At 44.0% G+C, this 72,089-nt stretch overlaps 1 long non-coding RNA gene across 1 annotated transcript; it reads left to right on the top strand.

The window, feature by feature from the left end:
• Positions 1 to 29,871: 29,871 nt before the first annotated feature.
• Positions 29,872 to 58,049, top strand: LOC135392995 (uncharacterized). The gene is made up of 3 exons (XR_010422362.1): positions 29,872 to 30,004; positions 30,073 to 30,153; positions 57,881 to 58,049. It is a non-coding gene; the product is annotated as an uncharacterized LOC135392995 (long non-coding RNA).
• The last annotated feature ends 14,040 nt before the right edge of the window (positions 58,050 to 72,089 follow it).

Below are 72,089 nucleotides of genomic sequence, written 5' to 3'. Positions count from 1 at the left end.
CCTTCGCTGGAGTTCCTTTGTACCACGAACCTCCAAGCAGTGAGACGATCTTCCCTCTTCTCTTGCAACACATAATGTTCTATTCGTTGAAGTTGCTCTGCGTGATATTGTTCACTAACACTAGCACGTCTCTGTCATGCATCATAAGTTGCGATACACATATTGTTAACCTATTATACTTGCACGATGTTACACTACATTATTGTATCTTTTGTATTTTCTATTTCTTGAGTAACGACTACTTCTCAACTTACTATCTCTTGTGTCAAACTATTCTGCTAGGTCCCTGTAGAGGGTGCAGTTCTGCATCTGCTGATCACACGAAAATCATGTTAGGTAATTTACCAAAGAAAGCATGAACGAAGAAACGGTGAAAGTGAGAGGCACACTTCAACGCCCAAACTTCACGCTACCTATGATGTTCTTCCGACGCTACGTAAAATATCTTGCATTCAGGCTGTAATTTAGAACCTTGATATCCTGATGTAACATCAGATCTTGATGTTCCAATGCGAAATTAGATGTTGACGTTCTTAGGGCCAGTTCTGACTTAGCGAAGCCCGACGCGACGTCGTGAGCGGGCGGCGGAACTACACTGTAAATCTCACGCCGCTTGACTACCGCCTATTCAAGAGTGACAAAATTACAAATGAACCGCTTATTTCATCGGGTACGTAGCAGGTGCAGATTTGAAAGTGTAGAGGCGCATTTCCGCTGCACCGTTAGCGCGCACGATTTTCATGTTCGCACCAGAGTGGCACCCCGTCGTCCAAAGCAGACGAAAAATCAGGAGGCGTGGCCTTTCTGTGTCACGTAATTGGTTGCCAGCTGTCGTTCTCGGTAGCTCTCGCCGACGTCGTGAAAGAAGGTCGGCATGGCTTTTTTTTTGGCTCGACGTCTCTCCTGTCCCGACTCCAGAAATGCGCGTCTATTTCAGCCGCCCGCTCACGACGCCGCGTCGGGCGTCGCCAAGTAAGAACTCGCCCTCAGGCAACATCAGACACGGGTGTTCTGACATGATATCGGAACATGAAGGTCCAACTGACAAGTAGACCTGAATGGCAGGTGGACTGAGTCGTGTGTTCGTGTCATCCCTCTGCGTGCCCAGACTCAGGCGTTTACATTATGGAGATCAAGGTCCAATTTCGTCCAAGTCCACACGCCTCTGACGTAGGCATATTTGAGTGGACGAAGGCGAGCATAGATGACCATAGGTGATGGGAGAACGAATTTGTTTCACAGCGCATGCGTTTCTACCCCGTCAGGCCACGTGACAGCCCGTACGTTAGAAGATGCCACGGCCTGAGTCTTTTACGTGGTCTGCTTGTTAGCGAGGTTCAGTACATCGGAAGGTGGTGATGATAAAAACTCCGAAGACATGGTTCTTCCTCCTTGACCCGCTCTACATTGCACCAATGCATGCTCATCAGAGGTGGGCACCCTCACGAGGGCGTGCGAGGGTGAGGGTTTCCTCACCCTCACCTCACAATATTTGAAGTGAGATGAGATGAGGGCCGATTTTTCTGGTGATGTTTGAGGTAAGGTGAGGAAAAATTAAAAAATTGAGGTGAGGTGAGGAAAATCTTTTTTAAAAATAATTGAGGTGTGGTGAGGAAATTTTCAATTTTTTTATGTGAGGTGAGCAAAACTGGGAAAATTTTTTGAGGTGAGGTGAGGAAAAATTTATGAACGCACACTTTATGAAAACTTTTCCCGCGCGTACACGGGATATCTTTCCGTCTTTCCGCAGCTTCTGTCTCTCATCTGGGCGGGGACTGCACTCCTCTCTCGCCGCTGATCTGACGCCCGACTTTGCGCGCCATTCGCATACCTGCAATTGAACCTCAATTTCCGCGCAACTTTTATCGGTATAACAATCGTTCCACGAAGCGTTTTCTGCGATTGACTAGGCCGAATCCTCCAGCAAGAAAAAAAAAAAAAAAGAACGCTACATTGACTAAGCAATTTAATGAGTTCAATTTCGAAAATGTATTTCAATGGCAAATTGATGAAACTATTTGTATTTGGTGACAAACTAAATGTCTAGAAGAAAGTTGTTTACGCCATATTTTTCCGTTAAGCCTATAAGCTTAAGCCGTTAAGCTTATAATGGGCAAATCACACGTTTCGTGACGCGCCCTGTATGCACTCACGCTTGAAATATATGCATTTACATTGGTAGTCACTCAAGGCCAACGCGCATCGAATACACAATCTTTACATCGAATACGCAAATAGCTTTAAAAATTTGAGGTGAGGTTAGGAACATTTAAAAAAAATTGAGGTGAGGTGAGCTGAGGAAAATTTTTCTCACAGAAAATTGAGGTGAGGGCGGGGCTAGTGGGGACAAACGCCCACCTCTGATGCTCATTCAGGTGACCGGCTGAGCGGGAGATATTTTATCGGTACACCAAGGAAACATATAAATGTAAATAATGTTACATCGTGTTAAAATGTGTGCCTAATAAGTGAATGTTCCGCTACGAAAGTGCTATCTTTTTAGTGAATTTTTTAAAGAAATTTTTAGTGACGAATGAATTAGTGAATAATATCACTGTCTCTAAATTTCAGAAATGGGTAAGTACAAATGTGTATCGACATTTTAAATATTTTTGTGTGAGAGAAATCTCTCCAGGACTGAAAATATCGCATGTGACATCACTATGCGTGCTGCATGCCTCGGTGAACGGCTTATATAAGGAACATAGCTTCCAGTACGCTGCAGAACGTATGATTAAACATAGCAGCATGATTGCTACTTGTTGTAGGTTGTCGTCATGTTCAGCACTGTTGTCGTCACTGACATATATATATATATATATATATAGCGGTCTCCCTGCTTATGCAACGAAGACTAAAGCGATAACAATCGTTGCACTGCTAAGAAAATGCGAGATAATTTGAAATTGCCAGTAATCGTTTGAAGATATGTGTCAAATACAGAAAAAAAAAACTGCAATCAGTCATGATGTAAAGCTAGAGCGAATAACGCGCTTTGGATGTTGGCGCGAAGAAATAAGACACTTCATCCGAATTAGAGAGCTTTTTATTCGTCTTGTTTGTTTCTTCCGTTGTGTACGCGGGGTTAGCATGGCCATAGCAACGGCTTATGAGTACTCAAATACGTTATATCGTCCGTGTACTTTAGCGTGTTGGATCCTCCTGCAAATGGAATCGGTACGTTTCAACGTGGGAAGTTCAATATTAAGCTCCAAGTCGATTGTCGTGCCGTCGCCTGCCGCCTGTCGCCGTCGACAGGCACCTCGAGTGAATGATGCGTGAATCGCACTATTTTTCTGCGCGTATTTCGAGAGCCATTGATTTCAACGGTTTCAAGCTTTCATATGCAACCTTTGGGGATGATGACACAGCTAACTGGATTTACTTCAACGCGTAGACAACGGCCACAATCATGGAAGTCCGAGAACGACCGTTTCGTCATGTCGGCAGGCCCACACAAGGACCAAGCAAGATGTCGCTCTCCTGCCTTGGCAGTCCCGCTGCAACATGTAACATAGCGTTGCATTCTAATGACCTCACCTAGCAAACACGTCCGGTACTAGGCAGCGAGCGGGTTGTCAAGCGACCCTTCCCAGAGGAGCCGTATAGAGTATTCGGTGCAGACCACAAGAATTTATCGGGGGATGGCGTAATAATGCTAGCGCATTAAAACTGAGATATTGCAGAACGGGACAGCAATTTCTTAGCCGTTTCGGCGGTACACGTGAAGGGCACATGCCAAGAAGCAGCGTTGTTTGTTAGAACGGGATACTACGAGATCGGCTTGAGATCCTCATCGACTCCCGCTATGCAAAAACAGTAAGACGTTGTCACTGCTGTCTCTGAGGTCCTGCGTGAGACATTCGGTTCTTCTGGCGTTCTTATGACTCTTAACCTCACGATTGCTGCACCCCGATCATTTGACGAAAGAATGGTAGTATGGTTGATCCGGCAACTTCATGCCTCATCCAAGTCTTCAGTTGTCAGGTTGTAAAACATAACGTCGTTGACTACACTGTAAAATATAGCCTCTAGAAGACACGTCCTTAACACCTGTCGCCGTGTTTTTCTTTCTGCCACACCTTCGATTCTGTCCGTCGGAAAAGTGATGTCACCAACGACATTCCTGACACTTTGTGTGGTCCCTCGGGCCATGGTGTGCATAATACGTGGTCAAACCGTTGTTCTGATGGTATCACTGAGTCACCAGGAATTGACACACCAGCAGTAGGGCCCTTGAATGCCATGTTGGCACTGCAGGCACCGCTGGTACGAAAGCGGTAATGATAACAATGAAGAAGTAATGTTAACACGTCCACCGAGATTGCAAGAGCGGTGCCTGCAAAATTCACTAAACTCAGCAGCAGACCTCCTTAAAATGGACTAATGCCGTGGTATCACCGGTGCCCTATTAGTAATGACAAAAATCAGTGTTATAATGACATGTGACGTTTTGTCTCACACATTTGACACAATATATTTTCACTGTTGTGGACCCAGAAAAGTTAGAAACGTTTACGGCATTCCAAATTGTGGTGGTCATAGCAAGCTGAGGTATCTTTTCACCGCCGCTCTGCGGTGTATTGTCACTGCACAATAAAATTTACAAAAGACAGACAGAAAGCAGTCGCTCGCAGTCGAGAGAGACACGAGCCTCGCGTTACGTAGAAACTGATCAGTGTATTTTTTCTGTTTTTTCTTCTCGGCTCACGCGCCGCTTATACATTCTTCAGCTGTGCCGTTGGACGTCACTGCGCCGGTTGCTAGTGGGGAGGGTTTTTTAAAGGTGTGCGGAAGAGAGCCATGTGCGTGCTCTGTAGGTCACCTGCGCTCATCGTTCTTTCCCAGCAGCTCAGTTTATTCGTTGCAGAAGATGCCTCAGCGAAAGCGAAAAGCAAAGACATTTTGGGGCTGACTTCTATTTGCTTTAACCAACGTACTTCAAACGAACCCATGGAGTACGTCCACGACTTCACTAGTCGAACGCTTGCGCGGCCCGAGAGCAGCTACACCATAACGGTGAAGGAATGGCTTACAGCAGTGGTTCTCAACTTTTCTTGTTCAAGTCGTATTAAAAAAACGTCTGCGGTAACCCCAGAAAATCCTGAGGTTACCCAAAACAATCCTGGGGTCTTTGAGGTTACCCTAGAACTGCTTGGGGTAATGCTCAGGTAATCCCAGGACCTTACGAGGTTACCTCAAGAGCATGTGGGGTTGCCTCAAGAGCTTCTGGTGTTGCACCTGGCGGTGCACGTTGTTGTGCCTTGTGTCCACGCGTTGAGCCATCAGCCAAGGAAAATATTTTTATTGATGTAGTTTTCCGTAGATCATAACACTAGCCCCCTTTGCGAAGCAAACAGATGTTTCAGCGTCGACGAGGTGACAGGCAAAATGTTATGTAACGCTATTTATGTTGGACAAATAGGGTGCTGCTTTAATTAACGCATGCGTGACCACACCCTCCCCCAGACCACTCGACTTTCCTACACCTATCACGTCGTGTAGATGCATGCCACTGTGAGTACTGAGTTTCACCTCCAAAAACCTGCAATATTTCGACTTTATAAAACACAATGTGAGCGCTTTGTCTTAGCAGGTGCAGGGTGTCTAAGCTGCGCTGGGAAATGCGTCGGTCAACCCTCCATTATTCTCTCGAACGGGGATGTGACCTTCCTTAGTCTCCCATGCCATGAACAGTAGCGCTTTATTCCTTTTGCTCCGGAGACCGGTTTTTTGCTTGTTGGGCTCGGAAAGTTTTCAGTTGATAGCTGGTGCTCACCCGGTGTTGCCGTGTTTTAGTTAAACTTGACAATTTACTTCTCGTGATTTCGAACATTAAATAATTATTCCTCTGTGGCCTCAGCGCTGTGGTAGCTTTATATTGTCGTCTTTGCATGAAAGTGTCGTTCTCGTAACCCGTGTGACACTGCACTGTTTGTAAGTGGAAGCGTCTTTGCCAACCACCAGCAGATTGATCAGACGTCAAAGCGTGAACTCGTCGGCTGCGCATTTGAAAACAATCGCTCTTCGCCTTCAGCATTTTAATCGTTTGAGGTACGTACATATCGTAATATACAGGGTGCGTAACGTAACACTGACCAGAATTTGTATAAAAACCCTATGAGGGCGGCATAGTTTTTCAGTTCAGTTCTACGGCCAGGCGGACATCCTCTCGAAGAAAGTGTGTAACTACAAGATGACTAATTACCTAAAATTCACTGACCGAAGCGAGATAGCAGATTGAGGGACTATCCTAGTTGCAAGCCATTTCATGTTTAACAAATCCTGAAGCCCGCACGTGCGTGAAGATATCCACCCCCGAATTTTGATATGCAAATGAGCCGAAACCGAAACCGCGGCGTCCGGGAACGTGGGGGGTACAGCGCTCATTTCTCATCAAAGAGCCACGTGATTTGGAGAGGTGAAGATAATTGGAGTAAGTGCCGCAAAGCGGCTCAGAAAAACCGTTTTCCGGTCCTCCGTCGGCGTGGATGATTCGCTTCTCAGGCCGGTTTCGGCTCATTTGCATACAAGAACTTGGGGATGGATATATTTAAGTGCACGTGCGTGTTTCACGATTTTTTAAAGGGACTGTCGCATCCGGAACCGTGGTTACGAATCCAATACCAACGTGTTTGGTACACTACCACGAGCTATTTGCCAAATTTTCTCCTTCCAAAACGGACCGGGCGATGAGGAATCGAATTTAAAAGATCCGGCTTCGTTTTGATCCTCGGAAGCGCCAGCGCCAACAACATCGCGTGACGCAAGGTGGAATCTGGCTAATCCGCTTTGAAGGACGCTGTCGTCTGCCGCCAAGTCTGGGGCTGCTTTGTTTTTTTCCGGCACGTCGCCCGTATTCACATGTGACACTTTCTAGTGACGCGGATACTATCTCTACGCTTACATCCTTCGCGTGAGATGTCATTTGGAAACCGACGCAGCGTTCCCGACTCCAGGAAAACTTCCTTCGAAAATCTCGATGTTTGATTTCGTACGCCAAGGATACAGCTACAGCCAGACCCCAGACGAAGCGAAAGTTGGAAGCAGCTACATCACTAGCGGGTATCCAGATGAAGCAAGGAGTGTTCATGCTGTCCGTGTATGCTCCTCGCATCTCAACGATAATGTGTACCTGGATGAGAACACCGTGCAAGTGCAACTCGGATTGACACAAAAAAGGAACGAATTGAAACTTGACGCCGTTCCGACAGTGTTCCACGAACAAAGCGAGCCAGCAACTTCGACAGTAAGTCACAATGTCTATGTAGTTTCCCAATCGGATCTGTCACTCTTGCGCGTGAGTAACTTAGCAGCAAAAGACGAAATCGGTACAACGTAAGGTATCCCCTAACCTATGATTAAAAACTAGATAAATGAAATACAATAAACAAGTAAAAGAACATGATGTCATTCATATGAACGTGTTGGCTTTTCTCGTTGTCGGACGCGTTATCATGAAACTTTCCCTGTTACTGAACCTGTGACTTTTGTGGAATGTGGTAGACATGATTGGTTTTCATGTGTATTACAGCTGCAGGCAGCTCGACAGGGTCAAGCGCAAGTGGTACGTATATTACTTAAATACATATAATGTGTTCACAATTTTTGGACGCAGAACAATTCGCAAACTATGAACCCCGATCACTAAAAGGAAGAACTGACGCTGTTTGTGTGCTGGTGTTAGAAACAGGTACTATATACAAACAGTACCTCTGTCCGTAACATAAGCGCCATAAACTACTTCCAAGTTTCCTTGTATCTCTCTGTTTGTGAACTGTTTGTGTGCTGTAGGGCGACGGTTTTTGCGGTTGTCGTAGCCAACTTGAGATGCACTTTTGACGTTCTGTGTTATAGAAGGACCAGGTGCTGCTGATCTAAGTCCCATCCATCCATGAAACGGCATCAAACAATGTACGTGTGTGTACGGCAATTTTGCTGAGAGACCTGGTTTTTACACTAATGCCTTTACGACGCCTCTGACAAATTAGGATCTTCCAGAACAGTGCTTTCTTCATTCAAGTTCAAGAAGTAAAGAGAATGACTTCATGGCTTCTGCTGACATCTCACAGCTACATGCCAAGAGAAAATAACTTGAAAACAGGAAATGAAAAGAAAAAAAAGGTCCGTTTCAGGTCCACCCAAATCTTTGTGCAGAGGCTGACAACAACAACGTTATTGTGAGATGATGAATGATGCGGATGCAGCGTTGAGATTAAGCCCTTGTTTCCTTTTTTTCAATGCTATACATTACTGCTGGTTAAATGTAAAATGATGCACCTACCTCCAGACATGAAAGGGGCTACCAGAGATGCAGTGTCAATTCTACGAGGCACTGTCACATAAGCATTGGCCAAATTTGCTGTCCTGTGAGCTTTGATAGGATATGCCGTAGATAGTAAGAGGCCTCTTACTGTAAAAGGGAGGTGCATTATTCGAGTAGTGGGGTCTGAGGCATGAGGGTCATTTCAGGATGTACTAACCCTTCCAAAATTTTACACTTGGTTGTGCCCAGAGATCGATCCAGATTCCCCTCAACACCCCGAGTTTTTTTTCCCGTGTACCACTGTTATAATGAAACCGTCCAATTTACTGTCCAACCGTCCCGTTTTCATTGCAATTGAAGTACTTACGAAACTGTTTATTTTATTTTTTATTTTTGTGAGTCCCCGCTTCACATCCCAAGGCACATTGCAAGTGTGGTGCACGCTGATAACTGTCTGTGCATAGCAAATAATAAATATCTGTGCGTGAAGAGTTGGATGTGGACTTGTGCGATAGCTCTTGAATGGACAACACTCAGTCAACACAAAGATTTATTCACATTTGCCTAACTTATTGCCTGTCATTATAATAATTATTATAATACATAGACAAGAGGTAATGCTCTGCCAAGGATCTCTGAAGTTAGAGTCTTGAAAGCTGTTTTCAAAACAGTAGTGCTAAAAAAATTGGATCAATGGCAGGTATCAAAATTTGTTTTGCTGTATCAAGGCAGAACAATCTTCCGTGGGAATGACAAATTGTGGACATTCCCAGACAGATGTATCACTTACTATGATAATGAGGTGTCAGTGTACCATTAGTGAGTTATGAAACGTTACCTGAAATTATTTGACGTGTTATATCCCTCACATGCTATAATACTGCCAACGATAAGAAGCATTACACTACCATTAAAAGTATAACTGTCACTTATTGCTCCTGCCTATTCCCCTGCACTTCTGGGGATTACTGTGGTAACACAGATTCTGTTTCACACTTCTCAATTGGAAGCTACGCAAGTCTATTATGGTGTAGGTGTGAACAGGAAATGAGGCACACAAAAGATGATAGTCCTGATAGGATCAGGATGGAAACACGTTGGCAAATCATGCGGACGACACACCCAGGTATCTGTCGTCTGTTTCTCGGTCCAAGGAATCTCCAAACTCAGCTTGTAAACACACAATAAGCAGTGAACCTGACGTAGCTGTAAAAAGAAAGGACACTTTCCTAAACACGTAGCACAGTTAATTTCCTGACAATCATTCTAATTCTAACCCGGCCCTTGAGTTGCACAGTTGGTTAGAGCCTTCGTAACTTTCATAGGGCATTCGTCGTGTGTGCAAACAACGACGACAACTACGAAAATAAGGATTGCTCGACATGCCTATCTATCGTGGGCACAGTAGGCGAAGACTGTGATCGTTGCTGCAATACTGCAGTGGATACACCACCAGAAGTTCTGGCCGATGACAGAGAGCTGGGAACAAATTGTGATGCGTGCGTGTGGTGCGTGCCGTCATTGCACAACTCTGCCACTTCACCAGCACTGCAGCATATAGGCACTCATGCGGCTCCTGGGGACCACAGACGCCGCACAAACACTTGGATTGTTTCCTGCGTCGTAGTGCGAATGTCACGGGATTAAGTATTGAGCACTCCGATCATGAACGTACCTAAAGCGGTGGTCCTGAGGCTCGTTCTGTTGCGCTAACGCAGCTGCGGCACGTACATCACGAGCGACTTGCAGAAGAAGCGGATCCGTCGAATATGGGCCGTCATCGAATATGTATATTCGTCACGGGAGCTATTACTAAAGGCATTTAAACAGCACGATTCGCCACTTCCGCATTCCGAGTCCGCCATCTCCGTATGTGCCTTCGCCTTCGTCTCCCTGACCTTGCTCATGCAAGCTGCAAGCCGCGGGGACTCCCTGGCTCGCCGCGTTCTTATTGGTCAGATTCCTTGTGACGTTGCTAAAGATTCTCAGCAGGGAGTTCCGCTTGACGACCGCATCCGTCGTCTGCTGTAGCGCCGCTTGCACACGAATTATGGAAAAAGTATTCCGTCGATCGGAATGGGACTTTCGGAGTCATGGTCAGTGAAGGACGGGGAATCTCATTTCACTGTGGTTTCGGAATCGATCTGTGGTCGATGCGACTGTCCCTTTAAACGTGGAATGATGTTCAACGAGGATATGTTCAACGCAATCTGCTATCTCGCTTTTGCCCAAAATTCCTTAATTAAAAATTAATGAATTTCAGGTAATTAGTCATCTGGTAGTTACCCAGGCAGCACCCAGAGATTGGACCGATATTGGACTAATATTGGTAATATAGATTGCCAATATTGGCCCAATATGGCAACTGTAACATGGCCCAATATTGGCACGCCAGTTTTGCCAGTGTCATGTCGGTATTCCCAATCTTGGTCCAATATTGGTGAATCAGTTTTGCCGATATTGTGCCACTATACCCGATGTTGGTCCAATATTGGTTATCCGGTTTTGCCAGTCTTGTGCCGGTATACCAGTCCTTGGTTCAATATTGGTAGCCCCAGTTTTAACCTCGTTGTTGTGCCCAGAATTTGCCCTACTGTGCGGTCATACTCTCATGAAGTACTTTTTAGTTGTTCACACTTTTGCTAAACACGCACACAAGATTATTTTACTTACTCTTACATCTGTTACGAAACTCTCAACTGTGGGTCTTGATTCTCATTTTGGGGGGAGACTGTGCCTGTTTGTGCATGCTCTGTACCCCGCTTCTGATGGCCACCGTCTCTGTCCGCTGTCCCGGCCAAGAACTTCCCCAGCGCTTTCTCAGCATCTACCTGCCCCACGTTGGCTCGCTGCATGATTGCACCTGGACAGAAATGTTAAGTGAGAGAGTTTCTAGTCAGGTACAAAAGCATTCACTTTATCGTATTTCCACATGCCACTCCTGTATCTAGAGTCCTAAGAAAGACAACTGTAAACAGCATTAGGATTACCTACCAATCACAACAGTGCGGGGATTGGACCCCCTGAATGCAGACTTGCTACCTTGCTTCCCATTCACACTGAATTCGGCCTGTAACGATGGGCACAATACCCTGGATATAACAGCCCTGACTAGAGCATGGAAAGCGGCTCCTCCCAAAACCAGCAAGGTATTCTTTCTGAAACAAATGCATCACAGACCCTATAGGGTTTTCTAAACCAGCATGACTTCCCTCTTGTAGTATACAGTAGTGATGTTTACTTGCTTATACGAACGTTAAAATGGCTAATTACAAAATGATGGACTACACCACAGGTTCCTGAGGGTCATTCCATGCCAAATGTTCCAGACTTTGGGATTGTAACCAAGCAGATCTGGGGACTTATACAAAAATGTCGAATGAGAAACATGAGCATGAAGAGCACCAGAGCATAAAAAACAGAGTTACTGTCAGCTTATTACATATTACATTGTTCTTCTCTCTCTGTGGCATTGGCTTGCAATGATGGTCTTCATGATTCATCTCCGGTGCTAGTGGAACGGAAATCGTGAGTAGGAAGGTTGACAGCACCCTAACTAAAATTCAAAATGAGGAAATGCGCGAATTGGTCCTACACCTGAACAACATTAAGGTCAATCATAGTCAACCCACACTATTTTCTAAACACTGCGTGCAAGAAAATTGCACAGCTGTGTGCCATTGCGTACATTCTGTGCCGCTCCGTATGTAGAAAGACCATAAGCATGTAACAGAGAAAAATAACTTGTACTATGTAAGACTGAGCATTTCACTCAAAACAAATGCCAGTACAATGAAAAACCACGGGCATGAGATACTCCGAAAAGCTGCAATGCGACAGATCCAAAGCATTCAACACAATGCAGAAACTTGTACCATGAAAGGCTACAAGTATGGAAGGCTCTGCCAAACATTGCAATATAATAGATCGTGAGGCTCAAAGACAATTCAAAAGCCGTACGGAAGAATAGTGCAGATACGCCGTTCGGTTCGAACTTCGAACCGAAAAACACGATAAAGGTGCCGGAACCGTGGGTAGGCACGGGAATTTGCCGAATAACTTCGTAACCGCTCTGAACATACAACATAGATTACAACGTAGATGTGGGATAGAAAGTTGTTGGGGGAAAACCGCAATATACAAACCTAAAAATTCAACGCGATCGGACGAAGGCGAAGCGAGTTCCGTCCCCAGCAGTGTTGTGCGTGGCGGCGCTACTGTAATCGCTACTTTTTTCAGTAGCGGAGGTGTAATTCCGTTACATTTGTTATTTGTAGCGGGAAAGTAATTTCCGCTACAATATTGAGTAGCGGAACTGCCTCCGCTACCACTACTTTCGAGGGAGAAAATAAAATAAATTAGACGCTAGCGTCTAGAGGTGATTTTACTACATGCTCCGTATCGTATTCAACTGCGAAACCGGTAACGATACATGGTATTCACTTTAGGTTGGACCGATTCATGTCAGACCAGAGCCTTCAAATCGCTGCTGTCTTAATTCCGACGTTCAAGCTCTCATGGCTCACGGATGAAAACCAACGAAAGGAAGTAACCAGCTTGACCGTAAACGAAAACGAAACGAACGTAAACCAAATGTTAAGGTATTCGGTCGCCTCAAGTGAGCGCGCCGGGGAAGATGCTCCATGCAGATGATTTCTTTTTCTTTTGGGGAGTCAACTTCTACAGGAGATTCAGCCGATCGTGAGCATAATCAGTACCTCTTTGTGCCAGATAACTTTAATTTGACATCGCTAAAGCAGAGTTATCCAAGAGTGCAAAAGGCGTTCCTCAAACTGAATACCGCCGTTCCATCAAGTCCGTCTGCCGAACGACGTTTCAATGTTTGCGCCGATACGTTCACCAAGAAACGTGTTAGGCTCAGTGACGGGAACTTTGAGCGGAAACTGCTCATGAAGGTGAATGCAAGTGTGTAATGACTTTTTCAGAAAGTACTTATCGCAAGAAATAAAGTATCAGCAAGAACGCATATCTTTGAATGTATCACATATTCATAGGCCTTCGGCGAGAAAGTAGCGGAAGGATAATTGCGCTACATTTTTTTGGTAGCGGTAGCGGTATCGCGCTACATTCGTAAATTTGTAGCGCCGGTAGTATCGCGCTACTTTTAAATAGGGTAGCGGGTAGCGGTATTTCGCTACCTAAATTGAGTAGCGGGCACAACACTGGTCCCCAGACAGTGAGGAGCCGCTACCAGACACACCGGCGCGGATGCCCGACCCTCTCAAGCGAATTTCTGGAGAACGAAACGCCGCGCGCTTACGGGACCAAAGTAGTCCGAAAGAGGACGTCGAGCCCTTGAAAAAGACACAAAGCACACTATATGTAGCTCCACTATTAGCATGTTTCGGGAAGAAACTGTCCGGGGTATATCTGGTAATCGCAACGCGTAATGTTCGCTGCCCTAATCTGTGCATTCCACTTAAAGTATAGTCTGTACAACCCGTTACAACGGTACTTCAAATAAGCAGCAGGGAACACAATGTAGAGACAACACTAGCAGAATGTTGTGTATCAACTTTTAGTTTGAGACACGCTGCTCCGACCAGTTCAATACTCCACGTTACTTGCATTTGGAACTGAGAACGGTTATCCTTGCAGATATCACACTACAATGACTTGTAGAGCTACAAATGACCTGTTCCAATACCTAGATAACTGTTGAAACATGCCGCAACCCAATGGGAATTTGCCGACTGCCGATCATCGGCAATGTCTGTTCAACGTAGTGCCTACTGCTGTATGACCGTGGGGCCCATGGTCGGCCAAAATAGATTGCTGGCTAGGGTGAAGCAAGGGAGACCCCAAGCTGCAACCAATCTTGGTTTTGTGCTGACACTTCCTTGGCCCTATGTCGTTTAGGTCGGCCATATACGTTGGCGGAACCTCCAGCAGATTAAGTGCGGCCGCGTTAGGCCAATGTCAATCCCCGACCTTGGCCCGGTCATTTTTACGTACGTCGGGCCGACAACTTTTAGTCTGACGCTGTACATTGGGCCGAATTTGTGCCGACATTGTGTTACCCCTTGGCAAGTAACACCACAACCGCCACAGCAGAGAGAGACAAAGAGCACATTGTTGACAGGCCTGTCACAGCGAAGCGCCAAGCGCGACGGTTTGTCAGACAGGTTTGGATTTGGAGGTCCATCAGAACCTGGGGCGGTTCCAGGCGCTCAGTTTGAGAACCACAAATGCGCAGGGTGAAGCTTTTAGGTTTGCGAAAATTGCACATACCTGTCTGATTCTGGTTTAATCCAAGGAAATTATTACATCTGATTTTCCAGATTTCTAAAAAATGCCAATATTCCCTGTATATGACCAATATTGGGAAATGCCAATATGGCCAACGACGAGCCAATATTGGTAGAACCATGGGAATATAGGGCCAGTATGCCCAATGGTGAGCCAATATTGACAGAATCTTGGGAATGTAGGACCAGCATGCCCAATGGTGAGCCAATATTGGCAAAATCTTGGGAATACTGGTCCAATATTTGACCTGTATTCCCAATGTGCAGCCAATGTTGGGCCAAGCTTCTGTGCTGCTTGCATACTCTCTTCCAGAGGGTGTCCATCTGGCCGTAGAACTCAACTGCAAAACAACATCTACGCTGCTCCCATAGCTTTTTTATAAAAATTCTTGTCAGTCCTACGTGACACACCCTGTATGTATTGGGCTGTACCACACATTCCCATCCATTATATTTCTGTTTGCAAGTGACCTTGGCGCTGCTCGGGGAATGGAAGGGTATACAATGGGTATGTTATATATTTGGCACATACTTTGCACGGGCATGCTGCGATAACCGTGTCTTTTACACGGTATCTCTTTCAGTTTAAGGTCTTACGAAGCAGCAGGCACCATCTATAATGGTTCAAGCACTTTCTTTTTGGTGATCGGGATAGACGTATCGCTGATATTTGATGGTATTATATGTAAGAAAATTAGTTAAGTTGGACAAAAAAGCAGGACTTCTAAAGGGTACGAAATGCAGAGCAACAGATCACCGAGTGCTTAAAGCAGTGTTTTGACATCGTTGTTCATCATTTGGACATTGCGTGCCCTGTGACACCTTGTGCATTGCGGCAGTGTGTGCTTATGAATGGATATGCTTTTAAAGACACATAAGTGTTGAATAAAGTTACCTGTTGCTGCTATTTATAGTGTTTGTGTGCTTTCCTGCGACTGTACCTTAGGGTTACCCCACACTTTCGGCTTACCCCAGACCTTACAGTCTCAGAAAAAAAATGGATAGTGAGAGTATAAAAAGATGAGGGTGCATGCGGGGTATTGTGCAGTGCAGCATGACTACGGATAACGTGTCCTGTTCCTGGGGATGCTGGAAATAGAAGTATCCTGTCAAAGGCGCAAAATGATGTGCTTGTTGGTATTGCCAAACCGCTACGCATATCTATTCAACAGTAGATACCAAAGATATGATACTGTTTGAAGTGTTTGAATGAGCTAATCTCGAAACTATGCTAGAGCAGTAATAAATGATGCCAATAAGGTGTTCTTCGCTGGACCTGAGTCATCTCCACAGAGACCTCCTACATGAAATAGTCACAAACGTAACATGAATCACATACCATACTGGAATCTTTCTCGTCCTTTAAATAACATTCAACTGAATATTGTTAGACGCGCAAATCATGTCATTCATGTGCTCTGTGGCATGGTCAAATGGGGGCACGTGTCTGTGCAGCAGAATATACCGCGGAACTGACAGTGTTTCTAGTGTTTAAATGGGAAAGCTAATCTCGAAATAAATTATGCCGATAAGGTGCTCTTTGCCAGACCTGAGTCCATCTCCGCACAGGCCGCTTACATGAAATAGTCATAAAGGTAATACGGACTTCAAAAAATGCTTACCGCACTGGAAACACTCTTGTCCTTTAACCTAACATTTAATTGAATATTGTTAAACGCATAAATCATGTTTAGCTCTCCAAGAAGTGGCATTCCACACGTGTTTTGCACCACCACCACGTTATCGAAAATCATGGCCACTTTTTACAAGCCAGAAAATCCATTTTCTTCCTCTCAACACGTCATGGAGCGCTATAATCAGCAATAATCATCCGAACTGCTATTACAAGAACGGATTCAGGAATCGTTAACACAGATGCTTCAACAGCGAGAAACGCACATCGGAGAAAAACGAGTCTCACCTATTACAAAATGATCTACTCGTAGATGACCATCACACATAAGGCACCAGCACGGTGGACAGTTGGCGTACGCATATGAATTGGCGGCGTGGAGATAGCTTGAAGAATCACAACTGTTTAAGCAGCGTCCGCGTGCTTGGCCCACTACATCGTGCGACGTTCTCTCGTTCGATGCCATTTCTTCCTGCCATAGGTTTGACACAAATGAAGTCTGAAATTCAACGGAACTCAAGACACCCAGCCGAAAATGCGACGACTTACATTACTAGACGGAGCATGATGTGAGACCATGGGACGCCAAAAGCGAGAGTGACCGTTACCCAAGCGAACCGTTACCTCGAAGCGGTATTGGCGGAAAATACCGTGTACAAAGTGCCAAGAGAAACACGCTTCGTCGGTATGGCAGCGAAAGTGGCTGCCGTGGTGATACTGCAGACAGCCGTCGCTTCGTGCAGAGGAGGAATAGGCAAGAAGTAGAAGAGAACAGAAATAGAAGTGCAGAGCTGCGGACCAAGAAATATTGAGGATCGCAGTGTTCGAAGGACAACAACCCAGGCGAAAATTTGAGCTGGGAAGTCAACTGGTACCAGCTCGTTCCCAGTTCGCACCAACTGGTGGTCAACTGGAACCAACTGGTACCAAACTAGTGGCAACTGGGCACTTTGTGGTACCAGTTCAAGCTGGACTGGTAGCAACTGGGAAGTGAATAGGTACCAGTTCAAGCTGGGCTGGCGGCAACTGGAAAGTGAACTTCTACCAGTTTAAGCTGGGCTGGTGGCAAGTGGGCACTGTGTGCAACCAGTTCAAGCCGGGATGGTGGCAACTGGAAAGTGAACTGGTACCAGTTCAAGGTGGACTGGTAGCAACTGGAAGTGAGGTGGTGCCAGTTCGAACTGGACCAGTTTACATATTTGGGGGAAGTTTCGGTTTCAGTACCAGGACAGGTTAATATGAATTGCAAGATGAAGTTATAAAAACGATCAGAAAGTAACTTTATTAGTAGAAATAATCATATTTCAATTTTTGGTAAAGTTCGTTAGTGTTAACGAAAGTTATTTTGGAACTCTTATAGTTGTATTTTGTGCGTTCCTGCTCCCGCGATGAATCATGCGTTTACTGTGCAATGGTCGCTTGCTTAGCAGCATGCTTGTACAGCGATTTTTGCCCGTTATGTTCTTAGCGTGATGTGTGACATAGGTGTTGGTTTTATTTGTCTGCAAGTTACGACAGTGCGACAGTACAATGAGCGCCAGCGGCCGGGCGGGTGGGTGTTAGAGGATTACAGCTCGACTACAACTGTGGAGACCGCTTTATTTCGTGAGTGCTATATGCTTAAGTGCTTTTCCCTTGTGCACCATTTAGAAATATTACTTCCACTACAACCGCTTCTCTTTGTTCTGCGTCACATTCGTGGCACCTGCAAGTGTATGCCGTTTTACGAGTAACATCCGGTTTATGTTAACGTTACCAGCAACTTTTTTCATTCATGTATTTGTTTTTGCTTTTTTTTCGTTCATTCTCGTGTTTTAGATCCTTCGCACCACGGATGTTGTCGAAGTATCGTAGTGCGCAGAGTAGTACTCATTGCCCCCGAAAGCCGGCGAATCTCTTAGTTGAAAGGTCCAACTACTGCACAACGGAAATGTTGAGAGATTCACGTACTTTCCGGGGCCACGACTGCTCAAATTGAGTGACTGTCCAGGCACACACCACAATTACATGTTGCAATTGAATGCATATTCACTTTTGCCTTTTCAACTTTCCAGAAACCTTAGCTGCTGGGGCTCAAAGGAAAATATTGATCCATCGTGTGCTATTAAGAACATCTCAAATACTTTGTTGAATGATTCAAGATGTCCACAAGGCAGCCAAGCAAGGGACCAATCAACCATGAAGTATTATCTATTCCATGTAACTCTGTAGTTCAGCTACTGCTATAATTTAATTATGTTATAGTTACGCTACATGTACATTAGAATATGTGTAATGTTTGACTACAAATAAAATGCAATTTTGCATTGCAGTTCTTTGGATCTGCTGTTGCTGGGAACAGCGATTCTGCAAGGGGGCACCAGTTACATACAAGCTAACCTCTGTCCGAACAGGCCGCTCTAAGTGAAGCCACTTCAACCAGTCCCAGCTCAACAATGAGGTTTGCAACCAGTTCTGAACTGGTCCAGTTGCAACTGGGACTGGGTGAGCTGTGTTATCGAACAGGGACCAGTTCGATCAACTGGTACCAGTTGGTCTAACTGATTTCTGGCCGGTCCCAGTCTCAACTGGTACCAGTTGGCCCAACTGGTTTCTAACCGGTCCCAGTCTCAACTGGGACTGGGTGAACTGTGTTATCGAACAGGGACCAGTTGTCTCATCTGGTACCAGTTGATCTGGGGCCGGTTGAACTGGTCCCTGTTCGATAACACAGTTCAACTGGTACCAGTTCAAAAAATTTTCTCCTGGGAAGGAAATGACGGGTTTCAACTGGTCGCTCTAAAGCTGCATAGTATGTACCCCAACAAGGAGTACAACATAGAAGTACTCGTGACTGACGCGGTCAGTTCACAAAGGACACCCACGCCACGATCGGCAATATTAGGCACCATGAAAGAGAGGAACGTCTCCATTTAACATCTATTTTGCACATAAAAGAGTCAGCAAGCGCAAGTGCTCGTATAGGTATATATATCACTATAGGTATAGGCATATAGATCACTCCTGGGATCTGGTCGCAGGGAGAGCCGTAAGACTGAGGAACTGTTTACGGGTTGTAGAATATCGTCTTGGATAGACGGTATGCGGAGCCACAGCAGGAAGTGGTGCCATTCAGCGACTAGACGTTGGTACTCAGGCTGTCAGCGTACGAGGTGGAAAGAAATCCATCTTTAGAAAAGTCATGGGATCGCGAAGCCATTAGAGTGAAACTCGAAATATAGATCCACGCGAAGGGACTCAGTTCTACGACGCTTTAGGGCGCGGTGGGACACAAAGACGGACGATATGAAGTGTCACTCCCATATATAAGGACAACCAATCTGGGGAAAACCATGAAGTTGCCCTGAAGATGTTTGGTAAGCTGGCAAGGATGCTTTCCACACTGTAAAAAAACTACCATAAAATTTACATATATTTTAATGGCAGCTATGTTGCCGGACTTTTCCCGTTGAAATTACAGCCACTTCGGGACAAGTACTGCCGTTAAATTTACGGTAATTTTGATGTAACCAGAATGCTGGCTTTTCCTCATGAAAATTACGGTGTCTTACAAAAAATGCAGCCGTAAAATTTACTGGGATTTTAATGGCAGCTATGTTGCCCACTCTTTCTCGTAATTTTCACGGCCACATGAGAGAGTTGGGCAAGTGTGGAGTGCATTGATTCCCACAAATGTGGGAACAGCACTGTAGGATGTGTAATTCTGTGTGTCTTCCTTTAATTGAATTGCAAGTCATGCCGTAATGTGTGAAACAAGTCATAGAGTACAGGATCAGGCATTTATTGTACATACAGAGCAAGGTGGAAAAATCTGCGAAGTCTGTTGAATGTGCAGTGATCAAAACAACATCTTAGAGTTGCAAAGTACATTAAGTGTATCTGGTTACCAAGTAAAATGTTCCCTTACACTTCTGCTGTTTTCGAAACAGGCCCCAGAACTTCTTTGTAGGCAGTGGCTCTGTTCTTCAGCTTCCTGCCCCTACAGGGCTGATAACACGGTGTACTCCGGTAAGAAAGAAAATACAGGATATGTAGTATGACAGTTGCTACCACTGGGAATGCAGCTCCACATGCACACACCTCTGCACATTACACATTCAGTATGGTGGCATTAGTACAGACATCTTTATGGTGCTGGCTGAGTACTTTCCAATGCAGGCAAAGAATAGGACATATATACAATATTTGGATAGGACATATATTGATTTAAATCTTGTTAGATATTGATGATTTTGTGTGGAGTGACTGTGTGAAGACGCAACAATGTTAGAGTGTTTGTCATTACACATGTGGTCTAAAATTGTTGTAAAAAAATGTTTGGTTGCAAAATAACCATGCTTCAGTCATATAATCACAAATGTCACTGAGATTATTCCAGGAAATACATGCCAGGCAATTCAACAGGTAGTTCCAATCACAAGATACGTGTTAAATGAAAGAATCAGCTACACAGTCGGTGAAGCAAGTATATATTTTTACTTTTGATGACTAGTGCCACAGGTGATGTATATGCAGGAATGAGATGGATAGTTTATAGCAAATCACTCCACCAATCTCACCGTGCATGAGAGAAGTGCGCGCCTGTGTTTTTTCCATAAAATATGTACCACATAAATTTGCGCAGCCTAATGTCCTTCATACTGCCACATGCACGTCCCGCACCTGTACTACTCATCACTGAAAAAAAAGGGAGAGAAAGCACACATTTGCATGTCGAATCTAACACTGATTTCTTTGTTCCACGCACAAATCATGATTGGAACCAGGAGGAGGAGGAGGAGGAGTGTCGTTGGGAGGAACCCGAGAGGTCTGCCTGCCTGATTAGGCGGCATGTTTCTCGGGAAGGGAAAGATGGTGGAGAGGAGGAAAGGGTGAAGTGGGTGCAGCTATCCTCCCCCCGAGCGGATTCCGCTCGGGGGGAGGATAGCTGCGTCCACGGGCCGACTTCAGGGGAACTGTGCCGGCATACGCCTCTTACACATCTGAGGGAAACCCAGGAAAAATCCCGCGGATTCGCGGATTCGCGGAAAAAACCCGCGGATTCGAACCGCGGACCTCCCAGTCTCCAAGCGCACGCGTTACCGCTGCGCCACCGGAGCTGGTTGATTGGAACCACCTCCTCATTTGCCTCGCATCCATTTTACCCACTAATCATTTTCAAACACCATCTGCAATTACGTCTCACCAGTATAACATTTTGGGACTAAACTGGACTGTCTTTACTACTTAGTTTTTAGACTATAGTCATAACAAATAAACAACTCTGTAATGCTTTTTTTATTCTGGATGAATAAATACTATGGAGAGCAGACCACAGCATCGCGGTGCACCAGCTTTAGAGAGGGCACCACACTTTCTTACTGCTAGGGAGAAACAGAAGCTCTCACTATAATAACATAGGCAGGTACATGTACTAGCCAGCGACCAGTAGCTTTACTCAACGACTTTGTTTCCCACAAAAAATAAGGAGAGGGACACCGAGCATTATCTGTCATGCTATGCACTTATTGCCGCAAATTCTAAGTGGGTGAAAAGGCGCGATTTCAATCGCAAAGGAATGCTAATGTTCAAGGATGGACAAGCAGCGTGCCAAGCCAACAAAATACCCTAATTTCTTGTGAAGTTACAAGGGGCACCGGCCCCTTGGGTTCTACCTTTCTAGACATAGGTGTGACATTTAAGTTGCGAACACTACATGCATGTGTTACAGTCAGTAAAGAACGGCGGAATATAAGCTGGAATAATATCAGTTTTAAGTTGAAATGTGCCGCTGCAGAGTGAAGGAGTGACACGATAAAGTGATGCAAGACTGATTGGTGATAAAAATTGAAATACTCACTCAGTGTCACGAGAAACCAAGCAAAAGAGATGCCCCTCCTGCGTCTTCTTTCAGCAAGTGATCCAAGGCCAAGCATGTCTTGGATGCCTTTCCACGCGACTTGGCCAGGAAGGACGGTGCGCCCAGAAGTGACCATCTCTGCTGGAACAGATTGGGACCGAACAAATTAGGCAGGGGTCAAGAAGACGTAAAACATGTTCAAGAATCACGCCATCGTACAAGTAACACCACATCGACATGTACATACGCATACGAAGCACATGATATGTCCTATACGCATGTTCTTATATCTTTTCACCTAGAATGCAAAATTTACAGCAGAACGGTTTAGCATTCAGCACCTTGAAGCACGGAAGTGGGACCAAGAAGTAAATCTAACACATCAGCAAGATAATTTACCTCCAGGCGACATCAGTGGGCATATGCGCACGGAGCTTGCTCAGTTTCTTCTAGCCGGCAGCAGCTTCAACTAACGGTACATGGGAATAATACACGGGATCATTTTCCTTTTCGCGTGCAATAAGGCAAAAGTACGCGACTTCTGGGAGTACAGTATGTTTATTTTTGCTCCGCCAGCGGGATTTGAACTTCTAATCTGCTCCGTGAGGCGCCTCTGTTGTGCCTAGTAAGGAAGAATCGTGCAATAATTAACCGTGCGCTGCAGATACACCTTTCGGCAATGGGAAATATGATCGCAGCGCAATGTGAGGTGAGTGTTGAGAAACAATAACACTCTATACATACCTGAAACCCACTGCATTTGGACACATGGCCCAGGTAGCACAAAAAGTTGCAGCAACGTTGTCTAAATGTCAGCTTGTAACATTGCTCAGATGTTGCTAATGTCCGCAACTTCAACGTTATCTGCAACGTTTATTTGCAACATTACCGCAACATCCATTGTAAACGTATCGTCAACGTATGCATATGCATGTGACGTCCTCTCAACGTAAATTCTGCAACGTTTCAGTAATGTACGCGTGCAACATTATAACAATGTATGAATTTATAGAATTTCCTCAATATGGTATTTGTCCAAGATCGTCGATTGGGAATGGGAAATTTTGATTACTTCCAATGAGAATTGTGAATGCGACATCCACGGTAACCGAATGAGATTTCTGGGCTACTTTGAATTGGACTATTTCCAGCAGTAAGGTTAAAGATGCCTTACTGCTGGAAATAGTCCAATTCAAAATAGCCCAGCAATCTCATTCGGTTAAAGTGGATGTCGCATTCACAATTCTCATTGAAAGTAACCAAAATCCCCAATTCCCAATTGACGATCTTGGACAAATGCCTATTGAAAGAAACAGGAATTTAGTGGGTTTCGATGAAAAATCACTGAAATGTCAATGGGAACGAAATGGACCAGAAAGCACGTTTTAGTTGTAAAAATAAATTACACTTGATGCCGTTTCTGTGTGAACATTTATTGTGACACATATAACAATACAGTACATGTGAAAATACTACAAGTGGCAGATATAACAGTGAAAGCTATTTCAGATGATTTTTGCATGTTTAAAATTTGATATGCGGGAATATTCACCAAGCAGTTGAAAATCGCTAGGAAGACATAGAAACAACAAGAGCAGAAACCTGATTCACCACTTACATGTTCTGAAAGCATACTGTCCATCCCCAACACACACACGTCGATCAACGATGAGTACATTTATAGGGATGTGTCGCCAATGTCTGAACAGTCCTGACGAAAAAAATAACAGACTTGAAGCACTGAGTTCTGCCGTGCTCTTGTGTTTCTTAGGTGATTCGCGATAGCTGATCCAGCTTCCGTCTCTTGCGTGAAAATTAACGCCATCCAACTTTATTGAGATTCCGTTTTGACAACCTGCTGACAAATGCCGACGCAGCTACGCCCGCCGCGTCGCCCAAGCATAACCTTCAAGAAGCAGAATTTCAAAAGATGTTAGTATAGCAGCATGTCAGTGTGAGTGGGCGTCAAAATACATTACATACCGTTGCTCAGCGTGCGGGCGGTAACACTCTGATAGCACATCTCGCTCTCCTCCCATCAGCGGTCGTATTGCCTACGAGCAGTGGTAAAACATGAGAAATGACGTGTAGAAACAACGGGAACGCTTGATACATCAACTACATACCTTAGAAACGGATAAACTCCTCAAAATGAAGCCCAAATGACGCAACCTGCTTGTCGGACACTTCAGACACAGCGCATAACCGAACACTCCGACATTTCGTAGCAGACTGACCGTTGACGACTGTGGAACGCTGCACTATCGTGCACAGGAATGTTGTACGAAATGGACAAACAATAGCTTAAAGTAAGAGGTGTAATACGAAGTTAGCACGGCACATGTACCTTTGAGGATATGTTCACAAACATTTGAAATAACACGAACTATTTTCAACGCGGACGAGCCACTATGTGGTGCAGCACAGAAACGTGTTGTGTTACAATGCGCGCTGTTAGGAGTTGGGACTTGGCGAGCGTCCTCGGCCAGCCTTTGACAACGTCGGCCAACGGCCTGCTCAACTGAGAATAAATTTTAATTTCAGATTTACGTTTAGTTTTCACAATACTTTCCGATACCATGCGATTCTGGAATTTCATTAGAATTGAACGAGTTTCTCAAACTACTTAATTTCCTACACAGACATTTACGGCGTTCTTCTTAATGATATTACAAATTAATTTGAGAATATGATGTACCATTGGTCACCATTATACCCGTTGGCGTCTCATTTATTGTATTGGTGGCTCTGCAACATGTTGGATACCAATAAATCAATTGGAAATCCCATTCTCATTAATACATAATAGGCCAATTCCCCCATTTTAAAATGTTGTAATGTGAGCTCTGTGAAGGTAACAGGAATGTTCTGAGGGAATATTTAGCCAACGTTCCTGATGCAACGTAGCGGTGTTGTTTCGTTATGTTGAAAACGTAACGTTTCTAAAGCAACGTACCAGCAATGTCTCTTTTTTTATGAACAGGTAACGTTTCCAGGAGAACGTTGCAATAACGTCACTTTTTTTGTTGGAAACGTTGCTCTCACGTCGGACACATTCAGGCAACGTTGCTACCTGGGGGAACTTTCATCGACTTACCGGTCGCCATTTGCAAACGCCGTCTGTCAATTTGAAAATGACGTTGGCGATGACGATGTGCGCGCCCTTCGACATCGTTGGGTGTGGTGTATCATGGTATTCTCATCTCATCTAAGAACTATCACTTTGTTATACAGGGTGTCCCAGCTAAGTGTATACAGATTTTAAAAAAATATATATAACACTTTTTCCAAGATCAAATCTATTGCAATATAGCATGTGCTGAAGGGCACTCCCTAGGAGGGCATTAGCAAAGTCCAAAGGCAATGTCTTAATTAACTTTCATTAATTAATTTGTTAATTATAAACGCTACAAATTTGTCCCAATAAGAACATCTGTTCCTTTCGGTCACCTGATATCGTAGCCGTTTTCAGAACAAAAATCCGTTGCATAGATCGCCCGCAAAAAATTAGTGAAGGAACGCCTTTTTTTTTCTTTATCTTGTTCATTGCGCATCTTCGCACACGGGTATTTCCTTAATCCCCAACGTGAGAGGGGGAAGGAGCACAGTGCCGCCTCATGTGTCGAAGATGAGCTTGAACTTGCGGAAACAAAACAAAAACAAATGTATCGGATGACTCTATCGGGACCGGCCTTATCTTGGGTTGCATGTTCTGTTTCCTTTTAATCTTTTTCCAGGACGCGAGAGGTGATAGTGTCCTCTTTCTCCCTCTCACATTGGGGATGAAGGAAAGACGCGTATTCTAAGAAGCGCAATGAACAAAATAAAGAAAAAAATGGCGTTCCTTCACGAATTTTTTGCGGGCGATCTGTCGAACGGATTTTTGTTCTGGAAACGGCTACGATATAAGGTGAACCAAAGGAACAGATGTTCTCATTGGGACAACTTTGTAGCTTTTATAATTAACAAGTTAATTAATGAAAGATAATTAAGACATTGCCTTTGGACTTTGCTAATGCTGTCCTAGGGAGAGCCCTTCAGCATATGCTATATTGCAATTGATTTCATCTTGGAAAAAGTGTTATACAATGAACCCTCGTTAATATGACCCCCGATAATCTGACATACGCGCTTTACGACCATACTCCTGGGGCACAATGCAGTGAAACCTCTGCAATTACCCCGTTAATATGACGATTCCGCATTATGACCAAAATTTTCGGGAACGACCATGGTCATAATAACGAGGGTTCACTGTATAATAAAGTGATAGTTCTTAGATGAGATGAGAATACCATGATACACCATAACCAATGAATAAAAAAGGGATATTAAAATTCAGCTGTTCAGTCTCACCAAATATGTTCGCGTACGTGCCCGACCACGGTCGGCCTTGTCAAGCTCGTACCCAGCCCGGGCCCGGTGGCTGAAACCCGAGCTCGGCCCAACCCCGCATAAAAAACGCAAAGCCCGGACCGACCCGCGGGCCGGGCCGGGCTCGGGCTTTCGGGTAAGCCCGGGCCCGTGCAGTGCTCTAGTCTGAATCAAACAATCACGAGATTTTTCTTCTGTCGCAAGAAGGTGCAGTGGATCTCCAGTGGGTGGACTTCACTGCTAGTTTTAACAATCCCATGTGGACTACAAGACAGCCGGTTCTGCACAGGATGTAGAACTGTTGCAACCTGAAGCAAAACAATCAGAATTATATATAGCACAGTTAACTCTGTTTTAGCGAGCCAAACTTAATCCTGTCAAAAGCTGTCTTCATCAATTGATCTTGATACTTCCCTAAAACTTTTCTCATGTTTCCCCTTCATTTCTTGTTCCCTGTAATAAGGATAAGTAGTTAAGTTATGCAGCGCACAGCTAGCATTTTATTTCCATACCAACCCGGTTACCTCTTTTCTAAAGGTCTTGGAATTCGCCATGGACGTTGTTAATGAGATGTGTGCTTTCTGATTTGTCCAGACTCTGCGGAGGAGCTTTGTGGGCTACGGAGCTAGTGGCGTACGGGTGCACGTGTGTGTGTGTGTCGTGAACCTTCCTCGGCGGTCCACGGCCATTTTTTGCGCGAGGAAGAAGAAGAGGAAGAAGTCGTGCAGAGCAAGAGCCGTTCCCGTATTTCCTCTGATGAGCGCGCGTTGCTGAAGAAACACATGCACATACTGAGTGATGTCTGAGTGACTGTTTTTTGAATAACTTTGGCCTTCGGGAACGATATTACAAAATGTTTTGGGGGTCTCCTTCAAATATGAGACTCTGACGAGGTGCATGTCATGTTGAAAGGGAACGCCGTGATGCTGATCGAGCTGGCGTTGCTCTCGTCAGGCGCGAAATGATTACACTATAGCACTGTTTACATGAACCCGACAGGAACAGGTCGAGTTGACTAGCTGGCTGAGTCGAACCCGACCCAACGCTGTTTACATGAACTTACCAACCAGAGACAATCGCAGCTGCGCCTAACGAGTCAAGCCTAGCCCGAGCGGCGCCTATAGCAAGGGCTAGTCAACCTTCCCCATGCTTTAGAGTTGACTTGGCTCGACGAGACATTGGGTCAATATAACTCGACAGCGTTTACGTAAGCGAGACGAACTCGACAAGCCAACTCGACCTGCTCCTATTGAGTTCATGTAAACGCGGCTAATGTGTTGCAGAAATGGGTACGAACCCTACCCATCATGCCGTACGTTCCTCGCAAGTGGATGCAGTAAAGTCGCATCGGTGACAGACCATCCAGGCCTGGGGACTGAAGTCGAATCGAGACGCGGACTGCATTGACCTTGGACAAGATTATGGAAAACCGTACATAAAAGAAATTACCAAAATTACCGCGAAATACCCCAGCATCAAAAATATACGCAAAAACAGGAGCCGTGTAGTTACTGGGCACTCTGTGTATGTAGAATTATTACACTACGTTTATGCGCTGGCAGTATAACAGCAGTCTCTCCGGATATCATCCGCGAAGAACTGCACGGAGCAGAGAGGCGCAGAGAAAAAAGAAAAATAGAGAAGGAACAGTTATGTACATGGGTGATTGTATAAAATTTTTAATTACTGCACTTTCTCTTGATTTTTCTAATTTTTTTACGTTGCAAATGTAAGCAAGTGCAACAATACAGTGGGTAAATAGATAATTTCAGTGCTCCTTAACGTTGGGATAATCGTTCGTGAAGAACTACGTACAACGAACTTCAAACGCGTTTAAAATTTTGAGTGCCCGATTTGGAAAGGCGCTTATTTGTTTCTGTTGGGGTGTCAAGTAAAGTTTTTCAGTGATTAAGTAAGATGAAGCCATTCTCTTCAGTTCTTGTTCACTTCACTATTACTTCTTAATGATCATATCACTTACACTGTAGTTTACTAAAATGCACATCCGGGCCATGTCGCTGTGACCATGACTTGTTGACGTTCATGAGCCACAAGAACTGCTCAAATATGTATGTGCTTCCTAACATGGACAGGAGCAGCACTACGACGACTAAGGGTATAAACAATGCATGAAAACATGTTTGTTCCTAATTCTTCGTTACTTTTTGGGAAGGACAGCTTTATTCTATTTAGCGATCAAGAGCCCTTGGGCCACAGAATACTGCGGGACACATGCGGCCCCTGCGTGTGTGCGTGTGTTTGTGTGATTACCCTGATCTATTGTCATTGCTTCATCCAGAAATAAATAATGTACTCGAGAGCACGCACCACTTGTTTAGCGTTAGCTCTAACTGTACTCAAGAAACAGGCTACCCCAGGCTCAGAAGCAGACTACCCCAAAGCCGTGGTATGCGGTCCGCGTAGTTCCTCCGTGTCTCAGTGCGGCCCGCGGACGGAATCAGTTTGGCACCCCTGGAGTATAAGGTAGTAGAGAGTGGAACGTGGTAGTTGATCGCCTATGGCGGTTAGAGACACCCCAACGATCGTCAAACCACCATAGGCGATCAACTACTGTTCCATTCTCTACTACCCTATACTCCAGGGGTGCCAAAATGATCCGTGTCCGCGGGCCGCACTGAGCCATGGAGGAACTACTATTTTTTTCTTTTTTGCTAGGGTGCCACGCGGGCCGCATGGCAACCCCAGGCCGGCCACACGCGGCCCGCCACTTCGGCACCCCTGTATAACATGGATCCATGCAAATGGCGGACCTGGGCGGACACATCAATGACCTGGCGCATCGCGGTGAAAAAGAAGAGCACGGTGACACGCACGCGTTACGTAGCGTGTAGAGAGAGAGACATGCACAAGAACAAGGAACTCTCCTCAAGATGCTTTTTCAGGTTTGAAGTTGACGTCTTGTTTGCCGAGGACGTCTTATTCCATAGCTTGCATTTACAATTAAATTATTCTCGTCCTTCCATGATAGAAACTCGAAGGTTGCCTTCATAGCGGCCACGGAAGCTTTTATTTTTAAGCTTTAAGAACATTTATTCGAGTAACTAGTTACATTTTGCAGTTACATTCGCAGAAACAGTAACTATACAGTTAAAAGTTACTTCCCTGGAAATGTAACTAGTTACAGTTACAAGTTAAAAGCAACTTAGTTACTACCCAAGACTGCATGTGACACCTCGAAACCACTGTATCGACGACCTACTAACACACTGTGTTGTTTCTCTCTCTCTCTCTTTCTCTTTTTTCCCAGTTTTTCGGGAATGCTGTGTTGTGAGAAAATTTGTATACGCCTGCGGATATTAGAGTAGCTCTTTACAGTGCAGCTAGCAAAGTTTTCTTCTATTATGCGTTAATGTCTCCTGTTGTTCGCGTGGATGCTTGCATACCTGGCTTGCTTATTGTGATCTTCCAGTTGCGAATGAAAGTTGTAGAAGGCTACCCGCGGGACATATGGCACTAGCTGAAGCTCTAAATAAATGTCATCTGCTATTTTTGTGCCGCAGGATCCACGTGGAGCTCTCCGTCTGTTCCTTGCGTGGAGCCTGGTATACGTGTTTATCGAATGTTGCATCGTTGGTTTCTATTTCTACAAGTTCATAGAGAAGGTACTACATTTGTTCCTCAAGCAACGCCGTTGGAACATATTGGACATCAAGTGAACAAATCCTTTCAGTCTAAACAGCATGAGCGTCTTCTCGACTTCACGATAGGGGGCAACTCCTTCATCTTCCTCTTTGTGTATACGCCCTTCAAGGTAAGTTAATACACATAGACTAACATAGGTCCACCGTTTTCGGGAACTATTCTCCACAGACGTTGTAGAAAGAGAACGGCATGACCCGCTCATAACCAACCAGTAACGACCCGTCAATCGCTCCATTGTGGTAAGTGGTCTGCCAATGTGCGGGTATAACAATAGCAAGCCCGTGTATCCGCACATCCTCACCCTAGAGCGTGGGTTTCTACAAAGGATCTCTCTATGGCGGCTTCGTCGGTACGGCCTGCATAGCAGCATTCCGAAATGAGTCAGTTGTGCGTAAAATTTTCAGATAATTTAAATTACTAAGAAATCTGGTTCATTCACATTTTTAGCACAGTTGAAGATTCTAGAAAAAAAAAAACAAGCATCAAGAGTTTACTTTATAGGGAAGATGAACATCTTCTGTAGGTGACATGGAGAATAATGCGGATTGGAGTGTGACTCAAAACGAGGAACGCTGGTTTTGTGGTTTTGTGTGTGTGCTCTTCTACCTCCTCATGCTCATGGCAATATGGGCCTTCTCATGTGTTGTTCACCAGCGAACTTGCATGCTTCTTCATAGATATGTTCCGTAACATCGCGGATCATCAGGAAAAAGGTTCTTGCAGAAGTACCGCCAGCAATGGGGTGGGATATACCGCCACTGGTGGTGAAACGACCCACACATGATCACTTAAAGAAAGTTGTAGTTGTGGTTCCTGCAGAGTGTTCACCGTAGGGATGTCGCGGTACTCTCTTCATCTGTCCGCGCCTGCACTCTAAGAAAAAAAGAAAGGTTGAAAAAGGGTAGAAGCGCAACAGTTCTCCACGACCTATTTTCTGTCTACCGACTGCAGGTTGATATGGTGCTGTTTCTGTCCTTTTACTCAACGCTTTCCCCATAACGGTAGAACCATTGTGTCAATTTTATCACGATTAGGGTTCAAGCGAATATTTTCTTTTTTTGTGTGTTTCGTAGCAGGGTCACTAATGAAAGTGTAAATGAAGTCACCCAAGTGACGACAATCGTCCATGTTTACTAATCCTGAGCACAAAGGCGTTTGCTTCAGCTTCGAGGTCACTGTCCAAGAGATTAGCGAGAGTAACCAAACACAGAGTGTCTGCGCTTGCGGAGAATCGCTGATTTTGTAAAAGGGGTCAATATAGAGACGAAAGCCGGGACTGACAGACTGTCAGTTTGCACGTGGACATTGCTGCACCGAAGGCCATGCGTGTGACGAAATTCCTAATGGCTATGCGAGTCGGAAATTCGCATCTCCGTGGCGGAAGGCGTAATCGGTTCAGCTGCAGTGCATGCAAAGCATGCAGTGCAACCTGCATAAGGGAGTTAGGACAGAATCAGGTGAGTAATTTTGATATTCAACATTTTTCTTCCCGAGCGTGGATGTATGCAATGTTCACATGTGTTTTGCGCGTTGCGTGTTCGGGTTGATCAGTATGTCGTGTGACACTTTTTCAGCATCTTACGAAAATGCAATATCACAAAATGCCGTTGTGTAATGCACGCAGGTCACCATGGCGACTTTGGCATGCCACATTATCAGCGCCCGCCGAAGGTGATTATAGGATCCACTTCGAAAATGAAGAAACAGTGCCATAGCATACGGTGACTCACTGTTTGATGGGAGAAAGCAGTCATGGCTCGAGTCTCGGTTTTTGGACGTTCTCTGTGTTATTGTTGTGGCTTAGCTTGTGTGAGGGTCCGAAGTCGGGGAAGTCGGTACAGTGTGTACCTTTTGTCTGTGTTTGTGGCTGCGGCGGTGTGAACTTGTCGTGTACCCAGCTCGTCCTGTTTTGCGTGTGCCTTTTGTCTGTGTTTGTGGCTGCGGCGGTGTGAACTTAGCTTGTGTGCGCAGCTGGTATAGCCTTCTTCTTTTTGCATGCTTATTTCTGAGGAGTGAAACATGTACCGTCGTTATTATTTATCGCTTATTTAAAGATCTCTGTTAATGCCATTTACATTTCAGTTGAATTGGTAATTTGTCCATCCTGCCATGTGCATGTGTTCCTCCAGGCGGATATTACACACCGAGCGGATATTTGTGTGTATTTAGAATGACACAGTTGTGTGAAACGCCAAGCCTTGAGAAGCTTTCCGATGCCACTCATAGTCAGTTCGCTACTATACACATAGGACAAAGAGGCACAGCCAGCACTCACTACGAAGAACCACACAAATACGCCCCCCTGTCTACCCCTCCTTCCTACTGTCCTCTCTCCATCTGTCCCCCTCTGTGCGCCACTCGTTGTCAGTTCGCTGGCATACACATATGGGACGAGGGGGCACAGACTAGCACTATGAAGAACCAACAAGTACGCCCCCTGTCTACTCCTCCTTCCTGCGGTCCTCTCTCCATTTGTCCGCCTCTGTGTGCTACTTGTAGCCAGTTCGCTACTTACACATGGGACGAAGGTGCACCGACTAGCACTGACTATAAACAACAACAGAAATACGCCCCCTGTCTAGCCCTCCTTTCTTCCATCCTCTCTCAATCTGTCTGCGTCTGTGTGCCACTCGTAGGCGATTCGCTACTATACACATGAGACGAAGGGGCGCACACTAGCACTGACTACGAAAAACCACCCAAATACGCCCCCTATCCATCCCTCCTTCCTACTGTCCTCTCTCCACCTGTCTGCCTCTGCGCGCTACTCATAGCCAGTGTTGTACAGCGCTTGCAAAAAGCTTATGGTACATGCTCTCGCGTATTCCTTCCACAAAGTGACACGCTAGCACGGAATAGCACCGAACGGACTTGCAAACTGGTGACTGGGATACGAACATGTCCGTAAGTCCATACGGTCCCATTCGCTGCTAGCCTGTCACTCTGACTAAGGAATGCACTGCAGCGTGCTCCGTAAACTTGTGACCAGCACTATACGTCCGCTACTATACCATATTCCTGCCACTTTACAGTAGCAGAGTTGCGATCTCGCTACGTTTAAATTATTTCCTCAGATTACATATGTGACACTGTAGGTATGTCAGCCAAATGAAATGAATAACTAATAATTTTTGTAAGTTAGTGTGTGCAAACATACTCATTAGTGCACATTTATTTATGTATTTATTTATACCCTCAGGGGCCAGAGCTATTTGTTTGGTGTCCGTACACATGCGATTAACGTTACAGTTCTTTATTGTTTACATCGTTTGACGTGATTAGGAAAACGTTCAACGATATTTTTCTGCAGATGCTTGATTACGGAGGTAATCTCACATGGGTACACCCTCCGGTGGAACTCATAACACCGAGAAAAGCGTATTAACGTAGTTTTTCCTATAATCAACGCCGTGTAAGGAAAGCCGTCGTGTGACTGAAAAAATGGAAGCAGGGGTAGGCAACAACAGCATAGCTCCTAATTCCTGTGAGACCTAAGCTTTGGTGCAGTATGCCAACAGCACTCATTCTTCTTGGGGTGGTTGGGCCTGGTGAGAGTATGAGCAAACATTATGCCCTTAATTAATAAATGGAGAGGTTCGTACATAATGCTTTGCTTGTGGCACACTAAGCCGCTTAGGCACACTGATAATAATAATGCAGAAAGGATACAGAAATGAGGAAAATGATGCTAGCAGCATGGAAAATATGCATGTCAAGAGTTTCACTGCGAAGCATTCGTTCAGAGGGATGACCGTGTAGGCGTATGTTACCAGCATAACTGAGGTAATATTAATTTTCATCATCATAGAGGGCTGAAGCGACTGGAAGAACAATAGAGGCTAAATCAAACCAAGGCACTGCAGCCGTATGTTTTGGTGATAGACAAGCCGGTGGGGTATCCATTACAAGTGGTATACTCCTTAGAAGCTTCAGAAACTTTAAAGGGACCGAAAACTGAATATAAACCTATCGAAGCTTTATGTTCCGCGAAAAGCTTGAACCTTCAAAAGTTCAAATATCAAAGAACTCCGCCGAAATCGCTGTAGTTTTTCTGTAATCGAATTTTCCATAATTGCATGTCCAGGGACCTAGTAGGAAACCGAGCAGTCAACAATTGCATGACCCCGCGCCATCTGTCGAGGACGCATGTAATACGCGCACTTCCGGGCGCTAATCCGGCGAAAACGGAAATGACAGTAGGCATTTGTGACCGCTTTCTACGTCGGGAATGTCGAGCCTCTTGAACATGAGTGCGCTGGAATTCCGTATTCGAGAACTGTCGCTCACACAGAACTGTTGTTCGTGCGTTAGCGTGCTGGAAAGTGTGTTCTTCGCAGCCGAAGATTCCTCGTCCAGAGATTAATCGGAGTCACATTCGTCCTCAGCAGTAGCTCACCGTGCCGTGAACATGGACTGCTTTGTGAAATTTCCATGTATCAGGGAGAAGCACTTGTGTAAGCCGAAACAAGCGCTGTTTTTTCGTCGTGCAGGTGTTCATGTGTGAAATGCAAACCGACGGATACTACGGATGGATACTACGGTTTTTGCTGCCGAGAGGTAGAGAATGCGTGTGAAAAGCAGACAGACGATTGCATCAGAACTAACGAATATTTCGAAATACTGTGCCTTGACACCGAAGTACTGCAAGTGTCTTTTACATACACCCGAGAAACCGAAGAGCATGGCAACGTACACGGCAGCGCCGTGTGGTCTTTACGCGCTACTTGAACGGTAAACTGGACGGAAAACCCTTATTTCTGCAGGAAATTCCGTTATACCACCTGTCGGCCATTCACAAGGATATGGGGTGCTCCGAGAAAATACAATAGAAAATACTCCACTGGATCTCGATCTGCGTCATGCATGCTATTAGGGATGCTTTCCCATCAGTGCGCTGACCTGTAGAAATGTTGTCAGCATATTTTCATTTCTTGTTTGCTGCAAGTTTTTCTCATTGCTTTTTCTTTGCTGTCACAGCATATTATAATTACGAGTTTGTTCCTGGAGGGTTAAGTAACCTGTGGGCATAGATGTTGTTGTAGGTTATACTCATGTCCCACTTGTATATGTGAGGAGTAAGTAAGACAAGTTTCATCAGTGTCATTCAGCTGAATTGTGTTCATAACCTTTTAGTATACTTCTTAGTGACCACGTTTCCAAATGTCAACTAATAATTGAACCAAGATTCGGATTTAACACTTAATTAACTCTGTTTTGCTAAACGGAGTACTTGTAACTGATTCATTATCACGTCGCCAACTAACATTTGTAAAGAAGGACTTGAGGGCTGACTTCAATTATTATTAACCCTTGATCTGGGTTTAGAGTTAACCATTGAAGTGCATAGTACTCCAAAAAGGCTAAATAATTTATTGCATAAGTTCTCTGTTACTGTAACTGAGATGCACATTTGTAAAGTACTTTTGACAGCTCTGCAAATTGAAACTGGCTTCAGTGTACACTACAAATGCATCGTAACATTTAATTGAAATATAATATAAGAGCAGAAGCAACATTTTGTCACAATTCAAACTATAGCTTTCTTTTTTATTGTCCAGGGATTTAGGAAATAGAGTAGGACTTCCTGCCCTCTCATGTTTTGACGTACTTGATAGAGTTGTAAAACCTGCAACAAAATAAACAAGAGAAGTATAAACAGTTTCATCTTTCCCTTTTGAATTTAACAAGCTAGTTATATTTTACCATTTGTTCACTTTTGTATTCTCTGTTGGTGAAAAGATTACCGGAAAAATGATGCTGCAGATCAAACAATGACCTGTCATCTTGATGAAGATCAGGACATTTCTTCAGGCATGCTAAGTGAGACAAAAGAAATGTACAATGAAGGTTGTACAAAAACAGCAAATCTCCGTCGACTAAAACTTTATATATGTGGATGTTACCACATCGACTAGTTTCCATTCAAAAGTAGACTAGGCAAGGGTGTTTGGTAGGTCGTTGGGATGTTGATGTGCTATACCGTTAGAGCACATCAATATAGATGAGGGTCAAACACAGTAGACAGCGTACTGGCTGCAAACTCAAGTGAAGATTTATTCAACAGAACAAGAAACCGAAAGCATGAGTAGAGAAAAGCAGCGTCCGTGCAGTGTACGGTGAACCATATTAGTCTCTGAGAAGGTAGGATCGGAAGAGCAATAAAGAGAAATGACAGTTGCGTCCGAGATAGGGGAACTCTGCAAATTTAGGATCAATATGATGTGGTAACCTTGCATGGCTCACTGGAGCTCTGACACACATTGAACAATTCCAGTAGTTGTGGCTCCAAAGACAATGAACGTTTGCTGTTGCACTGGGTATTCAAGTGTAGAGGATGCATCTCTAGAAAATTAATTAGCGTTCGTTAGTCATAAAGTCATAACTCCATCTCAACAGGAAGTATTCTCGTACCCTTCAAACAAGCTAGTAGTTGTCATCGGTTTCTTCTCCTCTTGTTGACGTCATACTAATGTTCTGCACCTGTCAAAAGACTAAAAAAAATGTCACAAAGTCTGCAACACGTAACAAATCTAGTGCTTCCATCTGTGGACTTTGCATACCTGCTTTCAGCTATTTCTGTCATGTCAACTTGAGTGCCTGGATCACACATACGAAGCAGTTTTGCGCCACTTCAACACTGGAAGGCCCCTAAAATTAAATTTGTTGATGTTGACAATGTTGAGTACGGGACAAGTAGGATAACATAAGTAAAATGGAATACGTCGTCGCTATATTATAATTTATAGATGTGTGACGCCTGTACATACCTAAGACGTTGTGTTTTGCTTCAACTCGTCACCTCGGTGAAGCAAAATCACTGGGTACTCAGCATCAGTGTGCTTCGGACGTCTTCGCAATTCGCCTCGGCATCTTCGTAGTCATCGGCAGCAAAATGAGCTCAGCACATACCACACGACTGCTACATCTAATAACCGAGTGTTTTGAACCACATTCGTTTTCGCGCACTCTCCTAGGTTTAGCTTTAGGTTTAGGTTTAGGTTAGGTTATGTTAGGCTCCTGTTGAATCTTGTGGTAGGAACGCCTGCCGCCGATGGTGAACGAACATGATTTTTGCATTCCCGAACACCAAAACTGCACCAGGCGTATGTAAGTCTCTCGAATAATTGATACAACAACCACGAACATGTCATTCACTTCTCTTCGCGCGACCAACACGACCGCCCACGACGTAAACAATAAACGCGATAACACAGACGGCCTTGCAGATGGCGCGGCGGATCGTAGCACGTAGCGGCGAAGTAGCTGAATGCTTTATTAACGTAAACGCTATGGAAGTGAGCGTCATTTTTAAAATAGTGTTTAGCTGTAAGATAATGTGCGTCAGCTTTGTTCTCTACAAAATTAACTCTCACGTGGTAAGGGTTGACCAATCCCTGGGAGCCCTGGACCTGAAACCCAAGTTGCTCTTTTTCGCCGTTCGCTGGCAGCACCGTCCATGTTCCGGCAATCTTCAAAATATTTATACGTAAAAAATATGCCGAATTGAGAAGTAATGCTTTCTGTGTGTTATCAAACAACGATGTTGTGCACGACAGTGGGCAAAAATATGGGGATTATTTTTCACTTTTCGGTCCCTTTAAGCTGATTTGGATGTGCTGGCGTTGAAAATTATCGCATTCGTCCAAGGTATCACAGACAGCGTCCTCTTTGCCAAAGCCAACGATGTAGTCGACGCTTTAACATGGCAACCTCAACTTGGAAATTCTGCTCTATGCTGCTTCTGTTCCATGGCGTTCGTGCTCAACTCAGACCACTTGGCGCTACGCTGGTGGAGTTCAGTTTTCAAAAGTTGCTCCTTCCGGGTAATTGGGAACATGTTAAGGAGCTACCGCATACGTCATTCTAATAAATATACAACTCGTCCTCTACCTGAATATCGGCAATATGCATAAGTTTGGGATATGCTTTCGGTCAGAAGGGTTGCAACGGTATGAGATCCCCCCCCCCCTAAAATTCCCCGCCCGGCCTCTTCACTGCCACTGCACAACTGGTTCACAAGAAGGAAGGGCCCCACATTTTCTGGCCAACATTTTAAAGCATATTCCACCAACTCTCGTCACTTTTTCTCGCTGCTTGTAGACTGCTCTCCGACCTGGAGTAGACGACGTTATGGGTACCTCCGCGTTAGCGTCGGATTGGATGCTACAATTCTACAAATGACGTAACAATGAACAGAGGTATCTGGATGGCGGTACGTCTGGTCGCCCGTATCTGAAAAAAAGAAGTATTGAACAACTTGTAAACAGAATGACCCAGCGCAGAAGAACAATATTACACCTATTACACCCATATCTCAATAGCTGCAGCAGGAGTTGTCACCTCCTATTGCTTACTTCCATGCCTATTAATTACTTGCATATCAGGTGAATCATCAAATATGATCCATATCCACTGCGTGTCTTTAGGTCACCTTGCAAAAACGGTCAAACACTTGCTGACTGTCGGAATAATCCTCAAGTCTCGTGATTAATGCTGCTTTCGGTGCGAAATATACTAGTCCTCGATAACTCATGCGGAAGTGCGGTTAGTGCACAGTAGGATTCTTCAGGGGCTAAATACGTGTTATTATTCTTGTGAACCATACAATACAGAGTAAAAAGCAACGCCAAACTCCTATTAACTGTGATTACACTGAGGGAAGGTAAAACGGGTAGGAACACTTTATTACAATTAACATGAACAAGACTTTCGTGCAGAGCCTACACTTCATCACGGTAAAGAGTAGACATACAACAGGACGTATACATACCAATAGAAAGAGAGGGAGAAAGGGAAATTGAAAAGCAAAATACAATCGAAGACACTTATCCAGCCAAGGGAGTTGAAAAAACAATAAGAAAAACAAGTAAAAAGGGAAGCATGCCGGACAAGACCAAAAACTACAACACGGGCCCATGTGTCATAACAGGGGAAAGGCGACCCTCCCAATGCTCCCTTTACTCGGGGGTTTCGGGGAAGGCTCAAGGTACGATCCCGAGCCGGCCGCGCTGCTACCCCCACCCCCGGCCTGCAGACGCATTCACCGCCAACATTCATACTTCCTGGATAACGGGAGGACGACCCACTTGAAGCATAATTAAAAGTTGAACAACTGTAACAGGCCAGCGTATATGTTTAACCTATGTGGCTGAAGGAAGCAATATTTAGAGATCAGGTAGGATTCTCGATTTTTTCGTTTTATGTCATTTGTATATGCGGATTCAAGGAGTACAATTAATAAATGAGCATTAAAGTCATGTCGCGATGCATTAAAGTGTATAGAGTCAGGTGTGGGGCGATCATTGACGATGTCGCATTTGTGACGATAAAATCTTTCTTTTTGAACTACATTTTAATATAGCGTTCTTTATCAGTTTGGGCGGATAATTGCGTTTCTGAAAGTCAATTGACATCTCTCTAGCGCGTTCAAGAAAATCGTCGTCATTAGAGCATATACGCTTGAGGCGTGTAAATTGGCCGTACGGTACAAACTTGCATAAAAGGAATATACCACACGGCCAATTTACATGGCTTAAGCGCATACACAGTAAATCCGAAAACACCCTTCTAAGTGTAAATTCCAGGGCGCACTCCTTTTTTTACACCTCTCAAATGAGTGTTCAAGTACACCTTTTTGAAATGGTGTTTTCTACGAGAAACACCTTTTCTAAATGGTGTATTCTGCAATAAACACCATTTGAGATGGTGTATAGTGCAAAAAACACCTTGTTCAGCACCCATTGGTATCAGTGTTTTAACAGGAATACATCAATCCGCATGGTGCCCTTAAAGGGACTGTCGCATCCGGAACCGTGGTTACCAATCCAATACCAATGTGTTCGGTACACTACCACGAGCTATATGCCAAATTTTCTCCTTCCAAAACGGACCGGGTGGTGAGGAATCGAATTTAAAAGATCCGGTTTCGTTTTGATCCTCGAAAGCGCCAGCGCCAACAACATCGCGTGACGCAAGGTGGAATCTGTCTAATCCGCTGTGAAGGACGCTATCGTCTGCCGCCAAGTCTGGGGCTGCTTTGTTTTTTTTCCGGCACGTCGCCCGTATTCACATGTGACACTTTCTAGTGACGCGGATACTATCTCTATGCTTGCATTCTTCGCGTGAGATGTCGTTTGGAAACCGACGCAGCGTTCGAGACTCCAGGAAAACTTCCTTCGAAAACCTCGATGTTTGATTTCGCACGCCAAGGATACAGCTACAGCCAGACCCCAGACGAAGCGAAAGTTGGAAGCAGCTACATCACTAGCGGGTATCCAGATGAAGCAAGGAGTGTTCATGCTGTCCGTGTATGCTCCTCGCATTTCACCGATAATGTGTACCTGGATGAGAACACCATGCAAGTGCAACTTGGATTGACACAAAAAAGGAACGAATTGAAACTTGACGCCGTTCCGACAGTGTTGCAGGAACAAAGCGAGCCAGCAACTTCGACAGTAAGTCACAATGTCTATGTAGTTTCCCAATCGGGTCTGTCACTCTTGCGCGTGAGTAACTTAGCAGCAAAGGACGAAATCGGTACAACGTAAGGTGTCCCCTGACCTATGATTAATAGCTAGATAAATAAAATACAATAAACAAGTAAAAGAACATTATGTCATTCATATGAACGTGATTGGCTTTTCTCGTTGTCGGACACGTTATCATGAAACTTTCCCTGTTGCTGAACCTGTGACTTTTGTGGAATGTGGTAGACATGGTTGGTTTTCATGCGTATTACAGCTGCAGGCAGCTCGACAGGGTCAAGCGCAAGTGGTACGTATATTACTTAAATACATATAATGTGTTTACAATTTTTCGACACAGAACAATTCGCAAACTATGAACCCCGATCACTAAAAGGAAGAACTGACGCTGTTTGTGTGCTGGTGTTAGAAACATACACTATATACAAACAGTACCTCTGTCCGTAACATAAGCGCCATAAACAACTTCCCAGTTTCCTTTTATCTCTCTGTTTGTGAACTGTTTGTGTGCGGTAGGGCGGCGGTTTTTGCGGTTGTCGTAGCCAACTTGAGGTGCACTTTTGATGTTCTGTGTTATAGAAGGACCAAGTGCTGCTTATCCAAGTCCCATCCATCCATGAAACGGCATCAAACAATGTACGTGTGTGCATGGCAATTTTGCTGAGAGACCTGGTTTTTACACTAATGCCTTTACGAGACCTCTGACAAATTAGGATCTTCCAGAACAGTGCTTTCTTCATCCAAGTTCAAGAAGTAAAGATAATGACTTCATGGCTTCTACTCACATCTCACAGCTACATGCCAAAACAAAATAACTTGACAACAGGAAATGAAAAAAAAAATAAAAAATAAAGGCCCGTTTCAGGTCCACCCAAATCTTTGTGCAGAGGCTGTCAACAACAACGGTATTGTGAGATGATGAATGATGCTGATGCAGCGTTGAGATTAAGCGCTTGTTTCCTTTTTTGCAATGCTATACATTACTGCTGGTTAAATGTAAAATGATGCACCTACCTCCAGAGATTAAAGAGGCTTCCAGAGATGTAGTGTCAATTCAACAGAAAAGCTGCATGTTCCACGAGGCACTGTCAGATAAGCATTGGCCAAATTTCCTGTCCTGTGAGCTTTGATAGGATATGCCGTAGATAGTAAGAGACCTCTTACTGTAAAAGGGAGATGCATTATTCGAGTAGTGGGGTCTGAGGCATGAGGGTCATTTCAGGATGTACTAACCCTTCCAAAATTTTACACTTGGTTGTGCCCAGAGATCGATCTAGATCCCCCCCAACACCCTGAGCTTTTTTCCTGTGTACCACTGTTATAATGAAACCGTTCAATTTACTGTCCAATCGTCCCGTTTTCATTGCAATTGAAGTACTTACAAAACTGTTTATTTTATTTTTTATTTTTGTTAGTCCCCGCTTCAGATCCCAAGGGACATCGCCAGTGTGGTGCACGCTGATAACTGTCTGTGCATAGCAAATCATAAATATCTGTGCGTGAAGAGTTGGATGTGGACTTGTGCAATGGCTCTTGAATGGACAACACTCAGTCAACACAAAGATTTATTCACATTTGCGTAACTTATTGCCTGTCATTATAATAATTATTGTAATACATAGACAAGAGGTAATGCTCTGCCAAGGATCTCTGAAGTTAGTCTTGAAAGCTGTTTTCCAAACAGTGGTGCTAAAAAAATTGGATCAATGGCAAGTATCAAAATTTGTTTTGCTGTATCAAGGCAGAACAATCTTCCGTGGGAATGACAAATTTTGGACATTCCCAGACAGATGTATCAGTTACTATGATAATGAGGTGTAACTGTACCATTAGTGAGTTATGAAACGTTACCTGAAATTATTTGACGTGTTGTATCCCTCACATGCTATAATACTGCCAACGATAAGAAGCATTACACTACCATTAAAAGTATAACTGTCACTTATGGCCAGGTAGTTTATTGCTCCTGCCTATTCGTTTGCACTTCTCGGGATTACTGTGGTAACACACTTCTGTTTCACACTTCTCAGTTGGCAACTACGCAAGTCTATTATGGTGTAGGTGTGAACAGGAAATGAGGCACACTAAAGATGAAAGTCCTGATAGGACCAGGATGAAAAACGTTGGCGAATCATGCGGACGACACACCCAGGTTTCTGTCGTCTGTTTCTCGGTCCAAGGACTCAGCTTGTAACTCAAACTCAGCTTGTAAACACACAATAAGCAGTGAACCTGACGTAGCTGTAAAAAGAAAGGACACTTTCCTAAACACGTAGTGCAGTAATTTCCAGACAATCATTCTAATTCTAACCCGGCCCTTGAGTTGCACAGTAGGTTAGAGCCTTCGTAACTTCCATGGGGAATTCGTTGTGTGTGCAAACAACGACGACAACTACGAAAATAAGGATTGATCGACCTGCCTATCTATCGTGGGCACAGTAGGCGAAGACTGTGATCGTCGCTGCAATACTGCGGTGGATACACCACCAGAAGTTCTGGCCGATGACAAAGAGCTGGGAACAAAGTGTGATGCGTGCGTGTGGTGCGTGCCGTCATTGCACAACTCTGCCACTTCACCAGCACTGCAACATATAGGTACTCATCCGGTTCCTGGGGAGCACAGACGCCGCACAAACACTTGGATTGTATCCTGCGTCGTAGTGTGAATGTCACGGGATTAAGTATTGAGCACTCCGATCATGAACGTACCTAAATCAGTGCTCCTGAGGCTCGTTCTGTTGCGCTAACACAGCTGCGGCACGTACATCACCAGCGACTTGCAGAAGAAGCAGATCCGTCGAATATGGGCCGTCATCAAACATGTATATTCGTCACGGGAGCTATTACTAAAGGCATTTGAACAGCACGATTCGCCACTTCCGCGTTCCGAGTCCTCCATCTCCGTATGTGCCTTCGTCTTCGTCTCCCTGACCTTGCTCATGCAAGCTGCAAGCCGCGGGGACTCCTCTGGCTCGCCGCGTTCTTATTGGTCAGATTCCTTGTGACGTTGCAAAATATTCTCAGCAGGGAGTTCCGCTTGACGACCGCATCCGTCGTCTGCTGTAGCGCCGCTTACACACGAATTATGCAAAAAGTATTCCGTCGATCGGAATGGGACTGTCGGAGTCATGGTCAGTGAAGGACGGGGAATCTCATTTCACTGTGGTTTCGGAATCGATCTGTGGTCGATGCGACTGTCGCTTTAACCAGAATGGCACGTGCAATATGATATACTGAAGCCCAATTAACACATCCGGCGTATGATGTCAAGAATTTTTGTGGACTTTCTGTGACTTGAGCGAAGTTGAATTTCTCCGTTCTATATGTTCACTCGCTCACGACAGGCATAAAATACACGAAATAAAGTACTGCAAAACTATAATGTATCTATTTTATTCCGAAAATGCATACCTTGAAAGTGGTATCCAGTGTCGACACAATCGTACAAAACATGCCGCGCACAGGGTACTGAAGTATTTCACACATACACATGCTTCATGCGACACAGTGTCGCGTCGCACAATTGACAGTCAATGATCGGCTGCAGTCTCAGTTCTTCTGGCGACCCACGATGAAACGGCGTCTCTGAAGCGCTAGAGAGAAATGTGTCTGGAATAGGGCGTTCAATCGCAAATTGGTAATGCTCAAACGCAAGTGAGTAAAACTGAGTAAAATCATCATAGCAACAACGAAGTTGGTTCACCCAGCTTACTGTTCAACAAAGTAAGGCTTGCAAAAACGAGAATGAAATTCGCAAAATCAACAACGGCCACGAACTGATACTTGTACACTTACCTAACGGGACGCAAGACTGCAGCCACCGCTCAAAACATACAAAAACCTACAGCACAACAGTCATGGTATGAATACAAGTGAAGTTTGACCATACACAGCTATCACACAGTTTACCCGTTACGGCTCAAAATCATATCCTCCTTTGTTCTTTCATGGCCTGCAAAAACGAGAATGAAATTAGCAGAACCAACACAGGACACGAACTGATACTTGTACACTTACCTGACGGACGCAAGACTGCAGCCGCTGCTCGAAACAAACAGCAAAAACCTACAGCACAACAGTCATGGTATGAATATAAGTGAAGCTTGATCACACACTTCTATCACACAGCTTACCTCTTACGACGCAAAATCATATCCTCCTTTGTTCTGTAAAGGACGAGCGAACGCTGAGACTGTTGAAACATCGTGCAACGATATGGAACAAAAACCTGCTGTGTTTTCAATAGAATACTCCCCTTTTAAGGGTCTTCTTGTTTTTAAACACCAACTTTAAGAGTGCTTTATGACGAATACACCTAATTAAAGGGTGTTTCAGAAAACACCCACATTTCATGGTGTAAAAAAGGAGTGCGCCATGGGACAAGCACGTGCTTAAACAAGGTGTAAAATGATTTACTGTGTACTTATTATCACCAAAGTAACATTATTATTTCTTTTTCTCTGCTACCAAAAAGTAGTTTATCCGTAGTAATGCAGTCTAATTTATTTGTCGTGCAGTACAAACAATGTTTTTTGCCGGTTAAGTACATGAAATCTACAGAAATCGTAAGATCTTTGAAAGGACTACTACGCAATCCTTCCCAGTAAATATTGGTGCATTGACGTGTGCAAAAGTTCCTGTTAATTCACAATAACCAGATGTCTGCACAACAACACGTCGAAGACATCACTCCTTCTGTCCCGCAGGTTTTTGTTCATTGTTCCGTTCCAACGATATTCCGATGATGCTAATGGCAATGACGCCTTCGTGACGAGGCGAGGGGTCGAGAGCGAGGCACGGAGGCGCAGAATCAAAATGTGGAGCAAACCTGTCGCATGCACATGATGGTCATCTGGTCGTATAAGTTGGAAATATGTTGTATACTGAACTGAAGTATAAATAATACGAGGAACCGCCTTCTCAAAGCCAAATGTATTTAGAGTTTAAATATCTAGCTAAAAGGTGACAAAGTGGCATTTAATCATAAGTTCAGATCCAAATACCGCTTTGTTTAGAGAGCCGATAACATGGATCTCTCTAGAGAATCTCACGAATTCCCCACGAGTGGCGTACACCCCACACGTTTTTTTTTTTTTTTTTTTTGCAGCACACCCAGAAATTGCTTATATTACCCATACAGCTGGTATCCCAATGAATAGACCCACAAATATGCCTCTATACACATATACCCCCCTACTCAACCCCCCCCCCCCCCCCCCGGCAGTATAGGATGCTGGGTACCCCCGTGAGGTCGACCTCTAGTGCCTTTGCAACGTCGCATGGGATCACACTGACATGATATTTCTTCCCCAACTTAACTCGCTTTTGAAAACACCCTTTCTGACATGCTTTCGGTTAAAACTGTGTAACAGGAGGTGCAGAAGGGTGTAAATCACTTCAGCACCTTTTCTGATCGCAGTATCTGGAGTTAAAAAGGGTGCTTTTTTTTAAACTCTTTTTCAAACACTGCGTGAGACACTCTTCATCATGGTCACTGGAGTAAAAAAAGGTGTATATCAATTAAAACACCCTTTTTGTGTAAAAAAGGGTGTTTTTGTATTTACTGTGATATGCTCTAATGACAACGATTTTCGCGAACGCGCTAGAGAGATGTCAATTGACTTTCAGAAACACAATTATCCGCCCAAACTGATCGAGAACGCTCTATTAAAAGTTAGGTTTTTGCAGAGAAATACATTGCTTTCCTATCAGCCTATTAAACAGTGCAATGATATCGCTGTCGTCATCGTCTACGTTTCGTCCCCGCACTTTCATCTGATGACTATATGACAAGCTTTCAAATTACCTTCATTTGCTTCCTCTTGTTAACCGCCGCCACATTCGTGACATGATGTTTCTTTATAAATGTGCGCACTCCATATTTGATTCCCGTTTTCTGTGAGGCCGCCTAAATTTGTGTCTCCCACTTGCCACTCTACTCTACGGAACCCCCCAACGTTCTATGTCAACCACTGCTGTCCTAATGATCCTCTTACACGGTGCCAAATTTTGTTTAACTCGCTTCCTTCATCTCTTGATATTTTTTCATCATCATGTACATCATATAGGCACAATATCTTTTCTCATTTTTTGGAACGTTCATTTCTTTGATGTTTTCCTGATATATTTTCCTTCTTTTTTGTCGTGGGATTGTGTGGGTTTCTCACGTTACAATGCACTTGTGCTCTTTTCTTGTTTTCAGTTCAAGTCATGTACTTTTTTTTTCGTGTACAGTTTTTTATTGCACAAAAACGTCTTGGTGTTGTATTTATGTGTATGTGTACTTATGTATGTGTGGTGTTATTGTATTTATATGTATATTGTGTCTGTTTGTAGTGCACTGTATTGTATTTGAGTGCACCAACATTAGGGTCGTCATGACCGTTCTTGGCCACCAGTAAAACATTATTATTATTATTATTAAAAACCTTGAACAACACTAGATCCATTTTTGAACGTCATCTGAACATACTGCACAGCGATGAAAAACTTTTCCAACTTTTCCAATATTTTTCCAACTGCTCCACTTGTAACTTTCTGCAGTTTTCGCAGTATTTACAATATCCTCACCTCCTCGCTCTTAATGCGGCAGCAATTCGGTTCCTCTCCTTGCAATAAAACGCGCTGTCAAACATGTTATTTCATAAACCCATGTACGTCTATCTCTAGTAACGTTAATTCATTTAATTTACGCTATTTGATTATGTGCAAAAAATGCAACATTTAAAGGGACTCTCACCAGAGGTTCAACAAATCTTTCGTTTGCATCTATTACGGAGGTATAATATGCCTCCAAACCACACGCGAAATATTTTGGCTGTGCGCGGCGGCAAAGTTTGCCAAACGGGAGCTGAAAACCAGCTTGGCTTTTCCTCCTCAACTCACGCAATCGGCGCCGAAATCTAGCCTCTTTGTAGTGGATCTCCGCCAATTTTCGTGTGCGTGACGAACACATGAGGTTCATGTTTCATTGGGCGCCCGGACCGGAAATTATGTTGTTAGTGAGTTTGTGAGAGCGGCGGCATCCGGAAAGCGATATTCAATATGGACGTCGAAGCAACACATGCGGAGGCTTCGAGCTCGGGACTTTTTTCTGACCTTTCTGCGATCGAGAAGGAAATTCTGTGCGCTGAAAAGTTCGGGTGCCTCGCTTTCGAAACGTCGCCGATGCCGCAAATGCGGGCCGAAGTCAAAGCCCTACAAACATCGGCCACAGATGAAGCGAACAGGATCAGTCGCCTGTCTTCGACAGACAAGTAAGCGATGAGCTTTTTAACGCACACTGTGATCGAACATGTAAACGTTCTCTGAAATTTCGTGTCCTCATATTTAATGCGTACTTGCTGTTTAAGGTGCCGGTGCGGCTGGTGTGTCATAATGCCGAAGGAGATCGAATGCTTGTGCTGCAAGGAGCTCGAAAGCGCAGCCGAATGACAGCAATATGAGTGCATTACAACCCACGAAGATTTCCAATTTCTATGCCTCAATACGACTGTCCTAAAGGTGGCACATTTTGAATTCCGTGGACAGCGCGAACCTATATGAGCGACCATACTCACAAGTAAATCACATGTGGCCCTGTCGAACGATGTTAAAATTTGGCGCTCAAAATTGGTTTGGTCCTGCATTAAAGTCGCTAAAAGCTCCAGTACAGGGCGCAGCACATAAAAGACGACACGATACAGAACTGTGAATTGGAGAAAAGCAATATAGGCAACAGTGTAATTGTCAGTGTGCTGTGTCTTAAGTCACCTTTTTATGTATTGCCCTGTGCTTAGGTTTTTAGCGTAGGCTTTTAACGATATTGAGTGTTCTTACTTTCGATTCACTGAAAAGTGAAGAAATGTTAGTTTCTAAAAGAATACAGCACGTGTAGTAATATACAGGGTGTGTGCAGATCAATTGCAGTCGCTCTCAAATACATGTGGAAATGCCACGACGCACACCCTGTACTGTAACCGGTTACCTATTTGCATAAACTATATTTTATGTACATCTGCGTAGACGATGTGGATATACTTCGTATCGCCAGTTTGCAAGGTGTTTTTACCACAAGCTCGGAAAAACAAGAGCATGGTCATCCCAGCCTGTGCAGTGAACAGGATCTGGCGAGCCTTCCACACAGAAATTGCCACAGGCTTCAAGTACCCAACATCCTAACTGGTACCTCTTCACACAGCTCCTCTATCGCATTTAAAATAATATAGCGTCTGTATTTAGGATGACTTATAGCTCGCAGGATCATGCATGGTTCATGAGTTCAATATGTTGCGTTGAAACACAACACTAGTCCTTTTTAAGGAGTCTTGCGGAACGATAGATGAGCACTCCTTTCGTGACGTTGTGTACCGTTGCTACACTGAACAATTTCTTGAGCAAGACTGATGAACAAATGAAAAGCAGAGTCTGTCTTTCAAATATGCATGTTGTTGTTGTTAAGTGATCCATGTTGATGTCCGCCCTCCTGTAATGCCCCTTTGAGGTATATTCATGAATAAATTAATATCAAAACAAGAAAAGGATGTAACATCTATTGTAATACCTATCCTCTCTTCGTGTGACTGATACATAAACATTCTCAGAAGGTATGTTGTCACACTTTGCCTCATTGTGCCTAAAGCCTAATTCCACCTCTTACATCATTTCCACATCCTCAATCTCCAAAGCTTTACAAGGCTAAAGTAATCAGGTACTACATAAAAAAGGGGAAGGAGGAAATTAAAAGCTCACACATCTAAAATTCGAAGAAACCCTGGTGTTTTCTCGAGGCTACTCATGTCTCAGTCCTGGATCAGATCCCTATAGCAAGCAGCTTTTCGGGGGCTCAGTGATTGATTCCCTTGATTGCCCTGACTGTGAGGCAATACTCATCGGCTTGGTGGCAAGTGGGCTTGCGTCTGATAGTGCGGTTTGAAATAACGGGAGCAAGGAACATGTCTCTACGGTCTTAAGAAGGATGTCAACATAACCTGTCAAGGCATAGCATTTCATATCGCTTTCAGTAAGTACAACACTGCTCATAGAAGTTGCGACCATTGGTGTTGGGAAAGCATGCTGAAGTTACCTGATGCAGTGCATCCAGAACAGGGAGGTCAGGTTCATAGAGGGCACCTTATGAGAGGAACAGCGACAGTGCCCAGTGAAGACACTCCAGGAAGTTTGTGCAGGTTTAGGGGGTCACGCCTTTTAACAGTTTTGATGGAAAGCAAGGTGTTGTAACACTGACCTCTGGTGTATGAGTTCCTGTTATCTACAATCAGGTACCCATGTTCTAGTAATCTGGAACACCCTTAGCTCTCTTGCAGGAAATTGCTAATGAATCTGAGTGTCTTTTGTGGAAACAGGTTGTAACTATCTTCCTATCCACCCTTGTTAGTTGCCCTAGAAAAAGCAAATATGTAATGCTGCACACAATATCTAATGCTAGCACAGTAATTGCTTTGAGTGTTCTCAGGCTCCTGAAATGTAGCTACCTCGTGCATATGCTGCGCCATGTCGGCAAGAACATAAATCAGATTTTCTTTACTTTCGAAATTGGCCCTTCAGTGCTTCATGTTACTGCAAGCATGGTATCCTCTAAACAATAGGCAATAAGAATGATTTCTACAATGTAATGAGCTTTGTAAAACAACAACTTTACTTGAAAATATATTTCAAATGCCGGGTGACGACCTCATAATGTGACATCCTTAACTGCAAACACCGCTTAACATAACGATTAAAAACAGAGCGTAAATGTTTTGCCGCCTATCCCCGTGGCATCATCAGTACAACAGAGGCCAAAGACGAGCACATCAGCCTACTTATCTAAAAGGGCGTCATACACATCCGATCGGGGCCACAGTTCTATTACAGGCTGATGCATCATGTCTGATAAACCAGGACTCTAAGAACGTACTAGGGCCACATCGCTAGTCATGTGCAAAGCTTACCGCACCATCAAAATTAAATACATGTCCCTTAGGCCAACAATGGTAGACTAATTCGGTCCTGGTTTGAGTAGCATTAGAAGCCTTGGCAACGTCCCTTGTGTGCTGTTTTAGTCTTGTCCCACGTCTTCTATCTTTCTCGCCAATGTAGGTGGCATCACAGTCTATGCACTTAACACAGTCTTAATGCCTGATGGGCAGAGTGCCCTTCAAATAGCGTATGGAACACCTTGGATGAAAGGAATGCACACCACTCATTTGACTCCTTCGATGTTCTTTTTGACTCTTCTCTCTTGTAGCGATGATGCCACCCGGATAGGCGACGAAACGTTCACTCTCTTTGTTCTCATTAACTTTCTATTAACTTTTTATGAACTTCTCTATAAACTTTGTTTGAATGATGATTAGTGGTGAGCTTCATACCTTGGGCCATTACTCTAACAATTGCTTGCGGTAATGTGGCGAAATGGGGTAATGAGCCTTGTAAGCAATTTACTTGGCAGTATAATTATTTATCTGTCATAGGTTGAAGAACCGTGTGGTGTTACATAACAGAGGGGCGCGTAATTATACAAGACCAATCACCTAAAGGCCTTGCTTCACACTAGATTAAAATGTGATGCAAATGGCGATATGGTAGGTTCTCCTCACGAATTGTTGGCACGGTTGCGGTTAGGCAAGAAACTGCATATCCAGTTAATTGTAGCAGGATAAAATTTTATTCAGGCTAGTTTAGCCAACAAGCGACCATCAAACACAGTGTCAAAATCCCTTACAAAAAAGAAATCCTGCATCTACGTGGACCCAGAAATCAGGACAGTTTAAAATGCTGTGACTGAATCATGTGAGTTTTGCCTATATACCCTTTTCTAAAGCCATGCTGGAATCTAAAAAAAGAAATTGATATACTCAACATGGTTAACAACGTGCTGGTATATAATGTGCTCCATTAGTTTATAGGGAACCCTAAAAAGTGGAGCTGGTTAGTAGATAGAAAGAGCATAGTTGACACCGCTTCTGAAGGCAGAAATTACCTTGTGACCTATGCCCTCGACTCAGACACATACAAAGCACTTTTCACACAGATTAACGCATCTTCGTTCCAGCACTTCCACCTTCAAATGTTCATCGCTGTTGGGTGGTCTGTGATTATTGTAACACAGATCTTAATTGAAATGCAGGTGCATAAGGGATGCTCTGAAAAAAAAAAGGTTTGGTTTTAGTCCTCTTAATGTTTCCGAAAATAAACTTCACAGTGACTATTTTTCTGAAATGAGCAACTTCAGAACGAAAGCAAAGGATATCTCTGGCCATATTATTGTATCCAACAGAAACAAGGCACTTCAATTGAATAATGGCAGTTAAAGATGATGATGATGATTCAATTTTAATGGCGCATAAGTAACTCAGGCTAGAGTGCGCCAAAACCATGGAAAAATTGTGACAATTAAAAATCGGATGATTATACTAAAATAATATTATAATAAAAATAAGCAGTCGAAGAAAAGGCAGATACAATTGTTGGCATTATGTGGCTGGTGTCGAGTTTTCCACACTAGGTGTTCAATAATAATGTACGCTAGATATGCTATAGCATCACAAGTACAGCGAGATACACACTCAATATGTGGTGGGGATATGTGAAACCAATATAACACATACTTACATTTCAAACTTCCTTGAAAAAGGCAGTCCAGGTCTGTCGGATTTGTCAGACTCGATACATAGCCAGTAAGCACAGTGTGGAATGACTGATTCATCTTTCGAAAGCACAGGTGCAGCCCCCACGACCTTTCGTCATCTCAATGCTTCAGAGCAGCATAGCCTAGTAAGGAGCCATCAGAAGGGTCACATGTCACATGAGGGTTCTGTGGGATACGTAAGAAAGCACACGTGTTACAGAACAGCTACGAGAATGATAGGACGCACTGGCATGGTTTTGAGTGCGTAGACTTGGAACTGAAAACTAAATGTGCTAACCTTGTTGAAACTGATTTTCCGTCAGAACCACACGAGAGCACACTTGGTTTTTTAGATTTCAAAGAATTCAACTTCAGCATTTGCAGTACATCGTCAGGTCCCGATGCTCCTTTGATATGCAGCAGACAGAATTTCGCTGAGGCGAGTGACTGCCGTTGCGGTTCGTTGCTTCGCAGCAGATCAAGAACAGTACGCCGCAATGATAGCTGAAACGTTCAGAATATGGCGAACAACTCCAACACTAACCCAATGACCCGAAAAAGGCACGATGAGCCGGGAATCAGACAAGTTCGCAAGCTCGTCATATGGCAGCCATTACAGCTGACCGGATAGGGAACCATATGGAACGCAAGACAACAGAACGCAGATTGAAAAGGCAATCGTGGAACCTACTGCATGTGTTACATGCACGGTATATTTTTCTTTTTGAGACTCTCTGACAAAAACATATTAACATATAAATGCCATTTCATAAAGGGAATTGACAGGGTATTGTGTGACCAGTGACGCGTTTGAGCCAATTGCGGGTGTTACCAGTGGCCCTCATATTGACGTCATTCTGATGGTGGGCCGGGGTGGATATTCTATATAAACGTATGTTTTCTCGGTTTGACGCTAGGCGTGCTGCACTCGATGAAGTCGAATGTTTAAAATTCGAGTTAAGAGAAACCGTGGGGTTTTAGTGCGTGAATTTTAGCATGGAGAGTCCTCGTTGGGTGCTTTATCGACTGTAAGTACGAAAGAGCTCCCACAACTTCTGGTCAGAGCCCCTTTAATATACTGCTGAAACATCAAACTCCATGCGAAAAAGATTTTAGGGCCACAAATGCGACATATAGTCAATAATCGCCGTAGACATGTCTATATACACTTTGCTGCATCGGTACGCGACTTTAAGACTCATCTGTCAATTGTACTTCTTGAATCCGCATAAACAAATGACATAAAACCAGAAAATCGTGAATCCTACCTGATCTCTAAGTTTTGCTCCCTTCGGCCAAATGGGTATACGCTGGCCCGCTATGGTTGTTCAACTTTTAATTATGCTTTATGTGGGTCGTCCTCCCGTTATCCAGGAAGTGCGCATGTGTCTGCAGGCCGAGGGATGTAGCAGCGCGGCCGGCTGAGGACCTTCTCGGAAACTCCCGAGTAGAGGGAGCATTGGAAGGGTCGCCCTGCGTTTTTCGGCTGTCCACGCTGTGAACTTTCCCCTTTTAGGTGTCTGTGGCACATGGCCAACGGTTTTTTTACTTAGTTTAGTTATTGTTTTTTCAACTCCTTCGGTTGGATAAGTGTCTTCGATTGTGTTTTGCTTTTCTATTTCTCTTTCTCCCTTCCTTTCTATTGGTATGTATACGTCCTCTTGCATCGCTGCTCTTTAACCGGGTGTAGGAGAAAAGATCCCCTCAAAGGTGCATCCCACCAAGATTGCTTCGTGTCTGTTCTTTTATTGGCCTGCGCTTGTTGATAATACGGTCTTTAATACCGTGTACACATTGCATTCACTAAAGGGCGGATAATTGTGGACTAAAAGCTCCTGAAATATGCATGCAACTGAACTGAAATCTCTAAAGACATCCGGAAATTTTATATAAAGCGATTGATAAAACAGAAACGAGCGCTACTTTTCAGCTACTTGACTAAGAAGCAGGTGCTACTAGTGAAGCAGTACCTGTTTCTTACTCGAGTAGCAGGAAAGTACAACTTGCTTTTCTTTTATCGCTCGCTTTAAATATAATTTCTGGACACGTTAGAGCAAACATCCTGTATATATGAATGAGTAACTTAGTACAGATGGATGCGAAAGAGATACAGACTAGAACTAATGAAGTGAGTTGGGAAGCCTTATAAGGATTAAAAACAATTGCTAGTTTTATTACATTTACAAAAGGGAAACTGAATGGGAAGTACTACAAATAGATTTACGGCTACATTTAGAGGTTTGCGTTTCCGCAGGGGTCGGCATTTCGAAACATCGACCCCTAAATGTAACTGTAAATCTATTTCTAGTATTTCCCATTTAATTTCCTCCTTGTAAATATACTAAAACTAGCAATTGCTTTTAATCCTTATAGGGTTCCCAAGTCTCTTCATTACTTGTCGTCCATATATATATATATATATATATATATAACAAACGTCGCCATGCCAGTACTGGACAGCTGTTTCGGCCTTGTTGGGCCTCATCAACAGTACGCAGGCAGGCAACGTTTGAGTGGATGGCGTCAGAAGGTCACGTAACACGTGATTCCTCCCGTCAGGGTGAGATAGCTCACTCAGTTATCAGTTATCTCTCACTCAGTTATCTCACCCTGACGGGAGGAATCACGTGTTACGTGACCTTCTGACGCCATTCACTCAAACGTTGCCTGCCTGCGTACTGTTGATGAGGCCCAACAAGGCCGAAACAGCTGTCCAGTACTGGCATGGCGACGTTTGAGTTACAAACATATATATATATATATATACGGAGTGTCCACGCTAAGTGTGAACAGATTTTTGAAAAATATATAGAACACTTTTTCCAAGATGAAATCAATTGCAATATAGCATATGCTAAAGGGCACTCCCTAGCAGGGCATTAGCAAAGTCCAAAGGCAATGTCTTAATTAACTTTCATTAATTAACTTTTTAATTATAAAAGCTACAAAGTTGTCCCAATGAGAACATCTGTTCCTTTCGGTCACCTGAAATCGAACCCTTTTTGAGAACAAAAATCCCTTCGATAGATCGCCCGCAAAAAATTCGTGAAGAAACTCCATTTTTTCTTTATTTTGCTCATTGCGCTTCTTAGAAGACGCGTCTTTCTTTCACCCCCAATGTGAGAGGGAGAAAGAGCACACTATCGCCTCTCGCGTCCTGGAAAAAGATTAAAAGGAAACAGAAAATGCAACCCAAGATAAGGCCAGTTCCTATAGAGTCACCCGATACATTTGTTTTTGTTTTGTTTCCGCAACTTAAAGCTCATCTTCGACGCATGAGGCGGCACTGTGCTCCTCCCCCCTCTCCCGTTGGGGATGAAGGAAATACGCGTCTTCTAAGAAGCGCAATGAACAAAATAAAGAAAAAATGGCGTTCCTTCACGAATTTTTTGCGGGCGATCTATCAAACGGATTTTTGTTCTGAAAACGGCTACGATATCAGGTGACCGAAAGGAACAGATGTTCTCATTGGGATAACTTTGTAGCTTTTATAATTAAAACGTTAATTAATGAAAGTTAATTAAGACATTGCCTTCGGACTTTGCTAATGCCCTGCTAGGGAGTGCCCTTCAGCATATGCTATATTGCAATTGATTTCATCTTGGAGAAAGTGTTATATATATTTTTAAAAAATCTGTTCACACTTATCGTGGACACCCTGTATATAAGTAGTAAGCACTGACGACGAGTATCAGGAAACACAATCAGTCTGGGCACCATTAAATTATCAATTAATGAGCAATTAGGACACCCCACTGTAATCACAATCCTCCAGTGAGTCACCACACTAATTGGGGAGCATCTAACTCGTGTCGAAATCCCTTGCATGTTTCCGCATACTCGTGGTCATGAACTAGAAGAATAGAAAGAAACAGAGCGGAGAGAAACAATTTATTCGAAAATCAACGATGCCGTGTCAAAGAAATCGTTCTGGAAGACCAAGTGACCAGCGTCCGCCAGCATGCTGCTTGTTGATGGCTGGTAGCTGCAGAGATCGACGATAGGTGGCTACCTAGTTGCAAGACATCACACCAGATGGCATCACCATCGTGGCTATATGCATGAAAGACAGAAAAAACAGCAAAATAATAGCGGCAGGTAAAAATTGGAACAAGAAAGACAGTGCTGACCAAGTCTAAACACGCAAGACCATATACAAAACATAGGGGAAAGGCCTAACCGCTACGGCAAATGCTAAACTTGCAACAGCACGGAGAATAGGCATAGCACGAGCGCTTAGCCCTAATCGCCTCGTTAAAATGAGCAGGTTATCTGGTCATAATCATCTGGATGATGATTTGGAATGCCCCTTCGAACATGAACAGCTGCCCCGTTTGCATACACATCAGCATGCCAGGGGGCGTTCTAGCATGACATCAGGACATGAAGGTCTGACTTGCGGGGTGAGGAGAAATGTGAAAAGAAAATATGAACATATATTCCGTCACATCGAACATCAGAGCATGCCGTGACATCAGGACATCGAGGTCCCAACTTGCAGCCTGATGTTAAGGGGGAATCACTTCTTCAGAAATCTATGGGTGATTTTCGTTCGCAAAAGACACGTGAACGCTCTAAACTATCATCATGAGATTGGTATTGACGTGTTTTTTGAGCTTTGAGAGAGCTTTGAGAGAAATTGAGCTTTTCTCTAGTCAACGACGTATGTTTTAGAGGGCAAGGATGAGCCGTTGATTTTTAATAAATTAAAGTTTGGTGTGTCTCGAACATGTGCTGCCATCTCGATAGAGTGTCGCACACTAAAATATTTGCGAATTTGGGCTGAATACAAATCAAGTCCTGGAATTCTACAAAATGTGTCATTGACAAGGACAAAGCAAGGAGAACACGCCAGTACTTCTGTTTTGACGATACTTTAGGCCGTTTCTGAGCACTGTGCGAACAAACGTTCTCTATTGTCTTGCGCAGAAGTGATTCCCCCTTAATATCGGGATTTCCTCATGTCGTTTTCTGCTCGGGTTGGTGTCGGCTCATTTGCATAGCAAACTTTGGTAATGGATATTGCACGTCTTAGTATATTTGAAACAGAAGGCGGCACCTGAATGTCGGGTGTTAATTGTGCTAATTGTGCTATCTAATATTTCCTTCAAAACGTCAAATTGAAACAATGTTAATCATCATGTGAATCATGTTAATCATGTGAACGTTAATTAAAACGATATTCGTGCTGTTCTGAACTCTTTCAATAAAAAGGGTGCTTAACAAAGCACCCTGCGCAGATGGAAGAGTTACAGATTCGTTTTCCGTTACCTTAACAAACCGCCCTTGGATGGCGTTCCCAGCAGTTTTCTTAATGGACAGAAATATTTTCGCTTTTGCTTCTATTCGGTGTCCCTGTAACTTACGCTTGTTAGCATTTCTTGTTTCCGGGAACGAACCGTGCCCTGCAGTTTGAATAGAACTATCCAGTTGACTTGAAACTGCACTACACTGCACCAACGACTATGAAACAAACAAACAAAAACTATTTGAATGATGATGATTGAGATGTTTCATCACCAAGGATGATACTCTACCCCATTGCTAGCGGTAATGCGTCAAAGTAGAATTGTGACTCTCCTTACAGTTAGGATCAAAGTCCTACAGAGTCCGAGGATTACAAAGCACTTCATCCATAACGGAATACAATTCGCCTTCTCATTCCTTCGTTTGCAGTAAAACACGCTAAGCTGTAACAGGACTTGCCGTTTCTCATTATTAATCCTCCTTCTGGTTTGCAGCTGTGCTTGCTGTACAATTTCTACCAGACGTATAAAGCCTTGAACGAAAGCGCATGAATGGGGACCATCGGACCTTCGCCTTCACTTGAAGAAATCGTTTTATATTAAATTCTGTTGGATATACTGTACGGTCTAGCAAATAACAATAATATGCCGTTTATCAAGCGTACAGTGTGTGTCAGTGTGAGTTCACTGTGTGAAGTAGCGTAAGAAAAGAAAGCGCGACTTGTGAGTTGCCGGGTCCGTATCATTCCCAAGAATTAAGAACAAAACGTAAAGTGTGCTTCACCTAGTACACCCATGTGCTGTGTGATGGCTACCCTTACACTACCCGTAGGCGTCATGCATTTTGAACGGTTTTTCTTGAATAACTTAAGTTCACTTCCATTCATTGCAATGCTATCTGGAGTTTTTGTAATACGCTACCAAACGAATATATTCACGCAGTTTGAACCGTCTACGAGTACTTTCCTTGAATCTACGGACCATACGTGAAACGCAATTGGTGTATGGGAAAATGGGTGGAAACTCGCCGACCGAACCGACTGCCGGGAACCGACAGTTTTCTACCTAGAAAAGAATACTTTGGTAGAATGATGCAACTATACACCTAGTATTTATATGCCAAAGAGCATCTTCATAAGTGGAAGCGTTTGTTAATTAACCAGCATCAAGGTTGCTGCCCTTGCCACAGCAAGTAAAAATTTGGATAACGCGCTAGCGCAGGAAACCGACAGTTTTCTAGAAACAATGCTTTGGTAGAATGATGCAACTATACCTCTAGTATTTCAAACCTGGAGAGCATGTTGATAAGTGGAAGGGTTTATGAGTGGCATGAAAGTTGGTGCCCTCTCCCACTGCACAAGCACGGAGAACCAGCAGTTTTCTAATTAAAAAAAAAAAAAAACTTTGATCGAATGGTGCAACTATATACCTCTTACCTCTAGTATTGACAGCACAACGAGCACTGTGATAACTGGAAGCATTCGTGAGATAACAGGGATGAAAGCTGATGGCCCAAGTAAAAATTTGGGCAAATGTGCCAGCACAGGGAACCGACGGTTTTACACCAACGAATGATTACTTTGGTAGAATGATGCAACTGCACCTCTAGTATTTCAAACCTAGCCAGGCAGCACATGGGGAGATAGTAGACGTCTAAAGATGTCTAGGACCAAACTTTGTGGCTAAGGCACGTATAGATGTCTTATAGACGTCTAGCAGCATATACGTTATTTAGACCTCTACAGAAAGCCGTCTACTAGACATCGCTCAGACATTACACAGTAGACATCTAATTTTTGACGTACAATAGATTATAATTTCCGAACGTACAGTAGACGTCTATTTTTTTATGTCTAATAGCTGGCTGGATAGACCATATTGAAAAACACCTGTATATGGCCACACGGATGACGTTTTGAACTTCCATGCCTTGATCTATAGGGCCAACATGGTGCCATGCGTAGTCTTATCATACAGGCGATGTAGAACCTACCTGAAGCAATACAGAATTCGATAGAGATCAGATATCTCAAGTGAAACATGTTTAATCCGATATCACGCTATAGAGTACATCCAAAGCCATAATGTGGTTTTTCACATCCTGCATAAACACCCCTGGGGACAATCTAGGCCCATGTGAGATGAACCGATGGGGTGTATATGTCCATCGTTGAAATATACTATGAAGGAATAAGATATGGTAAAATTATTTGACAAATTTGTCGCAACAATGAAACTCCAGTGCTAGTAGTGATACCATGATATATCTGGTCACCAAAAGCTTTACTTTTGAAGATCTACACTGCACAGGAATGTACAGTTCAAGTGCTGAAATTAACATGATCCTATAAAAAGTGTGTACCATTTATACCACTAAAAGTGTGTAGTATTTTCAAAGTATGTACATGGCTGTATGGTTTGTATTGGTGCCCTCTCAGCTGAGTGCCAGTATGTTGGAATGAACACACGGTACTGTTTGCAAAGTTTATTGCAATCTATAACAACATTGCATGCAGTAGTACACGCACACTATCATTAAAGCTTCTAGCCTTCTGCTGTAGAAAATTAACATTCCTGCAAAATGAGATTTATACGTAAATCCTCAGGGTTTCATGGGCAACAGAAAACAAGAAAGAAAAACATTCTGCCATGACTCCTTTCTGGCTTGTCCATCTTATCTAGCCTTTCATGTCCATCACCAAGTGCATAGTTATCACCATAGTTAGCACCATCATAGTGCACAATACTGACGACGTTCACTGCATGCAGGGACCGGAACCGTTACCTTTTTCGGTTCGGTTCAGGTTCAAGCATATTGGTTTGAGAAAATGGCTAGGAAGCAGGCGAGCTGGTGAAGATGATGCATAATGTAAAAACCCCGAGACTAGGGAACACGAAGGGACAACAGGCACAAACACGAAGTCTCAATGGTTTGGTTCGGGTTCGGCCCCTCAGCAGTGCAAAATATTGGTTCGAACTGGTTCAGGAAAGTGAATTTTAAGCAAATTGCCATGGGCTAAAAACAAGCACATGCTTACGATTCTCAAACAAAACAAATGTACTTTTGTTGTTATTGTTGCCGACACAGCAATGGTTCACAGCAACACTGCATGTGACAGGTCTATATTTCAGGTGCAATGCTACGGTACCATACTATATATGTAGCGGACGCTGGACGACGACAACGACGACAACGATGGCCACGCGCGTGGAGCACCCGCTTCTCAGTTCCACCGGCGCGGCCATGGATATAGGCCACCCTCATCGCCTCTCCGTGGCATACCATCATCGCCGGTCGGGGCTCATGTAGAGGAAGACCACTGTCCTCTACATTTGGTGACCCGGACGTGATGTTCTTCGTCCGGGTCACCAAATGTAGAGGACGGTGGTCTTCCTTTGCATGAGCACGCCGTCAGATGTGTAGTTCAAGCTCCGTGTAATACGCTACATTGCGACTTGTGTTCTTGTCTCACCAGCGTTAGGTCTAACCCTCTGCCTACAGTAATTATCTTGTTTGATGACAATACACTCCTCTGCCTCTGAACGCGCGGCCTATAAAACAGTCGTCGGGGCAGTATCGCTTGCGGTGTTGTTCCCAAGAAGATTTTTTCTTAAAATGCACTGTTTGGATCATTGCCCGCTACGATGCCAATACACAGATCTCATAGATCATAAAGTCAACAAAACAATATACATTTGGAGCGTTGTCATCAGGTATGTAAGATGGGCGCACAAATTCTGTGACTCGTCTGATCAGTCAACAATACGACAAGATAGAGTCGGTGTAAAAGATCCATAGTGGCTCTCTTACTTGATGACGATACATACTCGTCTTGTCGTGAGTCTAGTCCCTGCCAGAATGGCCATTAGTTTTAGAGCACAAAATGGAAACTTGGGTTGCTGGATGACAAAAATCGCGCACAAGGAAGCCTATAACTGCCAAAAGGACAAACCCCAAAACGCAACAGCTGCGAGGAGCAAATACCTCGCGCAGCTGCAGTTTTGTTTTGTTCAGTTTCAGTTTCGAATTTGTTTGGCAACATGGCTGAATCCGCTGTGTAAATCTTACTTCAGATCTCTCACAACGCGCATTAAGTCTGAATCGTTTCGTGAACTGGTAACCGCTTAAATTTATTCCAGTTCAGTTTAGGTACTGATCCCTGCTTGCATGACAAGAGTGTATAAAGACAACGAGGATGAAACAAACTACACAGACATGCACTCACTTCCAATGCAATATTACTGCATCCAGACTTGCTTGGTACTGAGGATCAGCAGACAAAGGCGGGTTAGAACACATATAACAAACACCACTACTGCCATGCTGTGCCGACTGTTCTATGTGTTCTAACCCATGGCTTTGTCTGCTGCTGTCCCTCAACACCAAGCATCATTAGGGTTCTTCGTTTTCGGGTTTTATGATTTTTGAAATTCGGGAGATAAAAATCGGGTGCTGTTTACATTAGAGAACTCGGGGAGAAATCGAGCACTTCGATCACTGTCTGATATGTCATCGGCGAATTTTCGGGTGAAACGAAAGGCATATGAAACAAGCCACTGCTGTGACACTGGGACGAGAAACAATAATCTTTATATTCCCGCTCGGAACTGGGGCAGTGAATGACCGTGGTATCCAAACTCATGTCAGAGTTTCACAAAAGTTCGTCTTTTTCTCCTGCAGGAGAGGATTATCAAAGGACTACAAATAGGTTGACACAAATAGCTCTCTTAGCTGACAAAACACACATGATTCCCAGATCATCCCGTTTTCATCTCACGGCCTCATCGGGATGAGTAGATCCATGCGCCGTCCCCCGGATCTCGGGGAGCGAGCAATAAGAAATCGTCCCGTATTCATCCCTGTGAGAGCTGCGTGCGAGAATGCAGACGCCGCGAACCCTACGCGTCTGCGAACTGCGCTTGCGCGGTACGCAACTGTGGCTGCATTTGGTAACATTATTATATGGTCCTTAATATGATCGTTACCGAACACGATGTAAAATTAATCAACTTCATTCTTCATGTTTTCGCATCGGAACACCCAGTATTTTTCGGTTTTAATGAAGATACGCGGCTTGCGCTGCTTCTACGAGGCCAGTGGGAGCGAGGTTCAAAAGTTCAAACCGTTAGCAAGGTCGTCCGGGTTGCAGGCTGGAGATGTTGTGGTGTGATGTTACAATTGTGAGCGAGTTTCGGAAGTCCTTCATTTGCCACTGTGCGGAGCTAAGATGGCTACTAGCGGCACATGTTCATTTGTTTGACTGCTTGTGAGTCTAGCTGGGAGAAAAGATACCATACTGGAACCAGACTGTATAGGGTTGACTGTACGCAGAAGTGCCAAAAAATGTGGATGCCATCACGCACATTTCGACGAAATGTCCGTGTCCCCGTGAGTTAGAGCCTGCAAGCAATACGTTCCGTAAGGTACAGCGGCGAAACGAACAATCTGACGGCAACGAGGGTAGCCTCAGTCCAACATCGATCCAATGCTCTTGGAACCATAGGTCGGCGTGATCATGATCGCGGCAGCCTTGCCAGTGCTTCGTGATCGCACTCATGATCGCGATCATCAGGCTTTGATAAGGCATTGCGATCATGATTGCGCCGACCTATACTTGGAACACGGCGCGTTTCTATCCTGCAATTCTCAAACAAGTCCCAGGCAGCACAATGTACTGTAAGTCCAGTGCAATAGGGGTGGACGGGTATAGGTGGAAGGCCTTGAACACACTCGTGAAACTAAAGGACATTGATAAGACACATACCGTCCACGCCTATTGCACTCGACTTTCAGTACATTGTGCTGCTTGGGATGGTTCGCATGCTAGGGACGGTTCCGATGAAGCTACAGAAGGAGAAATACATGTGTTACACCAGTGAGGGTCAGATATGGCTCATTTGAGCAACGTTTGTACGGAACAGGCGTTACCGATCGCAAAGTGCCGATGACTAAAGTGCATGGACGCTTGTACAGATGTTCAGTCAGAGTACAATTCTGAAGGACGCTCTCCACTGACATACATGGACTTGACCAACGTTCAAGGTAAATTTTATCTTCATTACCACAATTTGGTAATTGTTGAGAGGAGCGAATAATATGTCAGTACTTTGTTCTTGGTACAAAATTCTGCCACGCCAACTTCTGCACCATGACTGTTCCCCACACTGAAAGACCTGGCCCTTGCATGTGAAGTGATACATTGTTACAGAACACGATCACTGATTGTTGAAAATAGGAGAAATCCTGTCACGCTGTCTCTCCTGCAGCATCAAAAAGCGCAGACCAATCCAGGATGTGCAGTACGTCTCTACCTACGTGGCAACCTGATTGACTAAAAAAAAAATTGGCAACCTTATCCTCACTGTATGATTCATTCCACTGTTTTGAGGCCTTACGTTGAACTTGTTGTACTTTAACGCTGGTAAAATTACAGACATTCGTTATGCAGTGAATGAAGCTGGGCATGCGGACCTTAAATTTCCCAACGGGGTACGCAGAGCCCAGATCTATTGTTAAGTATTTCCAGCTAAACAAAGCGCTTTCAGCATGGTCGGCAAGCAAATCCAACCCAAATTTCAGAACCAGTGGATGACCTTTTATGACTGGATGACAGTTTATGCGCTTCATATCGCTTTCGACGTTGTCACACAGAGTCCCACACAGTCCGCCAAATATACAAGGATGCAGTGGTAGACGAGGGAAATGGATGAGCGTCTACATCAGCCAGTGAGGGAGACAGCCCAGCTGTCTCAGTCCCAGTCAATGAGGCAACCAGACGCGCAAACTTCACAGTATGGTAAGCCAATAGAGATGCGCCCAAACGAAATTGTGATGCGTTGAGTGTTGGATGGTGAACTAACTACAAAGCAAACCGTTTCAGCTGTGCGTATCCCAAGCAGAAATCAGCAAGATAAGCGGACTCTCCCCCGTTCTGCTGAAGTGTATATCCTGCACATGGTAGGAGCATTTTCCTGTAGGTTAGAAGTGCATTACATATCATAATTCCATAGTCAACATCATAAAAAAGAAAAAAAGCTACGCGTACTATACCAAGCATACGATTCCCTTTGTCATTATTTTCTCTCTTTTTCTTTCTCCCAGATATTGTGCATGGGTAGCTGATGCTCCTAACGAGTGCCTACATCTCCATTTTTGTTCTTTGTCATTCCATTCATGTTGTACATATTTCCAAATCTGTAAAAACATTTCTAACACTCTGTACTCATGAAACAATCATGTGCTTTGACGTAAAAAATGTCATCTCCTGTTGCAACGTCTTGCGCACGTCAGCGGAGCAGATGCTTGGCACATCGGTCACAGGTATGTAGCTTTCAAAAGTTTCCTTGATTTTGTGGCAGATTGCATCTTTTGTACGTTGTTTCTTCTTCTAGGTCTTAGGGTGTTAATACGTGCTTCTCGAGGGCCGTCTCAGGAGATCTCCCCACATCGGAAGTATATACCTCCACCTTGCTTCTTTGCTTCAAGCGATAGGGCACAAAGCAATTTATATAATGTACTTGAGCCTTTACAGCTGAAGTGCTCAGAATGGTGCATACCATGATGCTTATTCAGGAGCACCACACCGCGCAGCTTGACCTCGTATTGGCCAAGTTAACAACGGCACCAACGAAAGGACCTGCAGAAAATGACATCTTGAGGGAGCCATTCAAATATCGTCACGAGCTTCTGCGATTCGATGTCTCTCTTTACCATCACAAAGGCTATAATGGGTATGTTCTGCACAGTCCACACGCATTGTCTACATGTATTTGGGTAAGGTTGTGCGTAAAGTTCTGTTTTCGTCAGTTGAGTAGCTCAGGGCTTTTCTTAATGTTGCGGGGGCAGTGACGAAAGGGACATCACTCGACTGATTTTGTGTCAATTGATATCAGAGGATGTGGCACAGAACCTCAGTTACAAGGGTCGTAATGGAAAAAAAAAGAACTCCAGCGCCCTCAATCTGGGGCAAGATTGTCATTCGTATGTGCTTTACTCTGCATACTAAAGCGCTTTTAACACTCAAATCATCCATTTGCAGCCTTGAAACTGTCTTGTCCTGTTCTCATGCATGCTCAAACGACTACAATGTTGCCCGCTCGAACATTCATCCAGTGTATAAATTTGTGGATCGATTATTTGCCTCCTGTAACCCTGTTTTCTCTCGTGGGGTTTAATATCCGCAGTGGTACGTAATACTTACTTGAGTACTACAGTAATAATAAATTTGTAATAATAAAGTTGTTATTAATAAAGCTATAATAAAGTAATTGCAGGTAATAAAGTATTGAGTATTACATGTACTGTAGTATTTTTTTTTCTTTGCTAGAGATCTCTATTGAAAAGAACGTTTATGCAGGCGAGTTGCAATGCGATACTTTTTCGCAGCCGAGTAGATCTGCTTGCCAAAAGTGTAGAGGGGAATTATACTGTGATAATTTCTGGAGCAAAGTTTATCCAATTGAAGTACTGTACACCATATTTCCTTGTGATCTGACTTGAAACGTTATTCCTGGAAACTCTTTTATGCGACGGGAAAATCGAAATCTTTTGTGGTGTACAGTATGTCTCAGCCACATATGATGGAACAAGGAATGTAACAAGAAAGAGCGATAAGTGTTGTATATCAAGAACAGTTGTTGAATGTTTCGAAAAGTAGTATGCTTTGTTCACATGTATCTTTTCCTTGAGACAAATTAAGTGTGAATAATTTGTACTATCTCGAATAATTTATTTTTGGGCCGAGCTGTAAGTTGGAACGTTGTAGGCTGTCTTGAGTAAACACATATTGCATGTGTTTGCTGCAATGCATGTCCTGCGTAGACGAAGTTCGCAGCAAAAAGATCGCGAAATTACCACAATATGAAGTAATATCAGAAGTGACAATCTGTTTTGCGCGAGCTTTGTGCGTTTCGATAGCATAGCGTCCACGCGTATGTGAAAAAAATTTCTGTGGATTTCCAGGTTGTAACGCCGTGCATTTTTCTTGAAAAAAGAAAAAAAAGGTGTATTTTGACTGAGACACGGGGGTACGTGTTTCTCAACGCAGTCTAAACCTTCTGGTTGACACATCGACCCTATATAATAAGTGAAAAAGTTTCGTTTGTTATCCCTAAGTTATTTATTAGCAGCAGTGAGGGAAAAAACGGGTAAGCAGATGACGCTGTTAACAAGGTTCAGCAGCTGCTGTTCGCATAGAAGCTTCGCCTGTTTTAAAACCGCGGTTCACATTAGCTCAGATACCCTGTATACAAACATTCCTCAGTTTGCTGTTCAACCTACCCATTTACTATTTTCTCTGCCGAGAGAGACGAGAGAAGTTTGTGAATGGAACATTCCACCTCCACTGTGTTTCAGAGGTTTTTCCAACAGTGGTGCTTATGTACTCTCGTTTGTAGTACGTGTTGTGTACAAGGCCATTTGTGATTAGGAAATAAATATGTTTTACTGATATTCGAAAGCAGTAGTTTCATTGATCTTCGCCATTCTGAGTCCCGGCAGTGGGCGGGTAGCAGGAGGAGGGGCTACCGCGATCTCTGGGCTGCATGCATGCTTCACTGCAATACCTGAAAAGACGCACGCAGTATCATCCCAGCTTGATCGCTCGGGTGATCCGCGGGAACTTCCAGGAACGTTACTCGGGGCCAAGTTGTGCGTTTTTCGGAGTTTTTTCGGGGATTGGCATTCCTACCGGGAACGAACGCATCGCCTCAATGCGCGGTTCGGGGTTCATCGCAGGTATGGATTTTGCTTTGCTGGAAGCTTTTCCGACAGCTTACCTACAACCGCAAGTTGAAGGACCGCAATGATTGTGGGTAGATATCGGGTTTCACCCGGATACTTGAAAACTTGTTCAGGGGGAACTATCCTGAAAGATCGAGTTTAACCCAAAAACGAAGAACCCTAAGCATAATGCACCAATTATCCTAGACTTATTCCTGCCTCACAGACTTATTCCTGCTAACGCATGCGTGCATAAAACGGGCCACAGCTCCATTCTTCAGTAAGGGACTTGAAAGGATGGGTTTCCGCATTGCAGTGTTGGTAAGACTAATCCTAGAAATAGATTGTCAAAAAAGAATTTTGAAGGGAGTAAAGGCAACAAGCGGGAACTGAGGCACCGCAGTGCAAACAGGCTGTTTGCACGCATTAATTAAGTTGCATAATGAATCTGTAAACATTGATCAGAAAAGGCAGCATTTTTCCCCCTGAATTCAGAAGCCTCTGGGGACAACAGCCTATAGACCGCTACCAAAGACGCGTCACCGTGATGTAATCATGACGCTGATAGACTTAGTGAAACCGAAACGGCGCGGGCGGAGAACACCGCCGTTTCACGAAGCCATATTCCTTCATGAAGGCCACTTGTGGCTCCTTGTGGTACACACAAATGGGGTCACGTTTTTAGTCGCTTTCTTGTCTTCATTCGCGTTCAAAGTCCACCGTGGAAAGAAAAGGCGGCTTCATCCCAAGAGTTGCATCGCCTGAAAGTCAATGTCATAATCCTGTGCTGAATCGACAACAGAGAGAGGGCGCAGACAAGCTGGTTCTGGTTCTGAGAAAATTGTTGTCTGTTCTTTATTTCCCTGTCTCGGGTTGCATCCTTGTCACCTGTGCTGAATGTTTTTTGTTATTACGACTTAGTTCGCACTTGCTTTGTATAGAGACAGCACGTGCACTCAGAGAGAAACTCGTGCCCTTCAGGCTCAAGAAGATAGCCCGGTAGCCAACTTTAGAAAGGGCTACCGAAAAGACAGGGCTTCCGGTAGAATGGAGCAGAAAAGGGTCATACAACTAATAATTTGTAAAGAATTGCAAACAAATCTTACAGTATCAGAAGCCACGTTTAAACGTGGCGTTCTTGTGACTTCTTGATTTTTTGCTATAGTAGTTCCACTCTACCAAGTGGCGGCGCTGTTATACCATCTGATGTCATTTGTTTGTAAACAGGGATAGGTCTATTCCGATCAAAACCACACGGTTTTTCACAACATTTCGACAAAAAAATTTGAAAGCCGAAATTCAGTCTCTGGGCGAAAGTGTGCTAGCTACACTCCGAATACACTTCCTCATGTATAAAGAGAAAACAAACGATACCCCAGTCATACGTTTCGGTTTTATCGGTGTGTCTGTTATCAGAAGTCAGCCACTGATAATGATGGGCTGTGTCCCTTGGAGTAGATCTTGGTCATACCTTTCCGCTTTGTCTAAGGTAAAGGTGGGCCCAAGAGTAAAGTAATAAAGGTGGACATTTTCGCAAACGCAAATTTCACCAGACATGCTTCATCCAGCGACATATTTTCGGCTGTCTTCAGCTCTCATTTGGGTAGCTTTTTTTTCAAAGCAGCTTGCATGGGGCGATAAATTGCTGCCCTATTCTCTTTCGGTAAATGAGCTCTTAAAATTCTAACAATTTTAAGACCTGATTTACCGAATTTTTGAAGCAGTTTCATAATTTTCTAAAGCAAAATCTATTTTTAGGAATTTAAATACATCATCTCGTCGAACACCCTGTACACAGGGTCTATATTTTTATTTTCTGCAGAAATTTTATAAACTAGCAGAGCAAAATAGATGCTGTTTTTGCAGCCGAGTTCTACGGCCTGGCTGACATCCTCTCGAAGAAAGCACGCGACTACAAGACGACTACATACCTAAATTCATTAATGAACCCCAATTAGGGGATTTCGTTCAAAAGAGGGCGATCAGAGATCATCCTAGATGAAAGCCATTCGACGCTTAAACAATCCTGAAACATGCATGTCATGACCAGAATTCAGGAACACCTCCTTTGATGCAGGTTCTGCCTGATAGCAGAAGAACATGTAAGAAAGCCAACTTCAAAGAAAAGTACGAGGTGAGGAGGAAGGAAGATGGAAAGAGGCGTGGGCAGACGAGAAAGGGAATTTGTACATCAGATATCGTGCGCGGAGCCTGGATATCAGCAGCGATTGCATAACGCAGAATGAAAACGTGATGAATCAGCTCTGATAACGTTTGCCACGATTTTCTTTGCTGTACTGCTGCTCAGAATTCTGGGTTGCTACTCGTAGCGTGTGGAACGGGATGATTGGCACTCATAAGGCTGGTCAATATCTGTTTTTGTTCTCTCTGTGGGGAATGGGGATGCCGTCGACGATGAGAAATGTGCGTCCTGGGGTGACTTCTAAGGGAACTGCCGGTATATGTGTGACAGCGTCGGAAGAAAACCTGAGAAATTACCCTACATTATGATGACAAAAAATTATGCTCTATAAGCTACGAAGACGATTCAGTAACTGCTGTTCACTTTGTTACTTGCACCTCGTTACTCCGTTATCACTGTATCATATAGTCTCTTTCCACCACCATCGAGATTTTGTCGGTTACCAAAACCCTCCCCTAAAAAATAAAAATAAGCAAACAAACAAACAAGCAGAAAAGTGCTTATTTTCAGAACATGTATAGGGGGCAGCAGAGTCACGTTCGACACAAAAAGTGATTGGTAAACCAACACCTCCTAGATAGCGGCTGACCTACGCGCTTACGTCATCTTTGGAGGCCCGTCCAGCTATGCTATCTGCTTCGAGCTTTCTTCTCGTTCGCTCTTTCATTGACTTCATAGCAGCATCCGCAATAGAAACATCGGGCCTTCCTGCGTGACGCAGGGCGCGGGCCTTCTCCTTATCTTGGAACTATTGGGTAAACTCTGCTCAAATAAGTCCGAGGAACCGAGAAAAGGGAAGAAAGGTGCAATCGCAAACTCTGATGATAAGATGGTAGGGAGCAACGGACGTCATATCAAAGTTTCCTTTCATCGCACCAAGTGTAGAGTCGCGCAAACGTCCGTGATGTTTCCCGCAGATAATCGCCATTCTTCTGGAATTTTTGCGGGCGTCTAATTCGCTGTATTGTGAACATGATAGACAATGGAAATTGATGTTCCCAGGCTGGAACACATAGAAGGGACAAATACATACAAAGTCTCAAGTGCCTAAGAACAATGAATGAAGAAAGAAGGAAGTCACTGAAAAGGTTAGCCAGCTGCAGGAATCGAACCCACATCTTCTGGATTGCCGGTCCAGGGCTCTACCAATTGTGCTAAGCTAACACGCCTCTCCAATGACTTCCTGGACCGGCAATCCAGAAGATGTGGGTTCGAGTCCTGCAGCTGGCCAACCTTTTCAGTGACTTCCTTCTTGGCTTGCCTGAACCAATCAGTGGATAAGGTTCTGAGTCTTACATAACTACAAATTGGCACCGGCAAGTATGATAACCTTACAAACGGTCTGCTAAAACTGATATTTCGCTTGTTATTGATAACGTGAAATAAGAGGCTTCGACTAGCAAGCAACGACAGTCCTCGCAGTCCCATATGAAGACACTTTGTAATAATCGAGAAGCGGTAAACAAAAACACGGATGCAAGTACAAGGTTTCTCACCCGTCGGAAGCACTGTGATGCTTAACCCGCAGCCTCCGTGGGACGTGCATGACTTGACATGACAGTTTCATTAAAATGGGAAGCCTTGTGAGTGCGAACAAGAGCACATTGTTAAGGATGGACAAATAAAATTTAAAAAGAGAAACAAGAATTTCGACCCCTCGCGCCTTGCTGTTGCAAAGATAGCGGTTGAAGATGCTCTGTCTGCTGTTGTTTTTCAATGTTAACACCTTGGCATTCTGCAAAGCAGGTACTTCCTATAAAGATGTAGTAGATTCGGATGCAATGAAAAGTGGTCTACCTTTCACATACTAGTCATGTTATGTCATAGTGCCTAACAACAGGCCATCCAGGAAGAAAATTTTGACGCTCTTGCCTTGCCGTAATCTCAAAACCAGTGATGGCTAGTAGTTAAACTACTAGTTACACTACCTGTTTGTAGTTAAAAAGTAGTTATCAACTACTTGCAGAAAAGTAGTGGCAACTACTAGTTAAACTACTATTTCGAGTAGTTAACTACAGTAGTTAGGTTACTGCAGGCGCCAACTACTTCCGATTTTGCCGCAAGCTTTACGGCACGACTGTGCTTCCGACTTTTACCTTGAGCTACTTGTTTGATGAGGACGGAGGTGCAATTGTGCCGTGCATGCGTACTATATCTTCACTTTTATCACTGCTTGTGGTCGATATTTAGGTGTCCGTGAACTCTATAGAATGGGATTGGTGTTGATGGACAACGTTAATAAGTAGTTATAGATATAGTTAAAATACATTGCAGTAGTTAAAGGTGGTGTCCGGACAAAAACAGCAGTTGAACTGAAGGTACGATCGCAATTGTTGGTGCCTGAAATGCACGTAACCGGAATATTTCGTATTGAAACAGTCGGAATTTAATCAGATTCTGTAGCTGGCTGCGCGCTCCCGGCGGAATTCGGGCAACAGTGTGCGAGTTGACGTCACTGGACCTCGCATCTCTGGCGCGCTGCATTGCGCGCCATACCGGCGCTTGTCTTGTTTCGGTTTGACACGTTTGTGCGATCCTGCGACCATCGAGTGTTATCCATACCCAATCTGCAATCATCGTTCATCCCAAGCATGAGTGGTACGACTTGTGCTGCTGATGACTGTAAGAGGACATCGGTGAAAGATCCTACTCTTTCATTTTTTTCGTTTCCCAAAAAAGGCGGAATTACGCAAAGCATGGTTAGATGCGCTAGGGAAACCGCACGACTGGAAGCGTGCGAAGACGGGCAGAATATGCTCTGCGCATTTCTCAAGGGATAG

Source organism: Ornithodoros turicata, chromosome 4, assembly GCF_037126465.1.
Source record: "Ornithodoros turicata isolate Travis chromosome 4, ASM3712646v1, whole genome shotgun sequence".
Lineage (NCBI taxonomy): Eukaryota > Metazoa > Arthropoda > Arachnida > Ixodida > Argasidae > Ornithodoros > Ornithodoros turicata.
Note: the sequence above shows the minus strand (reverse complement) of the source record. Positions and strands in the feature narration are given on the sequence as shown.